Source organism: Vombatus ursinus, unplaced genomic scaffold, assembly GCF_900497805.2.
Source record: "Vombatus ursinus unplaced genomic scaffold, bare-nosed wombat genome assembly UNPS02014830.1, whole genome shotgun sequence".
Taxonomy (NCBI): Eukaryota; Metazoa; Chordata; class Mammalia; order Diprotodontia; family Vombatidae; genus Vombatus; species Vombatus ursinus.
This window is the reverse complement of record NW_020954608.1, coordinates 9,863,723-9,935,811: the sequence shown is the minus strand read 5'-3', so window position 1 is coordinate 9,935,811 and position 72,089 is coordinate 9,863,723. Positions and strand designations below refer to the sequence as shown.

Below are 72,089 nucleotides of genomic sequence, written 5' to 3'. Positions count from 1 at the left end.
TCCACCTTCGCCCAATTCTCACCTGTGGCTCTAAGACGTCATAGGAAGCACAATGGCCTCACCCTGGTAAAAAACCATCTTGGCAGATGGGCTAAACCGGGTTGACGGTAACTGACAAGTCTCAAACCCATCAATGAGTTGGGGGATATCTACCCCAAGCATGTGAATACCCCCACAGTGGAATGAATGGATGAGAACAATTTGTTACAATGGCTATGAAGGTGGCTGACACAGGTTCCGTGGAGCACTTAGAGTCTGGTCAAACATCTAAGACACCAAAACGTTAAGCACAGATTACACTTTGAGTATGAAACACAAACCTTGTAAAAAAAAAGCTATTTAAAAAATCACAGATATGAAGCAATCAAAAGGCTAGTTTCTAATTTAGTGTGGCTTTTTGGGGGGACACTTAGATTTTCAGTTACAGTTTAATGACCTCATGAATCACAATGATCTTACACTGCTCTAGTTATTTCTGGGCACACAGTATGAATAGTTCTTACTATGTTTTGTGGAGGTCATTCTGTTTTTCCAATTACAGGTAAATTAAATCTCTTATGTTTTATACATGCTTATTTATGCACTAGTGTATATTTAGAAACCAAAACCACATTGTTTTTGTTTTTTTTTCTCCCATTTTTGCATTCATCCCAGCAGCTAGTTTTCTTTCATTAGTGAGTGGTAGAGCAAACTTTTTCCTAAGAGACAGGAGTACAAGTGGTAAGTAAAAATCCAGTGATGCATGTGGCACTGTGATGGTATGCTGCATTAACTTTGGCATCCTGGGCCCTGACCAGTCATCCTGACTCTTTTCTTGCCATTACACTTTGATGACTCTGGAAGAAAGAGTGAGGCTGACAACTTTGTACAACTCTGCCTCACTTAAATCCAAGTCACATAAGAGTCAGACATCACCCTATGATGTCATTGGTCGTCTTCAAAATAAAGAACAAACAACTGGTATTAGAGGTATGTGTGACTTTGTAATCAATTGAAATCACAGATATTTTTATATCACTACAGTTGTTGAAGATATTTCAAAATATCATTTATGCTCATTGCTTCTTTGAAAATATTGTGGTTATTAGACACGCTGTTAGGTCACAGTCTTCCTTTTTATAAACTGTACTTCAGTAAAATTGGTTTCCTTTGTAATTCTATGTATTTTATGCTATGCATTTAAAAAACACCATTCTGAGAAGGGATCTAGAGGTTTCATCATTCTGCCAAAAGGACCTCTGTCCTGCTTTAAATCCTATGATTCAAGGAACATAAGACTAGAGAATTCCTGTTATGTTGACATTGACCCACTGTTAACACTTTTGGGGCCTTTGGTCATTCAAACAACTGTAAATCCACCTAACTGTGTTATCATCTAGTCTATATTTCTCCATCTTGTCCACAGGGTGTCATGGTAGACCTTGTCAAATGTCTTCTGAAAACCATCTGCACAATGAGAATTTCCTTGATATATTAGCCTAGCAACTTTGTTTGAAAAGGAAATGAGATTCATTTGTCATGATTAATGTATTTAGTGAACCCATGCTGGCTCCTAATAATGTCTTCCTGACTATTTAATAATACATTTTGCCACATTATCAACAACAAGGTTATTGGCTCATAACTTTTAGAATCTACTTTTTCAGTCTTTTGAGAACTTGGATGACATTTGATCATCTCAATTCTTTCAACACCTCTTCAATTTTCTACATTGCCTCAAAGATGGCTGATTGAAATTCACTGATCACACATGCATCTTTTTTTTTCATTGTCCTGGGATGCAATTCATCTGGGTCTGGAGGCTTAAAGTCATAACAACTATGTGGTTTCTTGCTACCTTATCATATCATATCATGGGAAATCAGTTTGTTTTGTCTTTCTGGCATGAAGATCATTCTGCTTGATAGAGAGAATGTAAACAAACCAAAAAGTGAATACCTCTGTATCTTCTCTGCAAAGCTGTTAGTTAACATGATATCATCATTTCAAATAATAGGTCTATTCCCTCCTTATTTTTTTTTTTGCTATGAACGTATCTTTAAAATCCATCTTTATTGTTCTTATTGCTTTTCTCAATCCACAGTGCAGTCTAGACTTTCAGCCTTATCCCAATATTTTTGTAGATCTGTGTCATACTTTTCTTTTTTTTCTTGACTGCGTGCCCTTCTTTCTACCTTTTGGCTGTGCCTTTTTTACATACATGCTCATTACCTCTTCCTCTTAAGCCATCTTCCTTTTCATAGTCTCTGGACAAGGGATCATGCCTATTACTTCTCCAGACCTTTTGGAAGAGCCTTTTTAAAGTCAGTTGTATATCTGAGTGTGCCTCAACTTCCCTTCCAAAGCTATTACCAACTCAAAGATAACGTGATCACTTTTTCCCGGGTTCCCGTCACTTCTGCTTCACAAACCAGCTCCTCCTTGCTAGTAGGAATTAGGACCAGAATAGCAGTTCCGCTTGTTATTTCCTCTATCCGCCAAGATGAAATTGTCAGCAAGGCAAGACAAAGCAAAGATTTATTGCATGGCCTGCTTTTCATAAAACTCCCAGAATATGTTATGTTGTTGAAATCCCCTATTGTGACATTATTCATGTGGTATTTATTTCACATTGCTGTGTGCTTATAAATAAACAGCTTATCTTTTGTCAATGACTCAACTATCCAGAGTACATGTTTTCTTTCTCTTCCCTTTTAAGTTATTCATTCCTCAAATAACTAAACTAGTAGCCATTACTACTAAATGTCTGACATATCCTATCATCCTGTGGAAGCAAAATCTGAAGGCTAAGGTGACATGTTTAGAAGTGAGCTGCAAAGCTTGTTTAAGAAATATCTCTATCTCTAAAAGCTATTAAGAAATAGTTTTTAAACAACAATAGGGGATGCTAAGTATATCATATCCTCAGATCTTCAAGCAGCATAATTTACAGAGGGATAGACTTGAAGTTAGGAAGAGCTGAGTTCAAATTTTGCTTCAGACATTGGCCATATGAGCCTGGGCCAGTCACTTAACCTCTGTGTATCTCAGTTTCCTCATCTGAAAAATAAGGGGACTGGAGTCAATGACTTAAAAAGTACCTTTCAGCTCTAAATCTATGCTGCTGTGAATTTACTTCCCTTTAACTTCAAGATTTCTGTCAATGGTACCAATATTTTCCCAATCTCCTGAACTAGAAATTTTGGAGTTATCTTTACTGCCTCCTATGCCCTTAAAAAAACCTTTAAAAATTTTGCTGCTCTCTTTTGTACTTACTCTCATATCTTAATATATCCTTCCTTAAAACTGATAACCTGCCAGGTGATGTGCTAAATGCTGGAGATACAAAGGAAGGTAAAAATATTATCTCCACTATCAAGGAGCTCACATTTTAACGGAGGCATAATATGAAAAAAAAATTGTACATGCAAGATATATACAGTATAAATGGAAAGTAACCTTAGAGGGAAGACACTAGCAATGTGGGGGGGGGTAATAGTGGGAAAGGGGAAAACTCCCCTAAAGAGTCAATGATTTTTATCAAAGAATAAACAAGAAAATGGGAGAGGGGCAATTCAGCAAAACTAAAATAATTATGAAGCCTGATAATATATACAATATTACACACCTATTGTCCTTTATTTCTCTGCAAAGTGTGTGGGGGGGGTGAATTTTCTCATTTCTTCTTTAGGGATAAACTTGACCATTTTAATTACACAGCATTCAGGTTTTTGGTTTTTGGTTTGTTTTTATTTTTGTTTTTTCCATTTACATTGTGGTCATTTTGTAATTGATATTGTTTTTCCTGGTTTTGCTTACTTCACTGCATCAGTTAATATAAATCTACTCATGCTTCTTTAAATTCTTCATATTTATAATTTCTTACAGTGAAGTAACATTCCATTATATTCATCTACAAGAATATGTTTTCTTTCTGAGAATCTACTTTTTTCCTGTTCTTTGCTACCACAAAAGTGTTGCTATAATTATTTTGTTGTAAATAGGAACTTTTTTTCCTGACTTTTATCTCTTCAAAGCATATGCCTAGAAATAACATCTCTGAGTCAAAGGGTATGAACATTTGAGTCAAATTCTTAGCATAATTTCAAATATTTTTCCAGAATGGCTGGACCAACTCATATTGTTGTATTGACCAATCTAATCAATTGTCATTTTTGTCCACTCACTGATCTACATTATTCCTCAAAGCTATTTTATTTGCATTTCTCTTATTTTAGTGATTTAAAGAAATCTTTACTAAAATTATAGTTTGCAATCCTTTTTGGAGAACCTTTTGTTCATATCCTTTGACCACTTATACGTTGGAAAATTATTCTTGGTTTATACATTCTGTGCTCTCTATCTTGTATATGATGTCTTTAAAGATATTTGATACACAGATTTCCCTCCAATCGATGATTTCCCTTCCTATCCTAGTTTCATTGATTTTGTTTGTGCAAATGTTTCTCAGATGAAAGCTAATCAAAATTATATGTAGATTTCTTATGATCACCTGCATCTTTTGTTCGGTAAACAAACCTTAATCATAGCTGTAAAAAGTCCTTGATTTAGTTTTCTTCATATTTTTTATGGTGTTACTCTTTGTTCTCATACCAGTTTCAAGGTTGTTGTGTTATATGGTGTAAGATGTTGATCTAAACCTAATTTCAATCAAACTCTTTTTCTTATTTGCCCAGAAAATCTTTCAACTACAGAATTCCTCCTCAAATAAATTTATATTCTCAGCTTCCTATTTTTTCATCATTTCCTTGAGATTCTGGACCATTTGTTCCTCTAGATGAATTTTATTATTTTGTCTAGCTCATAAAATATCCCACCTCCCTCACATTCATTTGCTCATCATATCCAGTCAGTCCTTAAGTCATATTGACTCTTTCTTTTCATTGTCACAGCTATATTTTGGGACCTGAACCCTTAATTCCTCAGTTATTTGTCACCTAACTGGCTTCCCTGCTTCCAGTCTCTTCCAGCTTTGGGCTTCCCTAGCTTCCTTCAAGACTTAGCTCAAATCTCATATTCTGCAAGAGACTTTCCCACTATTACCCCCACCACACACACACACACACACACACACACACACACACACACTGCTAGTGTCTTCCCTCTAAGATTACCTTCCATGTATACTATATATATCTTGCACAATTTTATGTTTCCATTAAAATGTGAGCTCCTTGAGAGTGGAGATAATATTTTTACCTTTCTTTGTATCTCCAGCATTTAGCACATCACCTGGCAGGTTATCAGTCCTTAATAGATTCGTATTGACTAACTGATAGTACACACAGCTATCTTTATTATTGTCATTATCATTGTTGTCATCGTCATCATCATCATCATCATCATCATTATTCACAAATGAGTTGGACTAGATGGTTTAGGAGGTTCCTTCCAACTCTAAGATGTTATAATTCCATGATGTTGTAAAACTGTAATAATAGAACCTGGGAAATCACTTAGATTCACAGAATTTCAGAATTTAAAGGGCCCTCAGTGGCTATCTAGTCCTGAAAAAAAACTCTACCTACAACATATCCATCTTCATACCCTCTGATTGATCATTCACTCCTTATAATCAAACCATACATCCTTTGAGCACCAGTCCATAGTGACCCCCACCCTATGCCACAGACCTCACTTTGTACGCCATTATTCTATGATTTATTTTGAATCCTGACACTTTCATCCAATGTATTACTCAACTCTCCCAACTTTATGCCATCTTCAAATTTGATAAATATACTGTCTTCTATCCTTTTATCCAAGTTGTTGATTAGAAAAAGTTAAATGGCACGGGGGCAAGTACTGGGGCACTTCATTGGAGATAGCCTTCCAAGTTGAAATCAAACTATTTGTGATTATTCTTTGTGACTGGCCATTCAACAAATTCCAAATTTACATAATTGTATTGTCTAGTTCACATCTCTCCATCTTTCACTTAAGAATGGCATGAAAGACCTTATCAAGTGTTTTGCTAAAATATGTAAACTATATCTAAAGCATCCCCTGCATTTACCAACTTAATAACTTTTTTTTAAAGTAAATAATGCTAGTCTGGAATGACCTCTTTTTGATGAAGTCACTCTAGTTCTTTGTGATCACTTCCTCCCTTTCTAAATGTTCATCAACCATCTATTTGATAATACATTCTAGAATTTTGCCACCAGTCTAAGTCAAGCTCACCAACCCATGGCATAAAAACTACATTTTCTTTTCTTTTTTTTTTAATTGAATGCCTTCACTAGTCCTCCAGTCCTACTCTTCACAGTCTTTCAGAAATCACTAATGGAATCTTAGGAATCACATTCACTAGTTTTTTCTAATATCCAAGAATATATTCATCTGATGAATTGAACTCATCAAAGTCTGCTAGGAACTCTTTTACTATTCCCTCATATGTCTTGGCTAATGAACTTTGTATTGGCCATTTTTGTTCTGACCTTCCCAGTCTACTGATCTGTCTTCTTGGCAGAGACAATGGAAGCAAAACAGGAATTAAGTAGCTCTGCTTCCTCTCTGTCTTCTGTCATCATCATCCTATCTTCTCTTGGAGGCAGTCCTCTCTCTTCTTTGATCATCTTCTTTTCCCTAGTACAATTAAAAGGGGGATGGGGGTAACACTTTTTGTTCTTTTTCTTATCCTAAGCTTTGTTCACCAACCTCTGCTCATTCTAAGTATTAGCACTCCTAATATGACAGGACATGGCACACCTTTGTATTCAGTCTCTGTCACTTGCCCTTGCTTTCTGTTTCTGTAAATACCTTTTAAAAATTTTAACTTGGTGGGTTCCTTTTGTCTCTAGATAGGTCTCCTTAGACAACTGCCTTTTTTTTTCTTCTCATGAGAATTTTCTCTTTGCATTATCAGAATGTCATTCTTAAGATCTCGCTGTCTGATGGGCTATAGAATTTTAGTCCATGGGATCCTACTTAGCCTTCCTCTGGACCATTTGAAAGCAGCTCTCCCCAAATCTAAGGTACATGAAAAACTATTCCTATCTGTCTACTTCTCCGTCACATACTCTAAGATAAAGTAAATGCCTTAAATTTTGCAGCCAAATGACCTTTTCCTCTCTGTTGTTTAGAATCAGATCCAACATAGAATTTCTCCTTGATGGTAAATGAAATTATTATTAAGACAAATCAAGAAATTGTTAGCTGCTCTGATTTTGGCAGCAAGAGAGAGCCAAAAGATTCACCAGATAATTGAAAACTTCCATCATGCCTCTGAGCCAGGCTGTAGTCTATTTCCTGAACTCCTTCTCAATTTCCTCTTTCTCTCCAGGTATTCTGTGGTGTACTCTGATAACAATATATTTTTTAACAATATCATTTTTGTTTTTGCTTCCATTGATCTTCATGTTCTTCATATGCTCTCTGCTGCGCTTCTCCCCTATGATTCCTTGATTTTCTCACATAAACACATGCTATTTCACACCAACCCTAACCTTTTACCTATCCTGTCTCTTTTACCTACCCTGCAAGATGCACCCTTCCAGAGCTATACTAAAGTCATGGGACTTATTTCTTCAGGTCTCAATGATACCTATAAGGTCAAATTTTACTCCTTGACTTTGGACCTCTAGTTCATCTTGAGCATCCATATTGGAGTTTTCTTTGGGGAAGACACCTTAGTGATGCAGAATCAAATAGAAGCTAAGGAAGTCAGTTCAGCTGGTAACCTAAGTCAGGAAAACTTTATGATTAATCATTGAAGTTAGTATTCTTAATCATCTGAGCTCTACTAATGAGCTGAAACATGGAGGCATTCTTCAGAAAGAGGAACTTAGTGAAGAGTACAAGAAAGGAGTATGCATTTTGAAACAGGAAGAGAAAGAAATCTGTTCCTAGACCTTGGAGAGAGATGACAAGAGGCAGGCACAGTGGTATCTGGGCCTGAAGCCACATGACTGCTGGAAGTAGTAGATAATAGTGGCCCAAATGCTATCTTAAAATAATAGATGAAGTTAATTTTTACTTAAATGTAGAGCCAGAGTTCAAAAACAAAACCAAAGACTAGAAATAGTTATGGGCACATAAAAATATAAGTAACTCAAGGAAGAGGATGTGAAATACTTCCAGCTGAGCTAAAGAGGAGCAATGTCCTCAAATATCCATCATATAATTACTAGCCTGTGAAGACCTAGATTTAATAACTGGCTATGACTATATTGAAGGCAAATTGGTCTAGACAGAGGAACACTGGTCAGTGATGAGAGTAGGACTTTCAAGGTTCCTGGGCCATAGAGATTTCCAGGAAAGATAAACATGGGTGATGGCAAGATGAAAGCAATATTCTCTGCCACTGAAGAAGACAATTCCTTATCTTTGGATTCAGATGATATTCTTCTCAGTGGGAAAAAAAAAACAAGGAAGGGGTTAAAGGACAGCCTTTGGGGCCCAGGCCACTGATATATAAGACAAGAAATCCGAGGAAGAGAGAGGGGGAGAGAGAGAGAGAGAGAGAGAGAGAGAGAGAGAGAGAGAGGAGAATATGTCAAAGCCAAACTAGTAATCACAAGTAAACAGCAAGGTCTAGCTAGGTCTATGTTTGACAAATGTCCCAACTAATATGGGAACAGAAAAAATTAGAAGAACCAGAGACAAGCCAGGGATCATGAAACCAGGAATCATCAGGAATTCAAAATCTAGGAGATGGATTTTATGTTAGGCCCAGAGGCTTTTATGGGGGCTTCCTTTTAAGGAAGAGTTGAGATGTGCTGTCCACATCATTTCTTAAAGCATGGAAGGATTGGGGGACAAAATGCCATATGGGAAAGTGCCTTCCTCAGTCATAGCTCCTTGGAAAAGAGGAAGTTGGGGAATAGGAGGAATGCAAACTGAGTGGCCTATAGGCTATGCCAGCCAAGTCAACCCATGGCTAGGCTGAAGTTATCATAAGCAAAGATTCTTGTGATTTACAGACTCAAATGAACAGCTTAGACTAGGTGGTTTCAGAGGTTTCTTCCAACTCAAGATCTAAGACCCTATCGGCCCTTACAATGCTTTACATTTCAATTCAGCAGTTGAATTCAATATGCTATGGTTAAACACCAATTGGTAGCATAACCAGGCTTTCACCCAAGCCTGGGATCCCATTTTACCTGCTGTTGAATATGCAGAATGAAATATCAGTGGAGTGGTGGAGTTATGGTGCCCGTAACTATTTCTAGCCTTTGGCTTAGTTTATGAACTCTGGCTTTACTTTTAGGTGGAACTTAACTTCATCTATTATTTTAAGATAGCATTTGGGCCACTATTAGGGGTAGAAATGATGCCAGAGCTACTTTGGGGGGAGGCATACTACAAAGGAAACCAATCTCGTGGGAGGTTCTAGATGTTCTTCAGAAAAGAAAGACTTTGGAAGCTGCAGTCATGTAGTGAAGCCAATTTCTCAACAGGTGTCTGATTTCCAGTTTGTTTCCCTAGAGACTTCAGAGAATTTCCCCTTGTAGGGAAATGAGATGAGTGAGATGGAATCTCCCTTTCTTGGTTCAAACTGAGATTTTTATTTCACTCGCATCAAAAGAGCTCATTCATCTCATATATTCTTTGGTGTACTCTAATCTGTAGAACTTCTCAAATACCTTTGCTGTTTGCTTGTATAAATGGTTTTACTCATTATTTGAGATGGTCTTTTGGTAGGAATTTGGTAGGAAGGAGCCATGCCAGCAAGTGTAATAAGCTGTGGGTTAGGCACCAAGAAAGTAATTTTTGTCCTGAAGCTGACTAGTAATATCCCTATACCAGAGATATTTGAAGGGGGATGGGAGAAGATCAGTCAGTCCGTTCAGTTGTATCCCACTCTTTGCAATCCCATTTGGGGTTTTCTTGGCAAAGATACTGGAATGGTTTGCCATTTCCTTCTCCTACTCATTTTATAGATGAGGGAACTGAGGCAAACAGGGTTAGGTGACTTGCCCAGGGTCATATTGCTAGTAAGTGTCTGAGGCAAGATTTGAACTCATGAAGATGAGTCTTCTTGGTTCCAAGCCCAGTGTTCTATCCACTGCATCACCATCTTAGTCAGATACCCGTCTTGGAGACAGACAATGGCAAAAAGAAAATACCTAGCCAATGAGCTTCTCTAGATTTCCTCAAGATGGAAACTGCAGTCTCCCTTAGAGAGGAGTTGACCAGATTCCAGAGATATTGGTTCACGCCACTGCTGTGCTATCCATCTATACATTTAGACACTTCATACAAACATATCTTACATGGACACACATACAATATCATTTGTACTGCGATTTTATAAATTCTCTTGTTTTATGTTTTTCTTTAGTTGCCTAGTAAGGTAGCCTCCATATGCTACTTTGTATTCTCAAAGTAGAATGCCAGATTGTGATACCAGATTACAAATTTCTTAGAAACAGGAAATATTTCTAATTCATCTTTGCATTGCTCATCTACCCAAACACAGTATCTTACACATAATAGACACTCAATATAAATATGAAAGAATTGAATTCTATAGCATCCCCTGACCTGGGTGCAAGAAGCAGGAAGTAATCACTTCCTAATGAATCTAGGTAGCTACATTTATGGTAGTCTTTGCCTTATGCCATCTTGCTCATGGTGCTATACTAGGTAACACAACAGTGTGTGGTACACACAACACAGTTGCCCACAATGGAAAGAATACTAGGTCTGGACTTACAAAACCTGGACTCAAATCCCATGTTTGATGCTTACTAGCTAACTTTGGGTAAGTCTATCAACTCGAGCCTCAGTTTCCTTATCTTTAAAATGATAGGGTTGGATAAGATGGTCTCTTTGATTCCTTCTATCTCTAATGATAAACTAGATAATAAGCAGCATTTATTGATCCTGCATTCCAACTTGACAACTCCATTTAGAATCAAAACACTGTAAGTAGCAAAGCCCAGAGATTGTGCAAGAGATTAATGTGTTGATAAACCACTCTATCACCAATTTTTACAAAATGAGTAGCAATAAACAAAAGAATAGTAAAGGGGGTAGGGTTATTATAATTTTTTTCAAAAAATTTCATCAACAGGAGTCAATAAATTTAACCAACTAATATAAAGCGCTTACTTTTAATCAAAGGATTCTAAACACAATTCTAAAGGAAAGGTTTTCTTTTTAAAGGCCTCACATAGGAACTATTTGTATTCAAAAGAAAATTCTTGCAATTCTTGTGCAGGCCAGGATGAAAAATACTTGTTTCACTGTGACCACTGCAAAACTAACTCTGAGAAAGTCAGAAGAGACTATTTCCCAATCTGCAGACATGTCTCATGTGGCCAAGTCATGGAATCATAGAATCATAGATTTAGATCAGGAACAGGTCTCAGAAGTTATCTTAGCCACCACCCCCCTTGTTTTACAGATGAAGAAATTGTTCCCCAGAGAGTTTTAGTGACTTGTCCAAGTAGTAATGGTCCAACTCGGACCTCTTATCGGAGACTGAATCTGAGCCCAGGTCCCAAGTACAATGCACCACTGATCAAAGCTATGGATCCCACAAAACACTAGGCTGGGTTTTGTTAGTGAAGGAGATTCCTTTATGGCCTGTAGTATGCTAGCTGTTATTACAGTACTAAGGTGTTGCAGTAATAAGGTTTTTCTGGCCAAAAAGGAAAACTCTATGGTTTTCATCTAGAAATTATTTGCTCCCCAGGGACTCTAGTGGGCTGGTGGCAGAGACTGAAGGAACACCCTGTTGGGAGCCCTGGGGGAGGAATGCCTAGGAAGCATAGGGTGGAGCTAGGGTGGAGCTGGAATAAGGGACTGGGACGCTGCTGCAGATTTCCCCACCTGTTAGAGCTCCAGAGGTGGCACCAATCGAACTGGCATCATTCTCCCCAACTTATAGGGTGACTAAGGACTGGGGCAGAGGTAGCAGCACCTGGCATTACTACCTTGGAGAGGAGAACAGAGGAGAGGTTTTCAATCCTCTGGAAATACAAAGTCCTATGTGGTTAAACGGAACTAGCTGTGTTTGGTTTTCTTTGGGGTTCAGTAGGTAGAATGTAGCTGATTGGGACTCCAAAGCCTCTTAATTAGGAGGACGCCCAGGGAATTTCTTCATTGCCCACCCTGCTGCATTCCTTTGGTCTTCATCATGCTCTCCTGGAACCTCTCCATCCTGCCAGACCATATCATCTCTTCATTACCCCCGACTACCAGGGCCTCTCCCTTCCTCAAATTGGAGAGGGTAGACGGTGAGCAGTAAAGAGCTCCTCCTGGATCCTTCGCTTTCAGTTTATTTTGATGTCTTCCTTCTTTAAATTGTGAACTCTCTGAGGGCAGAGACCATCTTTTGCCTTTCTTTGTGTCCCCAGCATTTAGCACAGGGACTGGCACACAGTAGGCACTTAATAAATGTTTATTGACTTACCAGTCGACTGAATAGCTAACATCTAAATAGCACTTTACAATTTGTAAAGTGTTTTACATGTATGTTATGTTATTTGATTCTCACAACAACCCTAGTGAGATGGGTGCTATTTTTTTATTTTCATTTTACAGATGAGGAAACTGAGGCTGAGAGGTTAAGTGGCTTGCTCAGTTCATGTATGTCAAAGACTGTCTAGGTCAGAATTTGAACGCAGGTTTTCCTGACTTCACAGAGCTCTATCTACTACTTGACAGCGTATAAACTGGCCAAAAACTGGTCCACTTTTTGTTGCAGCACCTAAAAGAAGTAAGGTCTTCAGGCCCCGCCTCTTCCTTTTAACTTCGCTTCAGTTCTGAAGGCTACGGATCCTTTCTTGGTCAGGCTCAAAGGAAACATAGATTCAGAGCCAAAAGGGAACTAAAAGATCATTCAATTCTACCACCTTAAGTATAAGATGAGGAATTGGGTCTTAGGGGTTAAGGGCCCATGGTCTTAAAGTAGCAAACCCGGGATTCGAAATCTTTCCACTGTACTACCAGGGACGTAGAAAATGAGAGGGAATGAGAAGAGGGCGGGGTAGAAAGAAGACAGGTAGAAGCGATCTGATGCATTTTCGAGGTGTCTGCTCCCAGAACAAGTCCCAGCCAACTTCGGGTGTTCAGATATTTGCTCCCCAAAGACTTGAGCTAGCTGGTGACTGGCAGCAGAGGCCGAACGAACGCCCTGAGGGGAATTCTGGAGGAGGAGTGCCCAGGAAGTGTAGGGCGGAGTTGGGGTGGAGCAGGGCAAGGGACTGGGATATTGCCACAGACTTCCCCACCTGGCAGAGCTCCAGAGGTGAGGCGAATTGGCATCCGTGTCCGCTGCCTGCTGGGCAACTCTAAGGACTGGGGCAGAGGTAGCAGCAGCTGGCATTGCTACCCTGGAAAGGGGTGCAGGAGGAGGGCTGTAGTAGCCTGATATCTCTTCGTAAGTAAAATTGAAGAGAAAGGAGGGACGGGGCTAAAAGTTTGGGACAATTGGGGAGCGCCTATTTCTGAACAGAAAGGGACTGTTGCCCCCAGATGAGCAGATGGGAGCTTAAAAAAAAAAAGAAGAGAAAAGAAAAGGAAAAAAAAAAGAATGGTCCAGTTCTCTAGGTTTCCTGACTTTCAGGATGTGGTGTCTTTTGTTCTCTGGGGCGGGAAGTCAGGGGTTTGGAAACAATGTCCCATGGAAAAGATGAGGAAGCAGTTTCTGTTATAATTCCACCTGCCCCTTTCCCCTTCCCCAGTGTTAGCAAAGCTGGCTCTGGATATAATATCGTATTAGGACATCTTTTGTTTCTACCTTGTCTCCGTATCCTTTAGGTAGTTCAGGAGAAAAACTTAATCATTGAATGAAATCGAGCCTCTTCTAGGGGAAAAAGCTTTTTCTCACCCTGTGAAGACAGTTGCTTGTCTCTGAAACACACTGTGTATATATGGATGCCTTCTCATATTCCTGCACACTCCTGTGGAGGATTGGAGGGTGAGAGAATATACATGTAGATATATACATGTGTAGATAGACATTTATAGAATGTATATGCAGATATACATATATTTTATATATATAAATATATATGGATTATATATATAGGTTTTACTTGCAATGTACTTTCCTATCAGTCTTCAACTAGTTCTAATTGTGAAGCTTGCAGAATGTATGGGCCTAGGGATATAGTATAGATCAGGTTCTGTTGTTAGATTGATATTCCAGCCAAACCAGAATCAGGAAATATAAATGTGTGTGTGTGTGTGTGTGTGTGTGTGTGTACTCTTTCAGCTATTTCTACTCCATGAGGCAATTTGCTGTGAATTGAATGGCAAGGGATGTTCCATGGTTTTACAGTTTTGTTTTGAATTTTGACTGGACCTGTGATTTCACCTACATTGGGATCTCTAATTGGGGATTTTTTCCCCCGTGCACAGGAACCTAGTGAGTCTTAGATAATTGCCCCAGCCACTGAAAGTTAAATAACTTGCCCGAGGTTGCATAGTCAGTATATAAAAGAGGCACACTTGAACACAGATCTTCTGATTTCCAGGCCAGCTCTCTCTCCACTGTAACCCAGGCTGGTCTTGAAGTTGTATCTCCTTTTTAGGGTTGAGGAATGGATTTCCCTTCATGACCTAGAGCCCTCCTCATGACTTTCCAGTCTTCTTACACAGTATATGATTTCCTCCCTCCATATACTTTTCAATCCTGAGACACTATCTTTCTTTCTGTTCCATGAACAAGACATCCCATGTCTTGGATCTAAGCATTTTCTCTGGCTGTTCCCCACTCCTGGAATGCTCTCCCTTCTCACCCCTGACTCCTGGCTTCCAGGGCTTCCTTTAAATCCCAGTTAAAATCGCACCTTCTATAGAAAACCTTTCCTAATACCTCTTAATTCTAATCCCTTTCCTCTGTTAATTACGTCCTATTGGTCCTGTAAACAGCTTGTTTGTACATATTTGTTTGCTTGTCTCCCCCATTAGATTGTGAGTTCCTCAAGGGCCGGGACTGTCTTTGCCTTTCTTTGTATACCCAGCACTTAGCACAGTGCTTGGCACACAGTAGGCATTTAATAAATGCTTATTGACCAACTGACTATTGTCTGGTTAAGTTGACATGATAGACTCATGGGGAACACAGAATCATAAGACTGAAATCTGGAAGGGATCTTTAAAGATGATCTGGTAATAGCGTCATGGATTTAACTCTAGAAAGCACTTTAGACATGTTGAAGCTTGAGATATCAGCTGACTTGCCCAAGGTCAGACAAAAAAGTAAGTAGCAATGCTGGGATTGGAACCCAGACCCTCTGATTCCAACTCTGGTGGTCAGAACATGTCTTATAAATCAAGTGCAAGGTCAAACAGTCAGTCAAAAAGCACTTATTAATCATTTACTCTGTGCTAGGCACTTTGTTCTGTAGAAAGAAGGGTACAAACAGTCCTTACCTTCAAAAGGCTCACATTCTAATGTGGGAACCAGCTAGGTACATACAGGTTATATACAGAGTAGAGGAGAGATGATCACAGAGGTGAAGGCATTAGCAGATGAGAAGACCAAGAAAGGCTTCCCACAGATGCTGGGATTTGAGCTGAGACTGGAAGGAAGCCCAGGAAACTGAGAGGTTAGGATGGAAAGCATTTCAGGCATGGGAGACAGCTAGTGTGAAGGCTAGGAGACAAAGGATGGAGAGTCATGTATCCAGAAAAGCAAATAAACCAGTGAATCTGGATTGCAGAGTTTGTGGAGAGGGGAGAAGAGTAAGGTTTAATCAAAATAGAAAGGGACTAAGGGGATACATTATGAAAAAGTATAATCCTAGTGGTAATAGGTAACCATTTAATTGGATAATGGAGCGAAAGGGTCAGACCTACCCTTGAGAAAAAATCACTTTGGCAGCTGAATGGAAGATGGTTTGGAGTGGGGAGAGACTTGAGGCAGGGCAATTAATTAGTAAGCTATTGAAATAGTCTAGGTGCCAGGTAATAAGAGCCTAAACTAGGGTGGTGGCTCTGTGAGTGGAGAAAAGGGGACACACATGAGACAAGACAGGATCCTCCATAAAGACCTGATATTTCCTCTCATAGACCTCAGTGGAAATAGTATAGAGAGCATATAGTAATAATAATCATAGCTAACATTTATAGAATGCCTACTATGTGCCAGGCATTGTGCTAAGTACTTTATGATTATTATCTCACTTGACCATCACAACCCTTAGAGGTAGAGGTTGTTATTACTTCTATTTTACAGATGAGGAAACCATCACTAAAACAACTGTTACAAGAATAGCAATACCCTAGAAACATCCCCTTTCTCTTTCTGTACCCCATTCGTTGCTTTTAAAAGCTAATATTTATATGGTGCTTTAAGGCTTGCAAAAGACTTTACAAGTTCTGTTACTTGCTCTTCCAGATTGCAATTGATTTATAATTTAGTAAATATGTCTAGGCAACACAGTTGCCTAGGACTCAGAGGGGTTAAGTGGCTTTACTGTGGTTACAGAGGGTCAAAGGGAAAGGATTTGAACCCAAATCTTTCTAACTCTAAATCCAACACTACTATATCAGCCTGTGTTTCAACTTTTTCAAGCCACGTTAATTACTTTGACTTTGAGGTGGAAAGGACCTCAGAGGTCATCTAGTACATCCCTAACCAAATCATGTATCCATTTGATAACAAGTAGTCATCAAGTTTCTGCTTGAAGATGAGTAGTGATGAGGAAATCGCCCATCTCTCACTCATCTGCTACCCCAACCCGAAGAAACCCACTCTCCTTTTTACAGGATCTTGGAATCAGAAGGGATTTCAGCATCCCACAACTGAAAGGAACCCTCAGTGTAACACATAGATAAACAATTATCCAGCTTCTGTTCAAAGACCTCCAAGGAAAAGGCCCAAACCCATCACCTCAAGAGGCATTATATTCTAACTGTTAGAAAGTCTCTGTTTTCCTCTTTGAAAAGTCTATCCATTGGAGAATAAGTTTAATGGCTCTTCCTCATGAAATTTCTTCACATACTTGAACATAACCACTATCTTCCTCTCCTCCCCCAAAATCTTCTCTTTTCCCCAGTTCTGATTGTTAGGAAGTTTTTCCTTGAGGTGACCTAAAATTCATTTGCCTGTAACTGTCCATTGACCCTTGTTCGTTACTGAAATGCTTATAAACCAGAAAAACCTTTGATAGCCACTCCCCTAAAGGGCAGTGGGCCATAGTGGAAAGAGTACTTGTTTTGGAACCTGAAGACTTGTATCCAAATACTGCCCCTGTCATTTGCTGTCTCTGTTACCCTCAATCAGTCATTCTCTGGGTCTTGGGTTCCTCATCTATAAAAAAAAAAAGCAGCTTAGATCAGATAGCTTGTAAAACACCTTCTAGTTCTAACATTGGGTGATTTCCAGGTTTATTGGAAGAACTAAGCTGGACTAGGAAATCTGAGAAAGTGCAAAGTAACTGAGACTGAGCTTTAGACTATCCCAATAGCTGAAGGATTGAGAATGAAGTAGGGTGCCCTACTGGCAGTTCACCTTGAACTGGCTTCAGACTCCTAAGGTTCTTCTCACTGAAGTCCCATAATTTTGAAAATATCATGACAATATTTTTGTAAGGTGCATACATCTGCCCTTGTCAAATTTGGCAGATCAGGAAATAGAGGTTAAGGGAGTTACTTAGGTCTGAAGATTGGCAGAGCTAGGACCACTACCCAGGTTTCCTGATTCCCAGTATGCCACCCTGACTATCTCTTTGCAATCCTCCAAAACGCCAGGATCCAAGATTGGACACCAGGCTAAATATCTTTACCACTAATAAGCAATCAATTAGTCAGTCAACAAACAGGTATTAAGAGCTTATTATGTGCCTGGATGATGATAGTAATGCAAAGAAAAGCAAAACACAAGCTCTACCCCCAAGGAGTTCATATTCTAATAAAGCAGAGTGCATGTAATAACTAAGTACATATAAGATACACACCCACACATATGTATACTTGAAGATGATCTGAAATGAGAAGGCAGTAGCAGCGAGCAGGGATGAGAAAAATCAACATCAGCATCAGCATCAGTGTCATAAGATCTGCACAAACATTGCTCATTTTATCTTGACAACAGCCCTGGGAGGTAGGTACTATTATTATCTCCCATTTTGCTGATGAGGAAACTGAGGCAGATGGAAGTTAAGTGACTTGCTGAGGGTCACACAGGTAGTAAGTGCTACTGCAGTGTAAATTATCCTACTGTCCTGGCTGGTCTTCCCTCTTACCTATAACCCTTTATTTCCTTTCCTTTATAACTCAGCTCAGATCCTTCCTTTTGCAGTGCAATATGTAATAATTTATATTTCAGTAGCACTTTTGAAATGATGATCCAACCCCCAAAATAAGGCATTAAGGGAGAAATGAGCCATTGCATCCTATGAAATGAAATACTGCCTTCTTTAGGCTCCCGTTCTAATGGGAGAGACATGTAAATAATCAGGTATATACAGGAAATACACGGCGTAGAGGGAAGATACTTTTAGAGGTGATTGGAGTTGAAGCAATGTGGGAAAGTGGATCCTCCAGTTTTAGAAGGAACAAAGTCTGAACCAGCACACAAAAGCTGGGCCTTTAAGTGAACCCTCTATATCTTCAGAAAAAAACAAAAATGCAAACTCTTCAACCTTGAATTCAAGGCCTCTGACTCCAAATGACCTTTTCAATCTTAACCTCCCACTAAATAGACATTCCGCTCCAGCAAAGCTGGGCTAATCATGGTCCCTCAAACGAGCCTTGGACTTTCTTTCACACATTGTGCCCCTCACTTTCAGCTGCGTGGAATTCCTTCATCCCTTCTCTCTGGCCATCGTAGTTCTACCATCCTTTAAGACCCAGTTAAACTATCACTTGTCTGTGGTCACACAATTTATAATATCAGAGCTCTAAGGCAGATCTTTGGTCTCTAAATCCAGTGCTTGTCTCACTGTACTCTGTTGATTCTAGAGAGAAAAAGTACCTAGCAGGTAGACTCTCTCTGCAATCTGGTTATCTAAGGTAGAAATACACATATTTTATTAATTCACTTAGAGGAACCCTTACTGTATAACAGTCTACTTTCAGGGAGGCAGCTAGGTGGTGCAGTAGATAGAGCACCAGCCCTGAAGTCAGGAGGACCTGAGTTCAAATCCAGCCTCAGATCAAACACTTGACACTTACTAGTTGTGTGACTCTCGGCAAGTCTCTTAACCCCAATTGCATTAAAAAAAAAGAGTCTACTTCCAGGGTTTAGAAAAAAGAACAGTATTTTTAATCCCAAACAATGGATGATGGTTGCAAACTGGGTAACAGAATTACCAGAGATCTATTGATTGTGGTAGGTTTTGTTCGTATCACCCTGTATCATCAGGCATTAAAATGGGCAACTCTTAGAGCTGGAAAGGAACTTGGAGACCATTTAGTCATTCACCTTCATTTTACAGGTGAGGAAACTGAGACACAGGGAGATGAAGTGACTTGCTCAGAAAATGACAGAGGATGAATTTGAGTAGAGGTCTGCTGACGCCAAAGTCAGTCCCCTTTCTTTTTAGCTTGTTTATATTTATTTATTTGCATATTGTTTCTCTCCCCCAATCAGAATGCAAGCTTGTCAAGGACAAGGACTATCTTTTACCTATCCCTAAAAATTAGCACAGTGCCTGGCACATAGTAGGCACTTAATAAATGTTTATTGATTAATTTATTGATTGATGATTTCCTCTGTACTATACTGCCTCTCAGAGGAATGTGTTACCTGCCTCCTTTTTCAGCATACCTAGAATAGCCAGATTTTTAAATGGGCCTCTTGGAAGACATACGAGAGCTTTTCTTCACTATTATCCTTTTAAAATCAGTATGCTAGGGAAAGGAAGGAAGCTTTCAAACAACCTAGCTGATGGCACATAGTAAGCACTTAATAAATGTTTACTGACTGATTGATTCATCTGGGGAAGCAAAGTTTGTTAGGCTCACAGCTCCTTCCTCTTCCTGTGTTCCTCCATACACTCACTCTAGCCCTCCCCAAATAATATTCTTCCTAGCTGGAGTGCTGATTGGTGTGGGCAAACTTTTACGACTCTTTTGTCCTTCTGCCCAAGCTTTGCCAGCAGCAAACATGCACATAAATTCAAACACTAACCTTTGAGTGAGCTGAAGGACCCCACCCTTCAAAAACATGTGATCCTGGACGTTGATAAACTGCCTCTGAATGACTGATGGTCAGGCATAGTGTCAAATAATATCTGTACTGATGGAGACAGATTGTCCCAGTACTTTGCTATGCTTCATACGGGTACCACTGAGGAAATCCATGACCTGAGAGGGAGAAGAGAAATGGAAAGGATGGACCCGGACAATGATTTACACAGAGAGCAGGCATAGGGCCTCCCTGATGCTAAGAGTTGAAGACTGGCCAATGAATGGCAGGTCAAATACTTTATATTCCTCAGGCCCCAGAATTCAGTTTGATTCCTGAATTAGATTTGATTCTTCAAACATCTATCAAGCATCTACTGTATGGAAAATGTTGTCCTAGATGACATACAAAGTTTAATTAATACTCATTCCCTGTCCTTTTCTAGAGTATATGTTACTAGGGCGGGTTTTTGTCAAGAGAAGGCGCTCTGAGAAACGCCACCCAGTTTTGGATATAAAAAGTGCCTTGTGTGGTTGGAAAAGCAATAAATTAATTAGCAATAAATAAATTAGAGTTATAAGACTTAGGTTCATATACAGACTTAGTCATTTACTGGTCATGTGGCTATGAGTAAGTCATTAACTTCACGGAGCTTCAGTTTCCCTACATACAAAATGGGGATAATAATACTTATACTAGCTTTCCCTAGCAGAGTTAATGGGAACACCAAATTAGAGAATGCTTGTAAAAAGTAACAGTAAATGTAAGTCCTTATAAAGAACTGTGGTGTAGTGGAAGGAACACTGTGTTTGAATTCAGAAGACCTGCATTTGAATCACAACCTCAATGCTAGACTGTGAGCAAATGACTCCCCAAATCTCAATTTTCTCATCTGTACAATAGGTATAATAATACTTGAACTATCTCTCTCATGAGATTTTTATGAGGAAAGCACTTTTATACTGAAAAGCCTTCTATAAATATGAGCTACGATGATGTGATGCAGTTAACCTAGAGACCTAGGACTGCTGTAAGATAGTCTTTTCTTTGAGTGTATCTCTTGGGACCCAGAACCCACATTGTTCCAGACCTATGCTCCATGAAGAGTCATTCTGTTTTAGAATTATGAATGACCTGGTTACTGTTTACCAAGTTATTTATTTGTCAGCTGATATTCAACTTCCATGCTGACTTGTCACCCCCTGTTAAAATCACTGTCACACACTGTTTTTTTGTCACAGATTGGGTTGATTTCACTTTGAACTTGTGACATTTCTGGAACTGACCTCTCAGAACAACTAGGGAGATTTTTCGCTATGCTAAATAGCTAAGAACTTGGACTTTGTCTTAGAAAATGTATGCCTTAATTGTCATTGTTTCCTTAGGTTAGCACTCCCAAAGAGTGGGTTTATAAAAGTATTATAAAGAAAGGCAAATCCGTGTTTATGGTAAAGGATGGAATGGAACCAGCGCAGAGCACTCCATATTGTGTTCCAGATGCTGACATCTTGGGGAATAGGGCATAATTCTGCCTTTGTGTTTTTTTGTTTCTTTCTTCCAGCCTACCACCACTGGCCTCCCAGTGTCTCATGGGATCCCACTGCTCCCCAGGAGAGCCTTCTAACCAGAGTAGAGGCAGGCTACTCTGCTCTCCCCAGCCCATACTGCCTCCCTTGTCTGGGAACTCGCCACAAAGGCCCCCAGAATCAGTGTGAGATCATAGCGCAATTCCAGAAATCAGCCAGAAAGACAGTTCACTGCTCCCCACACAGGCTGCTGCTGCCATGCCCTGTCCTGTTCCCCCACACACTAACTCTAGCTCTCCCCAAGTAATTGTCTTCCTTTGCTCTCTCCACTCTATCCTCTAAAAACTTTCTCTGTTTGTTATAACTGAAAGGTCACTGGATTTGGAGTTAGAGGCAAATTCCAACACCGCCACTTACTAAAACACCTCACTGATCCGGGCTGCAATTTCCTCATTTACAGAGCAAGAGTGTTTGCTTAAGTGAACTCCACGATTTTTTTTTCCAATTCTAAATCTACGATCCTATGAACTTTGATGGCTTCTTCTCATATTCCTTTCTTTATCCATTGCTTGCTGAAACCTCGCTTTCTCAGCATGGCATTTTGGGAAAAGTATTGGATTTGTTTCAGAAGACCCAGGTTTTAAAATCAGCTCTGCCACCAAACTCCCTGACTGACCTTGGGCAAGTCATTTAACTTCCCTGGATGTAAGTTTCTTCATCTGTAAAATTGGGGGATTAGGCTACATGTCCCTAGAATCTATGAGCCTATGATCCTTAAAGACTATCTATCTTTTAAGACTTTTCCCAAGGCTAGTACTCCTCTCACATGCCCTGATAAATAGAATCAGGAAGAGGAGTTGTTGGCACATTCCTTGCTCCTCATTGTTATTTTCAGAATCCACCTCTACCACCATCATTCAGTGACCAGCTCTCTCCTTTTAAAGTTCACTTCTTCTCATCCATATCCTCTTTGTCATCTGTGGGTATCTGGGCCATAGATGACAGTAACTTACCCAATAAATTGAAGGCCTGGCCTATGGTCTTCTCTACCCCAACCTGTGTCTCCTTCAAATATCTTGGCATCCTCAACCTAAATTCCCATGACCTCTGTCTCCAGTCCACTTCAACCATGCACATTTGCAAATGTATCTTAGGACCATACCATTCCCAGTGAATGTTTGCCTCAAGGGCTTGAATTTCTACACAGAGTTAGGATTAAGGGTAGGAATAATGAACTCACAGATCTAATAAGGCAGTGCTGAACTTCAGCATTTTAAAAATTTTAATGATGTTAGGCTATCACATTTACAAAGGTGACTATTAGACTTCTCTAATTCAACTAGCTTGGGAAATTTGCATGTATCTGTAGTTCATATATTTGTAGTTCTATTTGGGTATAAATAATTCCAATTCATCAATTCATTTTTCACAGTTAAAAATATATAGGACAAATAATTTCAAACACCTCCTTCTCTCTCTCTCTCTCTCTCTCTCCCCCCTCCTTTTTTCTTCCCTCCCTCCATCTCCTCCCTCTCTCCTTTTTGTTTTCTCTTTCTCCCCTTCCATCTCTCTTTCTCTTTTTTGCTCTTTCTCCATCTTTCCCTCCTTATCTCTCTCTCTGCTCTCCCTCCATCTCTTTTTTTGCTCACTTTCCCTCTTTTCTTCCCTCCCTCTCTCTCTCATTCTCTTTTTCTACCTCTCTGTTGGTTATGACAGGAAATACATTTCTGACACTTTTAAAATGAGCAATCATACGTATAATCAACTTGGTCAAAACTTCCTTCCTGGTAACTGCAGCACTTCCTCTGCATCTGGATTTGAAAAGAGACCTAGAAAAACAGAAGACATTTGTTGAATAAGAAAAAAATGCCCTGGCTTTACAAACCAAACAAGTGACTCTTCAGTATCATAGCTGCAGCGTTTTTTAGACAGGTAACATTTCCTTCAGTTTCTTGTTCTTTGTATGTTTAATTTAATATTTATACTCCTCACCTAGAGTATTTTTAGAAAGAACCATTACTAGTTCTTGAGATAATGTTTCCTTTGAGTTTCATTATATATTTTGTCCTCTTTTTTCAAGCATCTGCAAGGTTCCAACAATAGTTTAGCAAGTGCGTTAGGAAGGTCATGGTCTGGGGGGAGCGGGGGAGGCAAGAGAGATGTTTCAATGGGAGCAGAGGAGCTCCGAGAGAGGTAGTATATCCTTTCATTCACAAAGCATTTATAACTTCATCCCCTCAAAACTGACAGTAACACATCAGATCATTTTGAAGATTGACCAAAGGAAAACTTGTGAGTATTTAGGCCAGCCTGCTTTCTTTGGAAGCCAATTTGTTATTTGATTGTTGCATAGAAATCAGTGAGAATTTGGTGTTCTTTTTTCCTTGTTTAAAGTTAAGAGGATTTTTTAAAATTCTTTATCAGTGTGAGTGTTGATATAACCTACAAGTTTTGTACTGTTTTGCTTGTTCTGTGATATGCCAAAGAACTAAATGGGGAATGATTTAAGATGCATGAATTTCTAGGGGGCTCTTTATTGCAAACACAGTTGTAAAAAAGAACAATCTGGGTTTGTTCCAATGAAGTAACCCTGAAGTATGCTTTATGGGAATATAAACAGAAACTGTAAGTCAACAAAATTATTTACAGTGCAATGAGGTATGGTATCATGATATTCAAAATTCACTTTCCTGTAATGATGAAATACTTTATTATATCTACAAGGAATAATAAGTCATGCTTATTTCTTTTGGTAGAATTGACAATATTAATCATTTAAGGATAATAACAAATTATACTTCAATTTTTATTTCAATAATTAATGTTTGTAATTGCCCACCATTGTGTTGATGTTAAATAGTTAATGGCAGTATTAGTCATGCTACACTGTTAATACAAAGTGGTTTACAATCTCTAATTAAATAATTGAATTCAACAAACATTTATTAAGCACTTTCTATGTTCAAAGCCTGGGCGTGGTTACTAGAGACACAAAGATGAAAATACAATACAGTCTCTGCCTCCAAGTCACTTCCCTGTTGGTGAGGTGGAGGAGGTAAGAAATATACACTCAAATTTTAATACCAACTAGAATGTAAGTACAAAGGATAACTTAGAGGAAAGTTAAAAGAAGTTTATGGAGTTATTTCTTTCAGCTGGCATGAGCAGGAAAGACTTAACAAAGGAGATACTGGAGTACCTGAGTTGGGTCTCTTTATTTTCCTAAAATATCTCTACTGTGGCAGAGATTAATTAGGTGAATTAGCTCACAAATAAAGTTATTTTGCACAGGTTTATCATTGTTTAATTTTTGTGTTGTGCAAAGCAAAATGAAATACCAAATATTGATAGATTTAAAAAAAGAAATATTTCATAAATGATTGTTCATATACTAATGTGACAGATGTTTCAGTTGGATATAATTGGAGTGTTTAGAAATATGAAGACATGGAGTTGGAAGGGTCTCAGAGAATATCTAGTCTAAACTCTTCATTAAAAAAAGAAACTGACACCCTAAGATATTAAATGACTTATCTAAGGTCATACAGGTACTAACTATCAGAGGTGGGATTTGAACCAGGTCTTCCAACTCCAGAGTCAATGCCCTTTCCACTACAACATAAGTATTTAATTTGTTTATTTATCTGCTAGATCCAGCTTTTTTTTTTTTACCAGTTCTTTTGCTACTTGGATTTATAGTGATTTTTTTTTTTCTTTACTGGTTTTGTTCACCAGAAAAGAGTGGCAGAAGGATTATGACCAAAACACACAAAGAATTTCAGCAAAGAGTGAGTTAGGTTGCATAGCTAAGTTGAGGTATAGAAGGTTTGGAAATAGACAACATACTGACAAGATTAGACAGGGTGTCTAAGTCCTAAGGAGAAATGGGAAATGAGTTTATGGGCTGCCTTCAAAGCAGAATATTTTAACTTCTACTCTCATCTTGGAGGATTATAGGACATAGTCCTTGAACTGAATGTTTGGCTGATCTTGAGATGTGTTTGTTGCCCTTTAAGGGGCCTATTTTGCCTTCCACGTACAACATTTCCTAGGATTTGGTTGCTGTATTTCATAGGTATATGGCAAAGGGAAAAAGTGCTATTTTGTGATTAAAATCTCTGCCTTATTCTGCTTACAGCTCACCTAGGGCATGGATTTGGAGGACCAAGAGCCCGTGGTTCTGAGAGAAGATAACAGGGGAAGGAGGAGGAGAATGAAGCCACAAAGTGCTGGCATCAGCTCATCTTCAATGGAACTCATTCCTATAGAATTTGTCCTGCCTACCAGCCACCGGAACACCAGCGTCTCAGAAACAGTGATCCTGGAAGCAGCTGGAAGTTGCAATGTGGAACAGATGAAAGCACAGGTCTGGATGCAGGCCATGGAGACTAGCATGACCATGGAATTCTATCACCAGTCCTCCCCAGAGCAGTTTCTCCTGCTATACCAGAAAAAGGGACAGTGGTATGAGATCTATGACAAGTACCAGTTGATACAGACGTTGGACTGTGTGAAGTACTGGAAAGCCCTCCACAAAAACATGGGCCAGATCCATGTGGTCCAGAGGCAGCTGCCCACAGAGGAAACTCGGGAGTTCCAGCAGCAGCTAAATGATCTGATTGGCTATGATGTTACTAACATGAGCAACGTGCATGATGATGAGTTGGAATTCACCCGGCGCCGGCTTGTCACCCCGCGGATTATGGAGGTAGCCATCCGAGACCCCAAACTCTATGCCATGCATCCTTGGGTGACTTCCAAGCCACTTCCCACATACCTGTCCAAAAAGATTGTCAATAATTGCATTTTGATCGTCATCCACCGAAGCACCACGAGTCAGACAATCAAGGTCTCAGCAGATGACACCCCAGGTACAATCTTGCAGAGTTTCTTCACCAAGATGGCTAAGAAGAAGTCACTGATGGACATCCCTGAAAGCCAAAGTGAGCTAGATTTTGTGCTTCGAGTCTGTGGCCGGGATGAGTACATTGTGGGTGAAACACCTATCAAGAATTTCCAGTGGATCAGGCATTGCCTCAAGAATGGGGAAGAGATTCACCTTGTACTGGATACTCCTCCTGACCCAGGGCAGGATGAGGTGAGGAAGGAAGAGTGGCCACTTGTAGATGACTGCACAGGAGTCACAGGCTACCATGAGCAGCTGACAATAAATGGCAAGAATCATGAGAAAGTGTTTACTGTTTCCCTGTGGGATTGTGACCGAAGGTTCAGGGTCAAGATCAGGGGCATTGACATCCCTGTGCTCCCACGGAACACCGATATCACGGTCTTTGTGGAAGCAAACATCCAACATGGGCAGCAGGTCCTTTGCCAAAGGCGAACCACCTCTAAACCTTTCACAGAGGAGGTGCTCTGGAACGTGTGGCTTGAGTTTGATATCAAAATCAAAGACTTGCCCAAAGGGGCTTTACTGAACCTTCAGATTTACTGTGGGAAAGCCCCAGCCCAGTCTTCCAAGGCTGCTGGATCTTATGAGAGTTCTAGCTTTGAAACCAAAGGCAAAACTCGGTTACTCTATTATGTGAACCTACTGCTTATAGACCACCGATTTCTCCTGAGGCATGGAGAATATGTCCTGCACATGTGGAAGATATCGGGGAAGGGAGAGGACCAAGGGAGCATCAATGCTGATAAGCTTACCTCAGCAACCAACCCTGATAAGGATAATTCTATGTCAATCTCCATCCTTCTGGACAATTATTGCCACCCAATAGCCTTGCCCAAGCACAGGCCTACCCCTGACCCAGAAGGGGACAGGGTAAGGGGAGAAATGCCCAATCAGCTTCGAAAACAGCTGGAAGAGATCATAGCCACTGACCCACTTAACCCACTCACTGCAAAGGACAAAGAATTACTATGGCATTTTAGGTATGAAAGCCTTAAACACCCCAAAGCATATCCTAAGCTGTTTAGCTCAGTGAAGTGGGGACAACAAGAAATCGTGGCCAAAACATATCAGTTGTTAGCCAGAAGAGAAGCTTGGGATCGAAGTGATTTGGATGTTGGGTTAACAATGCAGCTCCTGGACTGCAACTTTTCAGATGAAAATGTAAGAGCCATTGCAGTGCAAAAGCTAGAAAGCTTGGAGGATGATGATGTCTTGCATTACCTGCTGCAACTAGTTCAGGTAAAATATGTTTGGGTTATTAAAGGAAACAAAGTCTCAATAACTTTTATTTGCATGTACACAGGTACCTCATTCTTTGGTTATGAAAATGCCTGTTGTTTAGTGTTTCAGGATTGGGAGGGAAGCAGCCAGGTGTTGTGGAAAAGACAGGTATGAGTTTTGATTCTGCAAAGAACTTATTGTACGACCTAGAACCAGACCCTTCACTTTTCTGTGGCTTAAATTGTTCATGTGCAAAATGAGAAAGTTGGAGTAGATCAGAAATTCTTAATCTTTTTTGATGCCCTAGATCCCTTTGACAATCTGGGGAAGCCTACGGACCCCCTCTCAGAAAAATGTTTTTAAATGTGTGAAATAAATGTCATTAAAAAAGAAAATCAATCAGATTGAACTACAGAATAGTTCAATATCATGAGATCATAGATTTAGAGTTAAAAGGGACTTCAGACACCATTCTGTAGACGAACAACTGAATCCCAGAGAAGTTAAGTGATTTGTCTGAAGTCACACAGGTCACCAGTGGCAGAGTCAGGATTCAAACCCAAGTCCTTGGCTCCAAATCCATTACTCTGTCTGCCATACACACTGTGATCACAGTGAAGCCAACTCACCAAATAAGAAATTATTCTGTTTGTCTCTTGATGCCCAAGACAATATGGGGTGAATTTATGTGAGGATTAAAAAATGATGACTTTATAAACTGTATGTTGCTATAGAAATGTGAGTTGTTGTTATTATTATTATTATTATTATTATTATTATTATAGTCTGTATGGGGCCATCACCTTCTAGGGGAATTAGATTGATAGTAATACTTAGCTCTTATTCTTCCAGAATATCAGTGTGATGTAGAGACAGAGTACAAGAGCTGCTCTTCTTCTGGTTCTTCCACCTAGCTATTTCATTTTAGGTCAGTTTTCTTACCTGTAAAATCCATATTAAATGCTTCTCCATTACGTAACATCAGTAATGTCTTAGACTTTAATGGGGAATAAGTTCTTCAGGAGACATATAAGGGTACTTATTAAGATTTAGGGGAGGGTCAGTTAGAATGTGGAGTAGATAGAGCACCAGTCCTGGAGTCGGGAGGACCCGAGTTCAAATCCCGTTTCAGATGCTAGCTGTGTGATCCTGGGCAAGTCACTTAACCCCAATTGCCTCACAAAAAATATCTAGGGGATTTTGTAGGGTAGTGGAAAAGACCATTAGGTTAAAAACCAGAAGGCTTGCATTCAGATACTAGCTGTAATATTTACCAGCTGTATGACTGTGAGCAAGTCACATGACTTCTTGGTGCCTCAGTTTCCTTATATATAAAATGCAGGATTGATTTCAAAAGTTTCTTTCAATTCTGATATTCTAAGTCTATGATTCTAAATAAATGTTTACTCAGGTCAGTGCTAATAAGTATTCAGGGCTGGAGAAGTAGTGAGGGGGAACCATGTTCCTTGGAAAGTGAGATGAAAAAACAAAAAATACACTTGTCATTTGATGGCATTCATCTCAAACACAAAGTGCCTATGCCAGTTTTTGATGTTTACGATATCATATCGCATAACCAGGAGAGACTCGTAGGCATACAAAATTTTAGACCTGGACAAAGCTTTAGAGATCATCTAGTCCAAATCCCTTATTTTACAGGTGAGAAAAGTAAGACTAAGAGAGGTGGAGTGAATTGCCCAAGGTCAGGCTCCAGGAGTTCATCTGAGCTAGCCCTCTGCTCACAGGCAAGTATGCTGTTCTCATCCCCATTTCAAAGATGTGGCAGCTGAGGCCTAGAGAGCTTAAGTAACCTGCCCTAGTTGATATAACTTGGTCAGTGGCAGAGGCAGAATTTGAACTCAATTCTTCCTCCTTCCTAACGCATTCATCTTTCCACTATGCTGTCCTTCTTGGCAAAGTTCTTATTAGGGAGGAAATGGAAGGACTAACGTAGAAATTATGCTCTTTAATCGATGTGTTAGGCGATGAGTTACCAAATTATCCACTTTTACAGATTGTCCCTAAAGTTTCCAGACAAGCATAATAACAACAGCTTACATGTGAATTTTACTTTAGGATTTCCAAAGTGCTCCTTTGAGGTAGGTGTTATAAGTATTGTTATCCCCATTTAACAGGTAGGAGGTTAAGCAACTTGCCAGGGATCACACACCCGGTAAGTGTCTGAGGAAAGTCTTCCAGCTCCAGGTCTAGCATTTTTTCTATCACATCCCTCTGCCAATAATCAAGGGGTTCTTATCCTTAGCCATTAAATTTCTATCTTTGCATTAACTCTTAAAATCCATTTCTGTAGGACCTCTTTCTGTGTCATCTAAAAGCATCCAATGTTATTTTTTACTTCCCTCAATTCAATATTCAATTAATTTCCAGAGTATTAAAGAAGTTTAGAAAAAAAGAAAACACAACAAAAAATATTTTCTCATTTTGTTGCCCTGTACAGAATTGTCTGAGCTCTGGATTTGTGTCAATTCTGTCCCACATCAAGGGCCCAACTACATTGCTTCTCTTTAGCTCCTTTATGAATAGACTTTGTAGAACTAGGAATTTTACTGTTATTTCAATTTTGCCTGCTTGGAATGAAAGAAATCAAAAAATAATGATGCTAAAATTCAAATTAGCAGGCACAATTTAAAAATGACCTTGACCATTTCCCCCAATTTTTTTTAACATTTTTATTTAAAGTTTTGAGTTATAAATTCTATCCCTCCTTCCTTCTCCTCCCCCTTCCCTGAGACAGTAAACAATCAGATATAGGTTATACATGTGCAATTATGTAAAAAAATTTCAATATTAGTCATTTCGTACAAGAAGACTCAAATATAAGAAAAAAATTAAAGAAAGAAAGTGAAAAGTAGCATACTTCAGTCTATATTCAATCAATATCAGTTCTTTCTCTGGAGGTGGTTAGTATGCTTCATCATTAGTCCTTTGAGATTGTCTTGGATCATTGTATTGCTGAGAATAACCAAGTCATTCACAGTTTTTCATCGAACAATATTGTTGTTACTGTGCACAATGTACTGGTTCTGTTCACTTCACTATGCATCAGTTCATGTAAGTCTTTCCAAGTTTTTTCTGAAATCATCCTGCTTGTCATTTCTTATAGCATAATAATATTTCATTACAATTATATACCACAACTTGTTTAACCATTCCCCAATTGATGGGCATCCCTTTGATTTCCAGTTCTTAGCCACCACAAAAAGAGCTGCTATAAATATTTTGGTACAAATAGGTCCCTTCCACCCCCCTTCTTTTGGATGTCTTTGGGATATAGACCTAGCAGTGATACTGCTGGATCAAAGAGTATGCACAGTTTTATAGTCTTTCGGGCATAGTTCCAAATTGCTCTCCAGAATGGTTGGATCAGTTCATAACTCCATCAACAATGCACTAGCGGATATGACCTTTTTTAAGGTACTGTGCTATGTTTTCAGGGGTGTTTAAATTCCTGCTGCCTGAATAAAACCCTCTCCAAGTTGAGTTTTACATATTGACTTTACAAAAATGAAGTATCAACTCTCACATTCAGCCCAGAACTTTTTTTTAAATACTGGAATGAATATACTCATTTACTATTGGAATGAGTGGCTTAATACATTCTCAGAGCCAGCAACTTCACTGCAGTTAAATTTGCATGTGTTTGACCACACCTATGAAAAGGTTGGGTTTTTGTTGTTTTGTTTTGAAGAAACTTTGGCAAAACAGAAACATGGTTAATAAACCACTTTTAGTCATTTGCAATGTGAAAGGAAAAAAATTGCACCAGAAACCTAGCCATATATTTGGTGCCTTCTTATGGACCTCTGCTGCTCTGCTTGCGAAAAATAGAGGATGGAGAACTGGTGTGAAGTAGGTGCTTTTCTCCCTTTTCTTGAATAGAAAGATTGAATAATCTAAGGATTTCTATAGAGAAACACTTCACGAGATTACAAATTAACAATATGTTGATGCAACAAGGTGGCACTGGACATGGAGCCTCAGACACTTACTAGATGTGTAACATTGAACAAGTCACTTAATCTCCATCAGCTGCCATTTCCTCATCTGCAAAATGAGGATCATAATAACAATTATACAGTTTTTGTGAGGATCAAATAAGTAGCATAAGCTTTCTGCAAACCTTAAAACACTAAAAATTCTATTATTGTTATAGCTTTGTGATTATTATTATTATTATTATTATTAAATTTCTTTGGTTCTCTGACTACATCTGATTGATACATATGCACATATATGTGTGTTTACATCTATACACACATTATAATACTTATCAATGTTGGCTGATTGTCCTATGTCTTCTACTCCCTTCTAACCAAATCCAGATATCTCTCACCCTTTTTCCGGTCTTCTAGCCACATTTATCTTTTCTCTTTCCTGTACCTTCTCTTCTGCCTTTTAAATCAATGATGACTCATGTTTATATAGTGTTTTAAATTTTGTAAAATGCCCTTCTCAAAGGGTCATTGTGAAGAAGTATTATTATACTATAGGATTTGAGGTAGGTAGTACAGGTGTTATGCCCATTTTACAGATGGGGAAACCAAGGTTTTGAGATGTGAAGTGACACCCATGATCACACAGCTGATAAGTGTATGAGAAGGGATTTGTACCCAGGTCTCCTAATTTCATGTCTAATACTTTACTATTTCACACTGCCTCTCAATCATAGGAGACAATAATCCTCTTAGTCAAATCAGCTCTTTACTGTTGGGGGAGAAACTTGTTTGGCATGGTGTAGCACTCACTTGAATATTAGCAGACCCAGGTGCTATTACCAGCTCTTCTGGTAATGTCAGCTGCTTGACCACAGCCCATTTACATCAACTCTCAGGGCCTTATTTCTCTCATTTTTAAAATAAGATGGGACAGATTGGATGATATCAGGTCTCCTTTATCTCTAAAATTCTCTGTTTCTGTTCTCTATAGAGCAAAATATAATTTCTCTACTTTTTTGTCTTCTCCTTCAGAATATGGAATATGTCCATAGTTTATATGTAAGAGTTACAAAATCCCTTTCTCACAACAACCCAGTGAAGTAGTTGTGCTGAGATGCCTGAAACTTTAGAAGAGTCAAGTGACTTGTCCCAGGTCATATAGAATTTATGTTTATGAGCCAAGACTCGAAGTCCTCTCCAGTCTTGTCTTCTCTCTTCCCCTGTTCCTTCTTTCCTTCTTTGTTTCATAATCTTCCACAGAATAACCTTGCTTCTTCCCATAGAAAATGCTACGGACTCAGAGAAGCCCAGAAATAATGAACAAAACACAGAAGACTCACAATAGTCCATAAATAATCAATGTATTTCTCCTCCCTGTCTGGTGAGCTGGAGTCATAACACCAATGTCTGGAAGGTGGACTCACCTTAGAAGGGGAGACATCCTCAGCCCTTTCTCACACACGTGCCCCCCTCTTATCCAATCTATTGCCAAGTCTTGTTGATACTAGTGCCCTTTAAAACTCTATAATGGGGGGCAGCTAGGTGGCGTAGTGGATAGAGCACCAGCCTTGGAGTCAGGGGGACCTGAGTTCAAATCCGGCCTCAGACACTTAACACTTACTAGTTGTGTGACCTTGGGCAAGTCACTTAACCCCATTGCCTAGCCAAAAACAAAAACAAAAACAAAAAAAACTCCATAATGGCAGCTTTCTGAGGCCCCTGTGTCCATGGAGCTTCCAGGTTATTGAGATTATGCAATCTATACAGAAATAACTGTGATACACATCCAGATAGATAGACAGATAATATAGTTGAACAAAGTTGCGTATGAAGTCTAAGGAACAGAAGATCATTACTGACTTTGAGGATCTGAGAAGACTTTGTAGGGGAAGTAGAATTTAACCTGACATTTAAAGGTTGCGTAGGATTCCAGGCATATGCATCAGAATGAGCAAAAACACAGAAAGACAAGACAGCATTGAACTCTGATCTCTTCCCATATCTTTATTAATCTATCAACACACATTTATTGAACACTTTTTTTTGTGCCTGGTAGTTTGCTGGGCACTAAAGATGAAAGTAAAAAAGTGAGGAAGTTCCTTCCCATAGTCTCTGTGAGGGCCTGAGACAGCAGGGAAATAATCAAAATGTTTGAGCTCCTTGCCCATGCTCCCTGGACCCGCCTCTGGCCACACAGTGTTCACATGCATACCCCACATCCCCAAGGAGGAAGTGGATTAAGAGTAGACAGAGAATGTCTTGAAATAAGTTGAAAGCACAGCAGGAGCAGACAGTTGAGCTTTCCTCTTGCCTGAAGGTGAAGTCCACGAGCTTAGCTTTTTGGTGGGCCTTACAGACAACGGGTTGGTAGTACCTACTCCTTTACCTGCCTGGAGTAGAGAACAGGGACAGATAGACTTCAGAGGGAAAAAACCTGAGAGGTACAGCACCCTTTCCCCCAAGTGTGTAATTCTCACACTTGTGGGACAGTCAGGCACTAGACTTGGGGAAGGGGTCACCCTGAGCATCCATAGTAGGCAGTATCTTCCCAGTTCCAACCTCCCACCTCACCTTTCTGTTCCTCTTGCAAAGCAGAGGCCTACATGAAAGGCAGCAGTGAGCCCAGTTCTGCCTTCCTCACTCAGTCACCTGGAATCCTACAGCCCCAATTGGAACAAATTGTAGTGACCCTAGAAGAAAAAGGAAAATGACCACTTTTGGTACTTCTGGGAATATTAGCACTTGCTGGAGATGCATGATGAAGTCTTTGCTGTTTGTCCTGGCTTGTGGAAGCCCAGGCCTCCTTTCGGTTTTCAGTCACCCCTTAACAAGAGGTGAAGGAATCTCTATATTTGAGCACATTGACACATGTCTTTATATATCCTGCATAAATGCACAAATGTGTTTTATCTTTAGGCTGTGAAATTTGAACCGTACCATGACAGTGCTCTTGCCAGATTTCTGCTGAAACGTGGTTTGAGAGTAAGTATTCTTGTTTTGATAACAGCAGGGACTTTTTAAAGAGACTGGCTTTCCTTTAACTAAGGCAGCAGCACGGGGTAGTATGCTATCACTTTAGATTTTAAAACCAGCTTTCTTTTAACCAAGGCAGCATGGTCTAGTATATTACTATTTTAGCAGTATCTACTACAGCCTTCCTTGAAGCTAGAGATACCTGTGTACAGGTCACACAGACTAGTTTGTGGCCATGGGCAAATCATTCCCCCTCAGTGCTGTTAGACTATAAATTGCAGAGAATATGATGACCTACATTGGTAGAGGGAATTTCATCACCAGGGAGTTCCTTATACAGATGACATCCTAATCCTTATCTCTTTCATTTACTGACAGACCCCAAATGTCATTCACATTAACTGTCTTCAACAATTTTTCCCCCACTCTCAGAACAAAAGAATTGGTCACTTCTTGTTTTGGTTTCTAAGAAGTGAAATTGCTCAGTCCAGGCACTACCAGCAACGGTTTGCAGTGATCCTCGAAGCCTATTTGAGGGGCTGCGGCATGGCCATGTTAGAGGATTTCACGAAACAGGTTCAAGTAATCAGGATGCTACAAAAAGTCACTATTGATATTAAGTCACTGTCTGCTGAAAAGTATGATGTCACTTCCCAAGGTACAGTTTCTACACTTTCATGTCTCTTCTTAGGTATCCCAAGATGTCTCCTCTGTCACCTCCCTCATTCTGAAAAGTACAGCTCTTCATCCTAACACAGCTAAGAGAAAAAAAAAGTATTTTCCAAATTCTATCTGCATAGAAGCGGGGAGAGAAAAAGCAAAATTATTTCAAATTTTTGAGTTAAGATAATGTCTATGAAATGGCTTTCAAAAATGTTCTACAAACATAATAATTAAAACATAATCCTTAAAAGAGCAACTGCAGGTAGGCAAAGTGGACTCACATTATTTCTTAATTTTTCACATTTCTCTTCCTATACTGAAACAGGTATTTATTTTACTTTCCCCACACTCCGATTTTCAGTCTTTTTTTTTTAAATAAAAGTTTGAGAATTTTTCTTGGTCTTCAGTTTCATACACTAGTTCTATGTATTCAGAACTTCCAGATTCATTCTTTGATTTTTGCTGAATGTATTTGTAATAGTCTCTCCTCCCCAAAAGAAGAAAAGGTACCCACCCTTACTCTCATTCTTATTTTTGTCAAAAATTGTTTAATGGCTGGGGAGCATCAATCCAATTTACAACGACTTCTCATCTAGCTGATCTTCAGGTATTGACTTTGGATTGATTTATTTAAGTGTTAAAAGCAAACAAAAACAACTCTTCAGCAATTTGAAGTTATTCCATATTCTCTAACCCCAACCCCCACCTACCACAATTTCCTCTTTTTTAAAGTGTTTATAGCACCCGTCCAAGTTTGCATTTGATATAGTCCTATCTGTTTTCCTATCAGTTCTTACTCCCCCCCAATACCTCATCCCCTACTTTCCGCCCACTCCCACCTCTCAACCACAAAGCAGAAAAAAAAAGCTGCAGTAGTTACCTTTAGCCTTCTTCCTTCACTGTGATTTAATCTGTATGTGGACGTTTGTGGCTAGAAGCATGGGGTTTAGTAGAGAGCTGGCTTTGGAGCCATGAAGACCTGGGTTCAAGCTCCATCTCTGGCACATTCTAGCTGTGCAACCCTGGGTGATTCTTAGTGCAGCACCCTACCTCTGAATGCCTTAGAAAATAATTCTTAAAAACTATGTATTTCAGGGGCAGCTAGGTGGCACAGTGGATAGAGCACCTGCCCTGGATTCAGGTGGACCTGAGTTCAAATTCAGCCTCAGACCGTAATACTTACTAGCTGTGTGACCCTAAGCAAGTCACTTAACCCAACTGCCTAACCAAAAAGAAAAAAAGAAATAAAAGAAAAACTATACATTTCAGAGAAGGTGCCAACATAAATGGGTAGAGAGAATTTCCTTTTCATCTGGGAGTTCCCTATACCAATGAAATGTGGTATAGAGCTATTAAAATGTGAGTTCCTTGAGGGTAGAGACCATATTTTTGTCTTTCTTTGCATTCACAGTGTTCAATATGGTGCCTGGCACAGCATAAGACCTTAATAAATACTTGTTGACTTGATTTGTTGAAATTGCAGGTTCAGTCCTTTATCCCTATAGATCTATGCATGTGCTTACCTGGATGTGTACTCTGACTATAAAAATATTTTGTACTTCCCCCTACCCTTACCTAAAGAGCAAATTCCTGCAATCCTTTTACTTTCTCTTCTCCTTTGTGTCCTTCAAGATCAGAAAAGATCTCTTTTTTTTCTATTTTTCAGTCGTGCTCCCACCACCTTGTATTTCTGAAGTTGACTTTTCTGAACCAAAGTATATTACTTTACATTTATCCCTATTGAATTTCGTATTAATAGATTAATCCCAGTGCTCTAGGCAGTCCACATGTTTTTGGATCCCTTTATTTCTGAGTGTATTAGATATCCATCATCCATCCTTCCCAGCTTTGAATCATCTAAAAATTCTGATAATCATGTGTTCTTTGCCTTTACCCAAGTCATTGATAAAAGCATACAAAGTAAGCTTAGTAAATTGTTTTATGATATTGAGCGATGGTGATATTGATGAATTCTTGTTGATTTCTAATATGTCAACTGCAGTTATCTCACAACTTAAGCAAAAGCTTGAAAATCTTCAGAATTCTAATCTTCCAAAAAGCTTTAGAGTTCCCTACGATCCTGGCCTGAGAGCAGGAACACTTGTGGTAAGTATGGAGTCTTTCATTTTGAAGTTGTCTGTGTTATATCCTGTTAAGGTCCATCAGTTGAGGTGACTAATATGCATCTGTGGAAAGGGATAGAAAGTAGTGAGGGTGTTGACTTCCTTTAATCTATATTTTAATCATTGGCCAATAAGAAGCATTGGTCTCCAGGCATACTATGGAGGTAGAATCATGTAACAGTTTTTTACATACATACAATTTAAAAATGTATGCAAGATTACAATCCTCCAGGGAAGGCTTACTCTAGAGTGTAATTCTGACATGTAAGTGACCTTGGGTTCTTAAAGGCCAGGTCAGTAGAATGCAAGGAACTCCAACCAATTTGGGAAGGCTTGGGGAAAAACAGATCTACCTAGACTGTGTCTACCACCTGAGGACCAACCTAGCTAAAGATGCAGAGGCTTATCCCCAGAAAGTTGGCCACTGGCTGATACATTCTTTTAGCCACAGAAACTCATGAAGACCTCCTGAGAGAGCAGAAGCATAGAGATATAATTGGAAGGGGAAGTACCCACACTGATGAAATCACAAATCCTTGAAGGACCATTTATAGTAATAGAGCATAACTGTGGCTATAAAAACTACACTCTCAGTTTTCCATTTTGAGAGAATGATGATGATGTTAAACAGGTCCTGTGCTCTTCAGCAAGCATGAGTAGATGGTGAAGATAACTGGGCTGTCTTTCAGAAGGTCTGGATTTAAATTTCAGCTTCTCTACTTAATAGCTGTGTGATGATAGAAGTTGCTTAATCCCTTTGAGCCCATCTCATCTGTCAAATGGGTATAATAAATCTTGTGTTAACTATCTGGTATGGTTTTCCTGAAGAACATAGGGTTTGAGTACTTCAAGAGACTAAACTAATTATTTAGTCCTACTGCCTCCCTTCATAGATAAGAATACATACCCTACCCTGAGTCTTCTCTTCTCCAGGCTAAGCATCCCCATTCTCCTCTACCAGTCTGAAAACATGCCATATGAACATGACATGGGCTTGAGCTCCTTCCTCATCCTAGTTACTCTTCTCCTGACACTCTTCAATTTATCACAGTTCTTAAGAAACTGGTATGCCCAGAGCTGAGCATAATATTCCAAATATGTTCTCACCATAGCAGACGTTCTCCTTATTCCTAGAAACCATGCCTCTCTCAATGCAGCCCAAGATCATGTTGGCTTTTTTGTATGCTGGAACTCACTGCTGACATAATTGAACTTGTAGTCCACTAAAACCCCCAGGTCATTTCCAGACAAATGACTATCTAAGCCTGTCTCATCTATCTTGGACCTGTGATGCTGATTTTCAAAACTGTGTAAGACTTTACATTTATACCCACTACTGAATTGCATCTTAATAGATTCACCCCAGTGCTCTAGCCTGTCAAGATCTTGGTGGGTCTTGAGTCTATTACCCAGGAATCCCTAGCTTTTAGTCCTCTGCAGATTTGATAATCATTCTATCTATGCCTTTATCCAAGTTGTTGATAGAAATGTTAAATATCATCAAGCCAAACACAAAAATATTTATTTTGTTGTTGTTATGTTTACTAGAAGCAATAATAATTAATAATAATTTAACCCTTATTAAAAATCAGACAACCTCAGTCACAACATTAGGTAGCCATTTGAATGCCAGAAGGAGAATATACGAAGTCATAACTAACTGAGGAATTCTTTGCAGAGGAAGCAGGGATTATGTGGAGGGCATCTAACTGTGACAGATAAGTTATGTGGTCAGGAATATGTCAGGAATAAGGAGCTGCTTTTCCATCGACAAATGTATATTCTAAGGGGCTTGTTTTCATGCTGGAGTAGACTCTCCATGAATATGGCAGTTTTGTGTCTGTGTCCTTTCTGAGCCATAGGCTTGCAAAGTGAAGAACTCCCCTCTTGCACCCATAGAGGTGGGAAGCCAAGAGACTCTTGAAGACCCTCTGTGGAATCTATAAGAATCCCAATCATCTCCTTCAGCCTCTAGCAGAAAGACCTTAGGATCCCTTGGAAACTTACAGCCAGATATTGAGACAAAATATCAGTGGAAAAAAGTGTTGGACGCTAAGTATCATCAGTGTAAAGATGGCAGATAAAGAATGCAGTAGCAGCATGTGAGATCCTTTAGGAAGTGTGAATCAAGAACAAAAGCACCTGGCCTAGTCCAGAGCCCTAAAGAAAGTCCTCAACTTACTGGGGGGAGGAGAAAAAAGACATTTTAAGAAAAGAAAAAAATAGAGTGGAAAAATCATTAGAGAGACTGGAAGTAAACATTTCATTTTTTAATTTCATCATATTATTTCACAAACAGTCATATTTTTTCCACTTTGTGCTAATATACCAAGGTAATTAGGGCACAATAAAAATCATATAGTCAAATTCAGTGTATGATGAGTTATGAGTGTAGATAAATGATTTGAAGAAGATAAGATGAGAGTGGAAATTGGATAAGTGCATACTTTTCCCTTTTATGCAAGAAATATGAAATTAAGGGTCTACCAAAGTGGTTTTGTTTAGTGCTTGAAAACAATTTGATTGTTGAAGGGGACTTCATTATTCGTTTGCAAAATAAGTGCCCCTTCATTTCGATTGCTAATGGAAAAGAAAATCTCAGGCCAGTGTCCCTACTAATTATCACAAATTCTGAATGCTTAGTCCAAATTAATGAGATTTAACTATAAAACTTTAATGTTAAGAAGGTCGAGTTTCTCTTGACTTACCTGTTTGCTGTCCTTGTTAATCTGTTATAAAGGCAGTGTGGTGTAATAGAACGAATCTACTGAAATCTAGAGAGACCTGCATTTGAATCCTATTAGCTGTATGAGCAAGGACAAATACTTAAGCAAGCAAGTAACAAGTGTTTATTAAGTACTCATTATGTGCCAGGGATCGAGCTAAGCAAAAACAGTCCCTGCCCTCAAGGAGCTTACATTCTTTTATGGATGACACCAAGCACATAAATAGCTACTTACAAAACCGATGGAAGAGAAAGATGGAAAGACAGTATTAGCTTAGGACACCAGGAAAGGAAAGTCTGATGTTTGAGCTGAGTCTTAAAGAGAAGTAAGGATATCAAGCTATGAGCCTCAGCTTCTTCATATGTAAAATGAGAAAAATATCTGTAGTATCTAGATTACAGGGTCATTGTGAAGATCTAATGATCAGCTGGGTGGTACAGTGGGTAGAGCACTGAGTCTGGAGTCAGAAACACCTGAGTTCAAATCTGGATTCAGACGTTTATTAGCTATGTGACCTTGAGCAAGTCAAATCCTCTTTTTGTCTCAGTTTCTTCAACTGTAAAATGGGCCCCTACCTCCCAGGGCTGTTGTGAGAATCAAATGAGATAGTGCTTATCATAGTGTCTGACACATAGCAGGTTCTTAATAAATGTTTGTTTCCTTCTTGCTTACCTATGTAAAACTTAAAAGTACTATTTAGATATTAGTTATTTCTATCTCTTCTCAAATGCAGTCTTTTCTTCAAAAGTTCTATTTGAAAGTGACCAAAAACCTACAAATGTAGCATGGATGTTTATAGAGATTGTCTTTAAAAAGAAAAAAAAAAGGTATAGGGAGACCACACATTGTGTCTATATTTCATGTGTCCATTCTGTGTATAGAAAACATATGAACTCTTCCTTACAGATTGAAAAGTGTAAAGTAATGGCATCCAAGAAGAAGCCCTTATGGCTTGAATTTAAATGTGCTGATCCCACAGCCCTGTCCAATGAAACCATAGGAATTATCTTCAAACACGGAGATGATTTGCGTCAAGACATGCTTATTTTACAAGTAAGCTAATATTTAGATTGTTAATCTTTTGTTTTGTTATTTTACATTTATTGTTGGGGGGAAGGCTCTAAGATTAGCAGAGTTAAAGTACAGACCATGACTCAGTAATTGAGTATTGGTGAGTTTTTACATTGGTATTGCCTTGTGAACTATGCCATGAGGACCATAACTTTCTCAGGATGCAGTTCAGTAAGGGACTTATTTTTATTCATACTAGAGGTTCGTTCTCAACTAGGATTCCTGAATAATGAATCATATCAACTTCTCCACACCCCTGTACCAATTCACCTAGTTCTCAAAGCATGGAGATATAGTTTAAACACACATGCATCACTCTTAACGCCCACCCTCAACCATATAGCTACTCCACATTCTTCTGTGTTCATGTACATGTACACCTACAGTTTCTCCCCCACTATTGATATTTCTCTTTTTACACACACACACACACACACACGTAGAGTAGGGGTAGAAATGAGAAGCTTTTAAAAAGTCAGTGGGCTGATAAATGAACGAGAGAAAATGGGCAAGTAGAGACATAGGTTAGAGATGATTAAGGAGGCAGGTGAAAGAGGAAAGGGAAGAATAATAAGGAAGATAATTAGTCAGTGAAGTGGTCACAAGATGTTATTTATTTTTGAAGGATATTGTGAGAATTGTCCTAAATGTTTCTGTTTAAATGAACATTCCCCTCAAACTTTTGAAGATTTATTAAATCTAAAAAAATAGAACCTTTTGAACCCTTTGAAGAGTGATAGAAAACACATAGTTATTATTACTCCAGTTGCTTTTTAAAATTAAGATTAAAAATGAATGAAGTATACATTTATCCAATGTATGCTATTGGTATACAGCTTAGTAAATTGGAGAGGGAGAGAGTCTCAAAGACAAGAAGGCCTGGTTTCAAGTCCTACCTCTGGTTCATAGTACAGCAAATCACCTAACCTCTCAGTGCCTAAACAACCCTCTAAAAGTATAAATTGCCAATCTACATTGGTAGAGAGGGTTTCCTCAGTGAATAGTTCTACAGACCAGAAGTTCTCAAAATGCAGTCCTGGAATTCTAGGGGTTCACAAAATCCTTTCAGGGATCTCAAGTGGTTAAAACTATTTTCATAATAATATTAAAATGTTTTAATTTCTAATACTATAAATATTGATAGATATAACTCACATAAACAAAGCTTCTTCGGGGGAATCCTCAATAATGTTTTAAGAGTGTAAAGGAGTCCTAAGACCAAGAAGTCTAAGAACCACTGCCCTAGACCAAAAAAAGTCATGGGTCCCAATAACAACGAAAGACTGTTGCTGTCTTTGGTTATCCATAGTGCTAGTGTCTTACTCTTTACAATTAAATAGCAATCATTGTTTGTTTGTTTTTAACAGTGTTGTTAACACTTCCTAAGGATTAGACAGAACTAGGAGAGGATATTTTACATGGATAAAAGATGAATAAGTTCCAGGACTTTCAAAAATAATATACAGGACTTCAGCCAGCCTCTTCCCCAAGGCCTATTTCAGGTTATCTACCAAATATATTCTTAGTGGTGAATAATTTAGAAAGATTTGACCATAAATACAATGCAGCAGTTTACCATGTTTTTCCTGTCATACATCAAGTTTAATAATGTGATTTTTTTTAAAAAAAGGGAAAGGCAAACAACACAAATAAGCGTATATTGTATAACACATTGTGTTTTCATGTCTAGATTCTTCGAATTATGGGATCTATTTGGGAAGCAGAGTCTTTGGACTTGTGCCTACAGCCATATGGTTGCATTTCAACTGGAGACAAAATAGGTATGCAGAGCCTTCAGGAGCTAAACCCACCATTCAGCTTGTGGGGAATGTTATGGCATTTTCCAAATTGTGGCAAAGAAATTTAATAATGGGGCTGGGGGAATGGGGTAAGATAATATTTATTCATGAGACCAGGAAGAAAATGTAAGATGGTTAATTGATATAACTTCATTTGATATGGATGTATTGACCATGTTTGAAGAAAAAAATGAAATGTTCCAAAACCTTGTGACCCTACATGGAGGTAATTTAGTAAAATTTTCCTCCTCTTTTTTTAACTGCACCCCACCCAAACTTCTACTCAGCTTCTACGGCAAATTAAAATTTTCTCTCTTTAAAAACACCAGAAAAGATTTGCCACTTATTTCAGTTATCTCAAGTTCAGGTTATCAGAGCTATTACTCACTCTGCTTTTATGTGCTTTTGGAGGCACTTTAAAAAACCTTTTTAGGTTCAATACAATGTATTTTTATTCCAGCTTCATAGTCACCCCATTTAGTCCATGTAGTAATGGCAGTGACCAACTAACCTTTATTATGTACCTGCTGTTGAAAGAGTTTTGAAGAGGAGGCAGCTGCACACAGTGCTCATCACTACTGGGGTAGTAAATAACCCATTGCTTCTAAGGCAGCCAAGAAGCTGGTAATAGGTGGAAAAAGCAATTTTGGAAGCCTGCCTCTTGGGTATTTGCAATACATAGTATAGAGGTTAATGCAAGCCAGGCAGCCAGGATGTTGTCCGTGGGTCATAAGTCAGATCCCGGAGGTAGTAGACTAAGATGCAGATAACTGAGAAGCCAGAGAGTGCATCTGGAGCCTTGGAGTATGGATCCCTGGTGAGTTTGGAAATATGGAGAGAAATTTGGGGCAAAGTCATGGCTAAACTGGTGCTATGAGTCCTGAAATTGAATGTGTGACAAAACCCAGTGCCAGTACCCATGGAGCTCAGGAGGAGGCTGTGATGACAGAACGCTGACAAATCAGGTGAAACCTTATTGATTATAGGGTCATAAATTTAGAGCTAGAAGAGACCTTAGAAGCCAATGAGTCCAATCCACCCCTTTAGGTTTACAAATGAGGAAAGTGAGGCCTAGAGAGTTTAAGTAACTTGCCCAGTGTCACAGAGCTAGTAAATATCTGTTGGAGGGTTTGAACCTACGGCTTCCTGACCCCAAGTCTCGCATGCTATCTACCTATGCCACACTGGCTCCTCATGGCAGGAGAAGATTGCAATGTTTCTGAGAGCTCTGGCGAGGCGTAGGCGTGTTCTAAAATGGAACATGAGAAAGTTTGTGAAGAAAATATCAACTCTTTTTAGAGCACTGTGCTAAGTGAGGGAGCAGAGATGGTACAGGATACTGCAAAGTCCCGATGAGTGGTGGGTCTTGCCCTCGTGGAGCTTACACTCTGCATGAGAATATGACACTCATATGCAATACATAGTAAGTGTATAAGGAAAACAAAAGCAAAGTGTATGTGAAATCTAAGGGCTTGGAGGTGGGGGAAGAAGAATTGTACTACATAGGAGAAAAACAGAGAAGGCTTCCTAGAGGGGGAGATGACATTTAAGTCAAGCTTTAAAGCATAGTTAGGAATTCAGCAGGAGCAGCATGAACAAAGGCAAACAGAAGCCCAGGTCCAGGGAAGCCTGAGGTGGGCACAGAGGATAAGGAGCCACCTTGGTGGAAAAGAGATTATGTGAGAAGGAATAGTATAAAATAAGTTTGGAAAAGTAGAATCATACCAGATTGTGAAGGAGAGGGTGAAATGACCAAATCTACGCATGAAGAGCATAAATCTGTCAGCAGCATGAAGGATGGTTTAGAGAGGAGACAACCTAGGAGCAACAAGCCTTGTTTGGATGCTAGTGCACTAGTCCAAGTAGGTGGCATCAAAACTCTCTACTAGAGCTGCAGCAGTGGGAATACAGAGGAAGGGGTGGACAACAACACCAATAATAAATAATGATAAGAAGAAGAACCAACACTTTCATGGGGCTTTAAGTTTCACTATATTCATAGTTTCATTTGAGCCTCAGAATAACTCTGCAAAGTAGGTATTATTTATATCCATTTTATACATGAGGAAACTGAGACTCAGAGAGATGAAGTGACACTGACAGAGATAGGAAGCATCAGAGGGGGATCTGACGGAAGCACTCGACCCATTTGCCCATTTTACAATGGTGGAATTGACAAAGGTTGAATTAACAAGATTTTCTAAGTGACAGGATATGAGAGATGAGGGAGAGGGAAGAGTCAAAGGCATTACCAAGGTTTTGAACATGGCATATCGGGGAAGTGATGATGTCTCTGACTGAAATAGTGGAATCAGAAAGAAGAACAGTTTTATCAGAAGTGAAGCTGGTTTGGAACCTAAGTATGAATCCTGGTGAACCCTCAAGGTAAAGTCCTATAAGCAGATGGAGGGTTAGGAGCCTGGAAAACCTGGAAAAGTCATTCCACGTTCAAAGAGGTTTAAAAGGTGTCTCAATAGAGATGAGCTAATATTTGAAGCCATGGGAGTGAAGGAGATGGCTGAGAAAAGAGGATGGACTAAGAAGTCTTGGGTTTCTGATTTGAAAATAGTGCAAAGTGATCTTCCCTTTGACTGTGTAATTTTAAATAAAGGAGAAGGAAAATGTCCGTTGGCCTAAAGAGGAAGGATGTTCTCACCATGCCAGGAGAGATGAATTTTACTTCTCTCCATTCACAAATAGAACGTTATACTCAATGTATACTTTTCATTCAGAGATCTTGTAACAAAGTCCTTCACAACTTCCTTCCTATTCTCGTAAAAAAAAAAAAAAAGGAAAGAAAAGAAAACCACAAAACACTGTGAACCTAATGACTTGGCAAATAACCCTGCGGCAAAGTATCATTGATATGGTGCACTGGACTTGACGTTGGACGACTGAGTTTGCATCTTGGTTCTGGCGTTTACCAGTTGTGTGACTCGACAAATCACTTAACCTTTCTGAGTCCCACTTTCCACCTTTATAAAATGAAAACAATATTTGCGCAGCTTACCTCTTCAGGTAGTTGTAAGGATCAAGAGTATGGAAATAAGTATTTATTGAACATCTACTCTATGTGATACTCTGTGTTAAGCCCTTTACAAATATCTCATTTGATCCTCAAAACAACCCTGGCAAGTAGGTACTATTACTATCCTCATTTTGCAGAGGAGAAACTGAGGCAAACAGGTTGATTGACTTACTCAGGGTCATATAGCTATTGTGTCGGAGTTTAAACTCAGATGTTCCTGACTCCAGGTCTGGTCCTCTATCCACTGTATCCCCTAGCTGCCTCTAAAAGAGATAATAGAAATGGAATTAGTGTGTAACCTTAAAAATGACACATAAACCCAAGTCATGATTGTTCTTCTCAAACTGAGTTCCTATCGCATAGGAATGATTGAAATTGTGAAGGATGCTACAACCATTGCCAAAATTCAGCAGAGCACAGTGGGTAACACTGGAGCGTTTAAGGATGAAGTGCTAAATCATTGGCTTAAAGAAAAATGCCCAATTGAAGAAAAGGTGAGCTAATTTCTCTTTCCTCACTCTAAGGATCCCTCAGACAGATGCTGTTTATAGAGCAATGTCACTTTTTCAAAGCGGTCTGTAAGCATCACGTTACCCAGCACCTCTGAGATAAGTTACAGATGTGGTTGATCGTTGCAGATCTATATACATTGTGACCCAGCAGCTCTGAATAAAAGACAGGCAGTGAGCTCAAGACTTCAAGCTTTTTAGCAGTTGCCTCTCCTTTGACTACCAGACCATGCTTTGTATAAAATTAGACCATGCAAAACATTTGGTTAACCATTTTGTGTGTGTGTGTGTGTGTGTGTAACTTTTGCCGTCCACCAGAAATATTCATTGATATATGTAAATTATGTTCTACTTAACAAAGTACCACATATTCTATAAGGTGATTTATAATTTACAATAATTATAATAGGATAATCTAATCTAAACAATAAATTATGGATTCCGAAAATGTCAGTTCCAGCATGCTTTTGAAATGCATATGCTGAGTCCTTTGCAAGCTGTGTAGTAAGGTTGTTTGGCTGTCATTTAAAGTTCTGCTTCTCGGGATTAGTGAGCCTCATTTGCATGGTTACTAGTCCTTTGTTGGGGGGAAGGGAGGGAATGTAATTAGTGACATTTAATAGTCCTATTATACATGATGGCTTTGTGAAGGTTCACATCCCATTAGTGATCAAGAGCAAAGGAAGGGTTATAAACAGCGTAGGAGAAAATTACTTTGGATTCCTCTTGAGGGTTGGGCATTGATGCATGATGAGGTAGTGAACCCTTTTGATTTAATTAATACTGCCTTTGACATTTGTTCCTCAATCAAGTCATAAAGATTCCTTGTACAGTAGTCAAAAACCTACCAACCTCTGACCTACCTTTCTCAACTTATTACACATTTGTTGTTGTTCAGTTGTTTTAGTCATATCCAATTCTTTGTGACCCCATTTGGGTTGTTTTTTTTTTTTTTTTTGGAGAAAGGTACTGGATTGGTTTGCCATTTCCTCCTCCAGCTCATTTTACAGACAAGGAAACTGAGACAAACAGAGTTAAGTGATTTGCCCACGGTTATACAGCTAGTAAGTGTCTAAGCCAGATTTGAACTCACGAAGATGAGTCATCCTGATTTCAGGCCAGCACTTTATCCACTGCACCACCTAGCTATCCCAGAGTGAAAGTCAGTTATAACTAGTATCTATAGTTGAAATGAAAACCTTACAATTTGCTCTTTGAATGCAGTTTCTAGAACAGGACTTTTAGGGCATCAACCTTTATTAGATAGAATCTGCTACTTGGGGTGGGGAGGGATATCAAATAACCTTTGGGTACCTTTGTATTAATAGTTCCAGGCAGCAGTGGAGAAATTTGTGTATTCATGTGCCGGCTACTGTGTGGCAACCTTTGTTCTTGGTATAGGAGACAGACACAATGACAACATTATGATCACGGAGACAGGTGAGTTCATTCCTACTCTGTTAATTTTTAAATGAAGTTAAGATGGATTAGAGTTTATGGGTATGAGCATTCTATCTTTTCCGATCTCCAACCCAAACTTGCATCTTAGTGTACTTGCCAAAATATCATGCTATGTGAAATACAAAAAGTTCTCATACCTCAAAAACTTGCACATATACATGTGTATGTATGTGTGTGCAAGTGTTTATATGTGCATTATAGAGCTTGTATATATAGCAATCTGACCATTCAGAGTTAGGTATGCCATAAGCAAAAGACTAAATGATCAAAACCCAAATTCAGACTTTAAGCCCCCACCAGTTTGCTTTACCTTAAGCTAAGGAGAGTTAACAAAATTACGCAATTCTTTTTCTTCTCTTTGCCTTTTAAAGTCAACAAAGTTTATGTTCTCAAAGCCTAATAGTCTCATAGCTATTTGTGTAAGAACCTTGAAGGCAGGAACTAAATTCATTTTTGTTGTTGTAGTCTCAGCACCCAGGACAGTGCCTGGAACTTAAACGCTTGCTAATTTTTGTGTGTGTGTGCTTTCTACATCCCCTGCTCCATACATTGAGCTCTGCATCACATCTATCTTTGCATGACTAGTGTCTAGAATGGGACCTTACACATAGTGTTTCATGGAATAAAAACCACACTCTTTGTTTAGAAGGCAAGATTGCTCAAAGATTTTATTAAAACAACTTGACTGAATTGGGTGAAAATCACTTCTTTAAGGAGTAGTTCTTTAAGGCCTAAAGTGTCCTACCTATATCAGTGAGCAATGAGAGGAAAGTTACCTACAAAGAGACATAGTATTTGTTCAGTCCAGACTTTACCAGGATGTCTAAATTGAAGCATACTACAAATGAAAAAATGCAAGAAATTACTGAGGCAAAAGTATGAGCTTAAGGGTTATCTGTTAGTCATTTTTATTAGGCAGGCTTCAACAGATGAACATCATCTTCTGGGACATGGGTAGAACTTGAGGTTACAGAAGGGATGGGGTAAGAGGTGATTGGAATATCTGCTTCCTTATTTCAAGCCTCATGAAAATGACCGTTTTCAAAATGAAAGTATTCAAGCTAAGCTGTCTTCTATAATAGGCACTTACTTTTAAGGGATTAAATTAAAGGTACGTTTTTCTGGGTTCATTCTATATGCTCCAAGTAGAAGGTCCAAGACTTTAAATTATCAGCACCTGTGAGGCAACTTGAATGAATTTTTGGACCAGCATTCTATTAGCTTAGTTTAGAACTGACAAATCATAGATCAAACCATAGTTCTTTACAGTCCACATAGCATTCCCATACCATAGAACCATAAGATGAAGAGATCCACCTAAGTCCCCTCCAGAGCCTGAATCTGGGAAAATCAGCCAAAAAACACTCTTTATATTACCCCTTCCAAAATTACCACAAATACAGTTAGCAAAATATGTCAAATGCTATTAAGAATGTTTGTATTCAAATAAAATTCCAACAGAAGGGATAACTGCAGACAAAGCAGTATTTACCGTCTGCCTTGGAACCAGGAACCTGATTTGTACAACGTACCCATTTGTTATTGATTGCAAATGTAGGGTAAGCCAAACATTTGCTTTATGTAAAACAATAAAACCAATCAACAAAACCATGTGGGCTTCTGTATGCTACAGTAATAAACTTCCATTTTAATGAGTTTTAGAGGCAATAGCAATTTTTATGTCCAGTCAAACTGGTGAAAATGATACTACTACAAGAAAACACATCTTTTATTTTCAGAAAACTATTAGTTCCATATTTGTCTTTCCTTTTAACTGTACCCCTGCTTTTTAACATAGAAGAGTATGGCTCATCCTCAGTTACTGATCATCTCTCTTTTCTCCAAAAAGTGGAAAGCCATCTGAAAGCACGACTACAGTACCTTGGCCTTAGGCACTTACATAATTTTCACTAAAATGCCCATTTTTTAAGTGAAGACTTTGTACTGTTGCAGTTACAATGAATATAAAATGTATGTTTTCCTGATGATATTTTGAATGGAAAGTCATTATAGCTCATTCTTGCCTGGGCATTAAAAATATTATTGTAATAAAGTTGTTTTATGACTAATCATCAAAAATCTACCCATAAAAATGGGGAGGAATAGAAAAGGAAGAGGAAAAGATTGAAAAGAATGAGGAGGAAGAGAAAGAGAAGAAGCTATCAAAACTAACCAACATATCGCTGAGTTTGTCAGTATATTTAGTGTTTTGTGCCCATAGTTTCATGGCCTTTCCAAGTTAAAGAAGGGAGGTGAATTTTCTCATCTCTTCTTCATAAAAAGTTTGGTTAGTATAACTGCCCAATGTTTGGTTTCATTTTTTTAATATGTAAATTTTTATTAACCTAGAGCATTGGTTTAAGAGATGAGCACATGGTACCATGATGCTTCCCAAAAGAATTGTCCAATCACACATAGAATGTTGTGTAGAGATTCTTAAACCTTTAGGAAGACTATATTTTTCACCACCACAAATTTTCACAGGCAAAATTGATACTTGTCATATCCTCCTCCAAGCTCCATCCTCCCCACCCCCCTTTGATTAGTATTAACAATGAAACCTTCTTCAGGTTTTTTGTGAAATTTTAAAGTACCTTCCAGAGTTGGGTTTAGAGGCAACACCCCAACTATTAATTGATAAACTCAAAACCATTTCTGCAACATATAGAACTTAAAATAGCCTGTGGCTTTATGTAAATTTGGCTACATTAACCAGAGTTCTGATATAAATTGCTAATGATAATTATATGATAAATTAGAAAGCAATAATAGCATTTAGTGGTGACTTAAAAATATTAGAATAATGTCAAAAATACATTTGATTCGTGTTTTACTGTTTATTTCTTCCACATCTTACAAAAAATCATAGAATCCATAACTTCCTTGAAAATTCTCTTCAAGTACCATCTCTCCTGATCCCCCAGTTGCTAATGACTCTACAAATTACTTTGTATATAGAATGTAAGCTCCTCAAGGGCAGGGACAGTTTTTATTTCCCAGTAATTAGCATAGCACCAGGAACATAGATAAATGGTTAAAACATTTATTAAACTGTAAGCGCTGGGAATATAAATAAGCCCAAGCAAGACAATCCCTGCTCTCAAGGAGCTTACATTCAATCGAAAGAAGACAACACTTAAAGGGGACCAGGCAGATAGAGAGGAAAGGGAAGGAGAGAGTCCAGCATTTCCTGGAGTGGAGTCCAAGGTTTTGGAGGAGGAGAGATAAGGATGATAGTCAAAGTGTAGGTAGCATAGTAAATAAGTAAATATGTAATAAATATTTGTTGATTGATTGATTTTGTATTTATTTAATGCATTCATGTTTCTTTCCCCAATAGAAAGTACAGTAAAGGTGTATGCTATGATTTTTTGTAAAAACCTTTGAGGAAAGGGATTGCTTTGTTTCTGTTTTTGTACCCTTGGTGCCTGGCATGTACCAAGTGCTTAATAAATGCTTGTTGAAGTTAATTGAGTTGAAGATGATGAAAATCATGTAAAAAAAAAAGTTTGTCCCTCCTCAGGTAGTTGGCTTTAAGACAGCTTAAGAAACCTTCCAAGAAGTCAACATTAACTCATCAGGCTCTTGCAAGCTAGTTATTCTCCACAGTGATCTTTGATGTTTCTTTCCATTAAGGAAATCTATTTCATATTGACTTTGGTCACATTCTTGGGAACTACAAAAGTTTCCTGGGTATCAACAAAGAAAGAGTTCCATTTGTGCTAACCCCAGACTTCCTCTTCGTGATGGGAACTTCTGGAAAGAAAACAAGCCTGCACTTCCAGAAATTTCAGGTACATGTGTTACTCCTAAATGATAAGCACCCACAAAATCCCTATTCTGATGCTTGATCACCACATGGAGTTTCTCCAGGCTATGAAAGCAAATTTCGAGTTCTGGCTGGTTGGGCTAAACCAGAAAGGCTTAAAGTGTGAGTCCAATAATGGACCATAATATATCACCTTTGTACCAGTCTAGCTAAATGGGAAGATACTCAAAGAGTTCTGGATCATGAGTCAAAGGACGTGAATTTAATTTGCTTCTACCTGCCCATATGGCCTTAGGCAAGCTAATTAAACAGTCTGGGCATCAGTTTTTCATCTGTAAAATGAAAGGTTTGAAGTTCATAGATTGAAATAAAAATGAGAAGGTTCATAAGTTCCCTTCAGTGGTATGTTGGTAAATGTTTAATAACTATCAACCCCCCAAAAATGTACATATGGAACACTATTAAGTTTAATCTGCATACTTTACATTTTCTATGTACCAGGCTCTGTGTGTGCTAAGTATTTTCACAAATATTATCTCATTTGATCCTCATGGCAACCATGGCAGGTAGGTACTATTATTATCCTCATTTTGTTGTTGTTCATCCTTCGTTTTCCGAGAGAACCAATGATATCAAGATGTCTTGACTTGAAAGTGAATTGGATTAAAGTGAGGCAGGGCTGTGCAAAGTCATCAGCTTCACTCTCTCCTCCAAAGTCATCTGAGTCCAGTGGCAAGACATAGGTCAGGATGACTGGCAATGACTCTGGATGCAGTAGGAGACCCTGGCATTTTTAAGCCAAGGTCTTTGCCAGTCTCAGTTTGTCTGAGGCAACACCCATTCAGTGATTAAAGGCTAGGTAAGAATTGAGGCAAAAGATGGGCTAGTTTGACTTTCCAAAAGAATCAATCTGGGAAGGGAAGACCTTCAGAGTTTCAGGCCAGAGCAGAAACAATTGCTATTTACATTCACTCTGCAGAAACTGAGACAGACAGAGCTAAGTGATTTATTTGGGTCACACAGCTACTACGTGTCTGAGGCTGGATTTGAACTCAGGTGTTCCTGACTCCAGGCCCAGTGCTCTATTCAATGTGCCACCAGTTGCCACTACTTAATCCATCCAGTGTTCTATTTCTGACTCTGGTCCTCAATCCTCACCAACTCTGGTAAAAAACATCAGTAATAATTAGTAACATTTACATAATGCTCCAAGGTTTACTGAGCACCTTCCCCACCACGGCCCTATAAGGAAGATAGAATGAGTCATAATTCCATTTGCAGATGAAGAAACTGAGGCTTAAAGATGCTATGTAACATACTCAAGGCCAGACAGCAATAAGGATCAAAATGGAAGCTCAGACCTAGGTCTAATGACTCCAACATCAATATTTTTTCCACTGTAAGAAACCATAGAGGCTGGACATAGTATCTGCTTTTTAAATCCTTTTCAGTTTTGACTATCAAATATCTCCAACTTGGAAATAGAATTTTCACATTAGAAAATTTTAAAATTGTGAATAAACTCAGCAGCCAAAAAGCTATATTTAGAAGTGTGTGTGTGTGTGTGTGTGTGTGTGAGTGTGTTTAAAGTCAAATCTGTTTTACAAAAATTCCAAACTAATGGAGTGTGTGAATTGGGGACTGGTTGCTTACTTTATATTCATCAAAGGTTTCCTTTAAGGAGCCATCTCCTTTGATGCATCTATGATTTTATTTATTTAAAAAATGATTTATATTATATATAAAGATCATACAGTATATACAATATATCTTATAAAAGAGTTAAATAAGATATAAGATTATATATATGTATATATATACATATATACATATATGTATACATATATATATACACATATATATATATATATATAAGATTTTCAGGACCATACCTCTTGTGTGTCAATCCATTTGTGGTCTAGAATAGCATCTCTCAAAGTATGGTCCAACAATTCTAGAAGTCCCCCAAACTCTTTCAGGGGGTCTGTGTGGTCAAAACTAATTTAACATGAAGACATTTTCACTTCTAATATGACAAATATAGCCATAAGTCACAAAAACAAAAACTCTTTGGGGGATCATCAATTATTTTTAAGAATGTAAAGAGACCCTAGAACCAGAAATTTGAAGAACTTCTAGTCCAGGGGTGGGGAACCTGCATGTGGCCACATGTGGACCTCTAGGTCCTCAGTCCAGCCCTTTAACTGGCTCCAAACCTCACAGAACAGATTGTTTAGATTCAATCAAAAGGCCACACTTGAGGACCTAAAGGGCCGTTTGTGGCCTCGAGGCCGCAAGTTTCCCATCCCTGTTCTAGACTAAGCCTTCAGGGAAGTAATGCAGATCTTGCAGGGCCGTATAAATTATAATCTAAGATCACATATTTAGAGCTAGAATGGACCTTAGAAGCCATGTAGTCCAATCCCCTCATTTTATAGGTGAGGAAATTGAGTCCAAAGAAGTTAAGTGACTTACCCAGTGTCACAAGTCAGTAACGTAGGCAGGTCTTTAGTCATCTAATACTCTTCACTGGCATCTTTCTTAAAAAGGAGCTCAGAGGTCATCCAGTTCAATACCTACCCCAATCATGAATCCCATCCACCTTGTTCTGAAGCTTGTCATTTCTTGTTTATTCCTGCTTGTCTTTGGTGTGCCTGATTTTCACTTCAGTGGTTACAAGCCTTGCTTCTCTCAGACTTTAGGGCTGTGGTCAGTGAGACCAAGACCTCCCTGTGGCCAGATGGTCTCAGGGTTGTTTTTTTTTTCCATTTGTACTTCTCTGCATTGTCTCAGTTGGGATCCAGACCTTTACTTGATGACTTTTTCAAAGGTATGGAATTTTTTTGTTGTTGCTTTTTAAGGGGTTTGACATGTTTAAGCCCTGTTTTTCTTCCAAGTTAAAAATCACACATTTTGACAATTTCCTGGAGGGGGGAAAAAGCGGGAAAAAAAGTTGGCTGAAATTCATCTTTTAAGGAAACAAAAACCACTCCATCAGTTCTTTTCTTTTACATAGATGAGATTTATCTAAATGGATTTGTCCAAACACAGCAAAAACACTGACATTTAAAGGAGATAAAAGCAGGGAATCTGGCTCTGTAGTCAGTTCCCTTCATTAATACTCATAGAGTTGTTGAGAGGAAAGCATTTGACAAAAATTATAGATTTATATATAAATATGCCTTTTTGTTGCTACTGTTATTATTTTTCAATAAGCCTTTTGAAAAAATGAATCATATGTTCATTTTTATCTCCTTTTTCTCCAATTAGTATTATGTACTGCACTTAGAATAATAATCTTCCACCTCTGCATCCATCATAACCAGTAACATCTTTCTCGGTACCCCACCCAAAATCTTGGCACCATCTTGGATTCCTGATCTTTCACGTTCAAATGTAGCCAACTTCCAAACTGCACCATCTCCATAAGTATCCACCCCATCCCCTTAAATACCAGTCATGATTCCCACTCATTTCTCACCATTTGGCCTCCCTCTTACTAGGCCTAGTCTTCTGTTGCTTAGTTAGCAGCACAACTGGCCCTAGAACCCAATTATCATGATATCCAATCCAGTGTGCTACTATCATGTATGTGTCTATATGAATAAATTTTAAGCATTTGGTTTTTTTAAGATTTTTTTTATTTTTAACATGTGTTTTTAAAACTTTGGGTTACAAATTTTCTCCCTTCCTCCCTCCCCACCCACCCTCATTGAAAAGCCAAGCATCTTGGTACAGGTTATAGATGTGTAGTCATGCAAAACCCTTCCATAGTAGTCCTGTTGTGAAAAACTAAGTATATTTCCCTTCATCCTATACTACCCCCCATTTATTCTACTCTCTCTTTTGACCCTGTCCCTCCTCAGAAGTGTTTGCTTTTGATTATCCCCTCCCCCAATCTGCCCTCCCCTCTATCAACTCCCTGCTCCCTCGTCCCCTTTCCCCCCTTATTTTCCTGTAGGGTAAGATAGATTTCCATACCCCATTCTGTATGTTATTCCCTCCTTAAGCCAAATCCTATGAGAATAAGATTCACTCATTCCCTCCCACCTTCCCCCATTTTCCCTCCATTGTAAAAGCCTTTTCTTGTCTGTTTCATGTGAGATATTTGACCCCACTCTACTTCTCCCTTTCTCCTTCTCCCAGTATAATCCTCTCTCATCCCTTAATTTTATTCTCCAGATATCACCCCTTCATCTTCAACTCACCCTGTGCCCTCTGTCTATCTATACATACATATAATTTTTTCCCTCCCACTACCCTAATACTGACAAAGGACTCATGAGTTAGAAATATCATCTTTCCCTGCAAGAAGGTAAACAGTTCAACCTTAATAAGTCTCTTATGATTTCTCTTTCCTGTTTACCTCTTCCATGTTTCACTTGAGTCTTGTATTTGAAAGTCAAATTTTCTATTCAGCTCCAGTCTTTTCCATAGGAATGCTTGAAAGTCCCCTATTTCATTGAATGACCATTTTTTACCCCAAAGGATTTTACTCAGTTTTGCTGAGTAGGTGATTCTTGGTTGTAGTCCTAACTCCTTTGCCCTCCGGAATATCATACTCCATGCCCTCCGGACCCTTAATGTAGAAGCTGCTAAATCTTGTGTTATTCTGATTGTGTTTCCACCATACTTGAATTGTTTCTTTCTGGCTGCTTGCAATATTTTCTCCTTCACCTGGGAATTCTGGAATTTGGCTACAATACTCCTAGGAGTTTTCCTTTGGGGATCTCTTTCAGGAGGTGATCGACGAATTCTTTCAATTTCTATATTGCCAGCATTTGTTGTTGTTCAGTTGTCCAGTCATGTTTAACTCTTCATGACCCCAAGGACCATAGCATGTCAGGCCCTTCTGTCCTCCACTATCTCCTGAAGTCTGTCCAGGCTTACTGTCCATGGCGTTTTCTTGGCAAAGATACTGGAGTGGTTTGCCATTTCTTCTCTAAAATGTAGACACCCATTGTGCATACTTATAGATTATATAGATAGGCCAAAAAATTATAATTAATGGCTAGCTTGCTAATGATGAGTGTACTTTAAGATTTAATAATAATATGGTGAAACAGAACCAAAATGTGACTCTATAGACCAATCACAGGAACAATTATTGTTGTCCTAGAAGTTAGCTAAAAGTTTGCATACAATACTGACTTCTTATTCTTCCATCATCTAATTAGGACTTCTGATCAGGATTCATGGGTTAGAAGGAGACTTACAAAGTAGTGATCTGTAGCTTCATATGAACAGTGCTAACTCTCCCAGGAAAAAATTGAGAATTGTGCTAGTATATACAGTTGTCTCTTTTTTCCCTTTTGTTAGTCAAATTTACATTTATCTATCTTGGCTTTCCTTTAGATGTTAAGTTTCTTGGGGCTAGGGATCACCTTTCAAAACACTGCCAAGACTCCCCAGTACTTAGTAACCAAAGGTTATCAGTTTTTTAGATAATCTGGTAATAATCTGATACTGTATACATTTGTATATTATATTTAAGAGGCTCCAGTTCCATGTAGATCTGGAAAAATAATTCCTCTAATAAACTTGATTAATTAATGCATTGAGTAAACTGAACTTATATTGGAAGAGTGTGAAGGCTGGGCTATTGAATGGTAGCTTTTTTTGAACAAAAGGAAAAGGATATAATAAAAGGTGTATATCTCTACCTACTAACCCATGGTTGCATTTGTTGATGGTTGTTAAGGTCACACAGAAAAAGGGGGAAAAAAGATTAAAATAATAAATGATGAGCCCCTTTACAGAATGAATATACCAACCTAGTGGCACCTAGGTGCCGTAATGGAGAGAGCCCAGGAATTGGAGTCAGGAAAACATGAGCTCATATCCTATCTCAGACACTTTCTAGCTATGTGACCCTGGGCAAATAACTTAACCTCTCTCAGTCTCAGTTTCTTTATCTGTAAAATGGGGATTATAATAACACCTACCATACAAGATTGTTGTGAGAATCAAATGAGATAGTATTTGTAAAGCATTTTGCAAACCTTAAAGAATTTTAGAAATGCTTCTATTACTATTAATATTAGTCCCAGGAAGAAGGTTGACCTAAATAGAGCAAAAGAATGTCTTACTCTACCCTGCCCCTCTCTCTTTCTAGAGGTGACTGGTTCGGCATGGAGCTAGTTTCTTTGGACTATTCCTTAAAAATAGAGATTTAGGAGATAAACTTTAGTTACGGAGGAAGACAAAATCTTCTGAAACCAAGGACATCTGGCCACCTTATGGTACAGGGCCATGCACACAGTGGGCATTCAATAAATATTTTTGATGGTTATGATCATAATGAATTAATTCTCCTTAATGAAATATGTTCCTAAAACATAAAAGGAAGGATTCTTTTGTTTATTGATAGTTAATCTAAAACCACCCTATTTTAAATCTAAAGAGAGTACTCTAAACATTTAACCTTCAATTTTCAAAATTTCAGGAAGATCTTGAGCAGTTGAAATTCTCTTCCTTTAGAAACACTGTATCAGCATCCAAGGAAATCTTCAATCATAGAGGGAGAAACAGCTGAAACATATTATCCCTGGTAGAAGGGTTTGTGTGTGCTTCTGCCTTATGTTTTTATTAATTTGAGCAACCAATTAGGGAGTTAAAAAAAGTAAATGAGTCTGGTTAAAAGGTTAAAGAAATCAGTGCTAGAGAAGAGATTCCTGCTTTGAGTGAGATCCTAGTTGGACTAGATGCCTCCCATGGTCCATTCCAAATCTAAGATTTTATGAGTCTGTAATGAAATAGTAAATACTGCCACCTGATGATAAGATGAAATAAATTTTTAATTATTATTCAGTTTATAGGTGCAATCTTGTTACCTTTGAAGAATAATGAAACTTAGACATTACACAAAAAAATAAAAAATTCTGAGGGTTGGAAGGATCCTTCTAATCTACCACTGCATAAATCCTTTACTAAAATTAACGTATTATTAAATGACACATTCAATAATCGTAATTTGTATATAGTTTTTGTAATTTTTTTTGCTCATGAGCATTAGATATAATTCTTTCAATTAGAAAAAGGATTATTACTAAGAATAATTAGATATTATATACTAATACTAGTATGTTAATTATGTTAATATGGAACAGTTGTCAAGGAAGAAAAATACTAGGTGTCCTGAAGATATTAGCTTAAAACTGCACTAACATTTTTGGAACACCCCGTATTTAGAGCTAACTCTCTTGCCTAATGCAAACAAGCATTGTAAGACCAGCTTTGAACATGGTAGGTGCTTTATAAATGCTTTAATAATGAATGACGTTTAGAAATATGGGTGAATATTTCCAAGCAAACTTAAGCTTTTACAAATATATGAACGTTGCTTTCAGTTAAAGAGTGGCCTTAAAAGGCAGTCACCCCTAGATGTCACTCTTAAGAAGCAGTTTTGCACAAGTTGGATACCTGTTACATGGATTTATAATCAGTGCTTCTAAAGTTTTTTTTTTTCCCCAAGATCTTTGTTGGCTAGGGGAGAAATTCTTCATGTATTAGCTGCTACTTCCACACACCCCCCAAATGGGAGGGCATCCAGTTTCACTTGAATTTAAAGCACAGAGTCTTTTATCCACGTGAAAAGAATGAATTTTCAGCAAATAGGACTAATGAGAGAGTCACCTTTCAGGGGTGGAAATGTATTTATTCTAAACCCAGGCAAAATTGCAGGAGTTGGTTGTTTGCCATCTGACTTCTCCCAACCTTCTTTTTAATTTCCTTAATCCTATCCCCTCCAGCTCTTACCACTCTCGAGATAATAACAGACATCTATTCCATAACTCATTACGTATGAGCAGCTGTGTTCACAATGGATAAAGAACTGTCCTCAAAACCATGTGGATGTGGGTTAAAGTGCCACCTCTGACACAAGGTGTAGCCTTGGGCAAGTCCCTTCACTTCTCAGTCCTCTAAGCCAGAGAAGTCAGAAACAGCCAGACCAGCTTAAAGTATAGTTAGGAAACAGTCAACAAAATAAATAAAAATACAATAGAACATGGATAATGCTAGTGTGTGGTTTTCTAAGTCAGTGTTTGGCCAGAAGGGATCCTTGTGAAAGAGTTAGTAGTGGCCCCAGTTTTCTATCTGAGTTTGTCATTGCTCTAGGCATTTCCCTAAGACTCTATGTTGCAGAGAAAGTGCCAGACTACAATGGTAGAAGTTTCCACATTTGGGGGTTTCCTATACAAATGAAATTATTAAATAGGACCTAAGCCTGTAGTGGAGCCAATGAGACATGGGTTCAAGTCCCTGACTGATAAAAATAGGCTGTGTGTCTCTGGACTGTTAGAAGATTGCCTGGGGCACTGAGAAGCTGACTATAAGCTGCAGAACTAGTACTGATATTCATTTGGTAGAGGGATTTTTCTCAGTAGGAGTTGTCCACAAGAATGAAATCTCTGGTCTGTTCCAAACAAAACAAAACAGCCTTGATATACATTACGTCCTTTGATCCTCACAACTCCCTACCAGTGCAGTTGTTATTACTGTCCCCGTTTTACAGAGGAGGAAATTAACATTAAGAAAGATTGGGGTCAACTGACTAGTAAAGTGTCTGAAGTAGGATCTGAGCCTAAGTCCACGTTGCTTTTCTATTGTTGTTCAGTCATTTCAGTCCTGACTTTTTATGACTCCATTTGGTGTTCTCTTGGCAAAGACACTGAAGTAGTTTGCCACTTTCTTCTCCAGCTCCTTTTACAGTTGAGGAAACTGAGGCAAACAGAGTTAAGTGACTTGCCCAGGGTCACACAGCTAGTAAGTATCAGTGTCCAGGTTTGAACTTGGGTCTTCCTGACTCCAGGCACTGTGCTTCTCTGATCACTCCCTAATTAAAACTGTAACTCAAAAATTTTCTGGCATGCCATTTATACTTAGCATGAATTTGTTAGTATGATACTTTCTCCAGAATCTCCTTTCTAATTTCAGAAGGAAAAGCTAAGGGCCTGTTAAAGGATTTCCAGGCATCTGTAAGGATACAGGCAGCTGTGGGATAGTGAGCGATAAGAGACCCAGAGTTCATCTGATCCTAAATACAAATCCAAATTCTGCCACTTTCTATTTCTGTGGCAAATTATTTAACCTCTCTGGGCCTCAGTGTCCCAATTTTTAAAATGAGAGAGTTAGACTAGATAATTTTTAAATTTTCTTCTCTCTCCAAATTCTATGATGCTGTATAAGTGTGTGTGTATACATACATACATATATATGCAGGGTGGAGGACAGAGTATACTGTGAACAGAGGGCATGTCTATGGTTCCTAAAAGTAGAGCAAATGAGTAGCCTCCTATTTTTCCTCAATGGAAGTCAAGATTTGTCACTAATTTTAAAAATCTTCACTCTTTAATAATTGAATTGATCTTGAATCAGTGTGTTTTAAAGGAACTTTTAAAGAAGGAGTTCTTAGCTTAGGTCCATGACTTAAAAAAAACTTAATAACTGTATTTCAATAGAATTGATTTCCTTTATAATCCTATGTATTTTATTTTATGTGTTTAAAAACATTGTTCTAAGAAAAGGCTTCCCCAGGCTGCCAAAGAGTCCATGGCACATAAAAAAGGTTTAAAACTTCCATTTTAAAAGGACTAGGGAGCAATTACTAAGCTTATTCACTTGCTACTTGGGGGAGATGTGAACCCAGCTCTGCAAAGATGAAATTAGCTTCATTCATTAGCTCATCAGTGGAAGGGAGGAGGTTCCCCAGTGTTTGCTATTGCTCCCATATGCTAAACCAAGATAACTTTTCTACAGGGATTCTCTCACCATTGCTTACTATTAGAAAACCCATACTGAATGTGTACCAGCTTAATTATAGCCTTTCAGCTTTTAATAAGTTCCTAGCTAAATATTTGCAAAGAAAGTGTAGGTTTTCCACTAACAGATGGAACCAGTTGGAGAATCACTTTTTAAAAATCTCTCAAGGTACAAGATGTAATTCAAAGACTGTAAACAAAAGGTTTTAACTTGAGATATTCAATATTCTTTCTGATTAGCCACCCTTTGTCTTCCAACAGAAACATGCTATTTCATCCAAAGACTCCATTGTCTTGTCAGAGCTATATTTAAAAACATTGACAAACAAATTAAACATTACCAATTAACATTACTTCAGACTTCAAGTCCTGATCCCCTTCTGGCTTTTTTCCTTCTGATAGGTACAAGTAAAAGCTAGGAGGTACAATGGATACACCCCTGGACCTAGAATCAAAATAGACCTGAGTTCAGCTCTGGCATCAGACAGTTATTGGCTGTGTGACAGTGCAAGTAATTTAACTTTTGTTGGCCTCGGTTTTCTCATCTGTAAAACAAGGATAATAATAGTACCTACCTCCCAGGACTGTTGTAAGGTTATATTTGTAAAACACTTTGCAAACCCTAAAGTGCTATGTAAATACTTTTACTACTTATCATTATTTATCATTATTACGTTAAATGTATAGAGATGCTTTTTCCCTTCTATAAGCTTTTCATTTATAAATATTTTTTGGATTTTTCTTTTTCTCTCTCCTTCTACCCTTAGCCACACTTTTGTAGTCTTTTATCCTTATCGTTGGTTGTGTGTGTGTGTGTGTGTGTGTGTGTGTGTGTGTGTGTGGTCGTGAGCATGCACACACACTTCTGTCTCTTACTATACTGAGAAGACTGCTTCACTTTTCTGAGGATAGGATCTACAGTATTTCACTTCCTCTTAACTCCTGGGTAAACATGAGCAAAGGAAGTAGAGAGTTCTCTTTTGGAGAAAAAATAGGCCTAGTCATTATGACCCAGGGCAATTTGTTATTTATCAGCTATTAGCAATTTAATACATTGTACCTAAAATCTTTATCATTTTCAATGTAGTGGCCTCTTTATTTTGCTGATAACTACTACTTTAGTTAAGGGTTAGAGAAGTGATGATTTATGCTCATGTTTACTCCTATTCACAAGGTTTATGTTTGATTTTTTTTTAAAATGCCTTTTCAATATGCTACGAAACCCTAATAAAATTAGTTGAATAAAATAGAACATTGAGAAGAGAAATGTCAGTAAAAGAACTATCCATTAATTTGATGATTATTCATGAACATTCATTTCAGATCAATAAGCATTTATTAAAGTTCCTACTCTGTATAAGACACTGGGAATACAATTGTTAAAAATGACATGCTGGGGCAATTAGGTGGCATAGTGGATAGAGCACTGGCCCTGGAGTCAGGAGGACTTGAGTTCAAATCCTGCCTCAGACACATAACACTTACTAGCTGTGTGACTCTGGGCAAGTCACTTAACCCTAATTGCCTAAAAAAAATGACATGTTTCTGTCTTTGGGGGGCTTATAGGGAAGGGGGTATGATATGTAATCAAATAAGTATGACACAAGTTTATAAGGCAAAAAGAAATGTCCAGAAAAGCACTCCAAGAAAAAATTGAGGTAGGACAACTTGCAGCTGGTCAACATCAGACCTCATTATATAATAATTCTGGATACTTTCAGTAGCAAATGGATTTAACCACATTCTAGAAATCAGATTCTGCTCCTGAGGCATGCCTTGTCTTCTCCACTTGAAAATGGAAAAACCTCAAATAGGAACTAAGGAAAGAAAGACTGGTTATGTTTGAGCCTAGCACAGCAATTCCTGGGAGTTGGTAGAAGATGGATGTAAGGTATTTCTTGGTTTCTGTGTTATACCCCTGGAACCACAGACCCACATTTCCTCAAACTACCTGGCCTCTATAGTTTGAGAGAAGGGGAATGGGAGGCAAGAGAGAGAAATGTGAAGATTTCCCCATATAGCCATGATCCACCATGAATCTGAGCACAAAGAATGGAAGTGCAGCTCATTCCTGGCCACATCAGTCTGAGGAAGTGCAGGAAGAAGAGGGCAAAGCAGCTACTGGCCTGTTCTCCCTTGGGAGATACAGGCAGCTTTAGATGCAACCACTGCCATTCTTTTTAAAATCAAAAAAGGTTGGATTTAGAAGGTACCAGAAAGGTCATAGATTCCATCCCATATCTGAGCTAGAATACCCTCCAAAGCATCCCCTAGTGATCATCCAGCCTTGAACTTGGAAACCTTCAGTGATGGAGAGCCTTCTCCTTAGTAGAGGACCTTTAATAGCTAAGAGGCCATTTAGAGAAGGTCGTCAGGATTGGTGGAAATTCCACCACGTTGGTATAATAGATTCTCTTTAATATGTATGAACCAACAGGGACAACCTCCTCTAGTAATCAAAGAATCAGTGCTTGTCAGAATATGAGGACTTTGAGCCCTTGGAATTTCCAGACAAGCATTCCTGTCATTAGATCTGGCTAGCCTTTTATGTCAATCTGATGAGCATATGGCAAATGATAACATTCTCAGAAGAGAGTTTTCTCCCAGAGGAGAAATTTGTCTCTGAATTTTAGGGCCAGCTGGACACTAGAGAATGGCTGCTGGACTCTGTAGTAGGTGATTTCCCCCAAATGACTCTACTTGTTGGAGATGCCAGAGATGAGATTCTTGTTAGGTTATGTGTTGGACTTAGTGGCCTCCAAGATGCCTACTTGTGAGGAGGTTCTGTAACTAATAGGACAGATCCTAAGATTTATAGGAGAAAAGGGTTTTAGAAATAATCCAGTCTAACCCCCTCATTTTGTAGATAAAGAAACTGAAGCCCAGAAAAATTAAATGACTTCCTCAGTACTTGACACAGTACCTAGCATATATATCTATATAAGTTTATATCTACATGTATGTATGTATGTATGTATGTATGTATGTATGTACATGTTTTTTGTTGTTCATTCATTTCAGTCATGTCTGACTCTTCGTAACCCCAATTGAGGTTTTCTTGGCAAAGTGATTTGCCATTTAGCCTCTTCAGCTCATTTTACAGATGAAGAAACTGAGTCAAACAAGGTTAAGTGACTTGCCCAGGGTCACACAGATAGTGTCTGAGGCCAGATTTGAACTCGGGGAGATGAGTCTTCCTAACTCCAGGCCCCATGCGGTATGCACTATCGTGCCACCTAGCTGCCATAATCTTATGGCTAGGGGTAGAGGTAATGGAAGTAAGGGTTGGACTCCAGTCTTTCTGTCTCTGAATCCACCGTGCTTTCTATTACTCTATGCAATCTTTCCCTTCCACTTTCTTGTTCTGTCCCCATTAGGTGATAATGCCATGATCACATCAGATGCCATGGGGAGGGCAGGGTGGCTTAGTGCATACAAGGCTAGACCTGGAGTCAAGAAGATATGGATTCTGGCTAATATGGAAATGTGTTTTACATAACTTCACATATAAAATCAATATCAATTTGCTTGCCTTCTCAAGTAGGGGGCAGGAGCGGGAGGGAGAGAATTTAGAACCCACAATTTTTAAAAATGATTGTTAAATTGTTTTACATGTAATTGGGAAATATTTAATGACATAAATATTTTGTAAAAGAAAGAAGATATAAATTCAGATCCTACACCTCATAATCATGGTCAAAGCTATTTAACCTCCCTGAGCCTCATCTCTAAAACAAGGGTAATAATACTTATACTACTTATGCCAGAAGAGTTTTTTGAGGATCAAATGAAATAATTGCATGTGAGGTGCTTTGCAAACTCTAAGCACTATATAAAATGCCAGTTATCAGTCAGTTCATTAGGGAACATTCACCAATTGGCATCATAATAATACATTGATTTGTAGGTGGAAATTTTCTGCTAACACCAGGAGTTTAAGCTTAATTGTACACCCTCACCTTCAGGATGTTCACTTGGCATATGTCTTTTCTCCAAAATCACAGTGACTTAAAATAATTATTAATCAGAATGTACAATAATTCTGAATCAAGAGAAGGCCACATCTATCATCTTGTGAAAATTATACAAGTTGCTAAATTAATGTGAATATTGCCTTTGGTAAGTCTGCACTTAGCCAACACAATTACTAAGGAAAAATGAAAGGCAGCTCAACAGGGCATATACATGGACAAAAGAAAATGATTTCTTAATATAAATGGACTTATTAAGAATGCAAGAGCCCTAATGCACTAAGCAGACTTCCAGGAGGCTAAGTATTCTGCACGGTCATGAACAGAAAAACTCCAAGGGACTTGGAAAACTTTAGATCCATCTTCAAATGGAAAGTAGAAGAGCTGAAATTAAAAAGTAGAACGAACATTTCTCTTCTTTTGAAAAGATGCAGAGACAAATATGGTGTTAGATTCTAACCCTATCTAACCCATCAATCACTGGTGACTTAACGAGGGAAAGTCTGGAAGAAAAAGGATAAGAACCCTAAATTAAGCTAAGCATTAAAAACCAAAAAAGGGGGGAGGAATGAAAGCTATATTGGGGAGGAAAGAACGATCAAAGAATGAATAGAATTCTGTTCATGGTATATGGAATGATAACTGATGAAAGACAGAAAGCAGAGCTATTCCATTTTTATTTTGTATCTGGTTTTGCTTCTGTCAATAAAAATGATCTTTGGGCCAGAAAGGACTAAACAAAAATGGCTATTAGGGAGTTCATACCCAGGATAAGTAGGAAGATAGTAAAAGAACAACCTAACTCCTTTTCATGAGTTTGAGTCACTTGATCCAGATGCACTACACCCTCAATAACTGAAAGAATTGGTGAATATTATTGCTACACCACCATCAGTAATATTTGCAAGATCATGGAAAACACAAAAGAGGCACCACATGGCTGGAAAGGAACAGATATGAGGTATATATTGTCAGACAAGGCCAAGGTATTGCTTTGGTTTGCCTAATTTTACTTTTGTTACAAAGTAGACTTTCGTTGAAGACTGGGAGAGGGTATTAGGGAAGTACCAGCGATGTTAAAAAAAAATCAATTACACATTTTAACAGCTTTTTTAACAAGCAAATAAGCCATTCTCCAAGAAAAGGAAACTGTAGGCAAATGTGCTCAACTTTGCTTCCCGACAAACGTCTAGAAAATATGATTAAAAAGATGGCTCATGAACACTAAAAAAAGGAAGTCCCCTAACCTTTTTGGCAGGATTTTGGCAGTATTATGCCAAATCTAGGTGAACGTGCAAAAATGTCTCTCATGCTATTCTGTTATGGATGTATGTGTGACAGACAATTGTATAATTAGATGAATTCAGAACTATCATGAATAGTTAAAACTCAACCCTAGTGGGGCACCCCAGGAATCTTCACTTGGTCCAGTGGTGTTTAACATTTGAATAACTTGGATAAAGGCTCGTAGGTGATAAAAGCTAGGAGGGATAGTTAACATGTTGGATGACAAAGTCAGAATCCAAAAAGATCTTGATGAGTTAGGATGTTGGGCCAAATAAAAGAAGAAGGGATTTAATAGGCACATACATTGTCTTTACTTGGGTTTAGAAAATCAGCTTCACAAGAAATTTGGAGTCAGAGATCTGGGTTTGAACCACTTCTGTGATCTTGAATATGTAATTTCCTCTCTTAGTTCTTCATCTGTAAAATTAGAAGATTGGACTAGATGACCTTTAAGGTCCCTTCCATTTTATAGTCCATAATCCCAAGTACACAATGAACATGTGTCCAGACAGCAGTTTGTCTGGAAAAAAGTCTGAAAATGGGGTTTTAGTGGACTGTAATAAGCTCAATATGGGTCAGTAAGTCACAAGGAAGCAAAAAAAAAAAGTAAAAGTGATCTTGGGCTGCATTAAGAGCCCAATACCTACCACCAATAAAGAGGCAATAGTCCCACCTACTCTACCCTGATCAGACCGTTTCTGGATTAGTGTGTTAAGTTTTTACCACAACAGATTGGGAAAGACATTAAGAAACTAGAGAGTGTCCCTGGGAGGGCAGCTAGAATGGCAATGGGCCTTGAGTTTGAGAGGATCCGCTAAAGGAACTGGGCTGGTAACCTTGGAGAATAGCAGTATCAGGGGAGGGATATGATTGGTGACTTCTGGGTTGTCACATAGAAGAGAGATTAGATTTGTCCTCATTGATCCCAGAGGTCAGTACTAGAAACAATGGATAGAAATTTCAAAAAGTCAAATTTAGATTTGATAAGGGAAAAATGTATCTTCCTGGAGATATAGTGGATTTCCCTTGGCAGGAATCTATCACTATTATTTCATGCCTCTCCTTGGGCTATATAAATTTCCATTATCAATATCTATATGGGAGAAACTTAATCTGTAGGGCAAGAATATAAGATAAAAATGGTTAATAAGGAATTAATGTTCAATAAGCATCCCTAGAGTTGATGAAAACTATGTTAGACATTTTACAACTTACAAAGATGGTTTGTCTTTTACATGTTTATAATCTACAAATATGAACCCTGTCCTAGGAGTTATATTTTCTGTTACATATGGTATGCAAGTCAAATTAAGGACTGGAAGCTTGTTCTTTGAGTACTCTAGTCACTTTAACAAGAACAATGATCTTTCCTTTATGCAGGACATTTGTGTCAAGGCTTACCTAGCTCTTCGGCAACACACCAACCTACTGATCATCCTGTTTTCCATGATGCTGATGACTGGTATGCCCCAGTTAACTAGCAAGGAAGATATTGACTATATCCGGGATGCCTTGACAGTGGGGAAGAACGAAGAGGAGGCCAAAAAGTATTTCCTTGATCAGATAGAAGTTTGTAGAGACAAAGGCTGGACTGTACAGTTTAACTGGTTCTTACATCTTGTTCTTGGTATCAAACAAGGAGAAAAACACTCTGCCTAAGGCTTACAGCAGGAGTTGAAGGTGAAAGACCATTAGAAGAGTTTGAAATAAAACTTCAGTTATTGAACTTGAACTAAAAATGGAATCGGACAGTCTGACAGTGGGCACTTCAGAAATACGGCTGTTTCTTGCTGACTTCTTTTGAAATAGAAAAACTGTTGTCACTGCAGATTATTTTACTAGTAATGCTTAATACTGAGCAGATTTCCAGGTTCTCCCAGTAATGCCTAGAGAAGAGAGTTTTAAGTTTAAACAGATTAATATCATCATTGTTACATTAAAAGGTATGATTGAGTTATTAGGTGCTTCTGAAAATACTTCTAGAAAGAAATTATAACATCTGTTTTCATCTGTGTATCAAAGATTGCCCTTGATGGTGCCCCCCTCCCCCTTTTCTTTCTATCCTTTTATCCTTCAAGCTTCTCTACAGGAAAAAAAAAAATGTAGTCACTTTAACTTCATTCCATAAAAGGTGCTTTCAAAACATCCTCTCATATCTTTAGTTACCAGTGATATGCCAAGAGCAAGGAAGGCAGGTTAGTCTTTTCACAATGCTATTTGCAATTATGTACTGTAAAGTGAACAAATGAGCATAAAAAGGCACACGAGAACTTAAAATGGAAAATCCACACCTTTTTGCCCTTATTCTTTTCTGCTGGTCTGGTTCCAGGACTTTGAATGTGCGTAATACAAATGAATGCATCTGTTACTGCTCTCCATGTAAGAAAGAGTAATTCAGTGTAATTAAAGGAGCTTTCTCAAGCATGGAAACAGGAAATCATTGTTACAGGCTCTCATCTCATCTAAAGTTTTTCCTCCCTCCCTGCTTCCTTTCTCACTTTCCATTCTCCCAACTCTTTCCAAACACAAACACATGCCCTCGTGGGATTGTGAAATCTTCAAGGGCACTTTTGTCTCAGAATTGAGAAAAAAAATTATTTGGAAACAAATTCTCCTTTAGAACTACTAACATTTTTAATCTTTATAAGAAACAAATTTCCTGTTTTTGAAATGTATTTTAAAGGGCAATTAAGAAGATACAAATTAGTAAACAAGTGATTTTTGTTAAATTTATCCAACTATTTCAAAGCTTAAGAAACTTCAAAATTGTTGTACATTTTTCAGATTCCCTATATAAATAACAGAACCATATTGGGTTATTTGAAATATTATATAGTTTGCTATTTATGAGGTGAGTATTAAAATTCTCTGAAATGGAATCAGTAAGAAATTATTTATAAACCTTAGAAATGATCTCTAATTAGAACTGTACATAGAAGTAATCTAATTTTAAAGTTATATGAGTAGCGCATGTGGTCAGAGATTAAATATATTTTTGTCAGGGATGATAATTATTCAAGTTAGACCTAATCTTAGACTTTTTTGTGTATAAGACAGCAGTAGCCATCCACTTTCCTGAATTTAAGTTGATAGTAATAACACCACGTCCCCTGCCTAATGATTCTCTCCTTTGACAAGATCTGTGCTTGGTTGGTAGGGAAAATTGCCATCATTAGTATTACCTTTATGACCAAGAAATTTTGGGGAAAAGGATATGTATTATCTCAATCAAGGAATATTTTCCCCTTAAATCAAGGAGGGGGAAAATTGCTATCCTAAGGCAACTTCACAATCCTTTGGGAACTGGAAATATTTCACTCTGCTGAAGGCCTTGCTGGGTTATGTATGAGGGGAAAACAAATTCTCCCTCCCTGAAAGGATAGCATTAGAGGCTATGGGGATTCTCACAATAATTTGTTTGCCACAAGTCCTTTCAGGAGTAAAAGGAAGAATCAGGCTTCAGACAAGCATGTTTTCATTACTCTTCTGAGGAATAATTATTTTCAAGTGAAAGCATAGTCAGGATCCAACAATGCATAAATTTTCTTTCCAATGGAGTTACTGATAGAGTCTCCTCTTCTTGATGATTAAATACAACAAAAGAAAGAAACTGTTCTGTGTCTTGCTTATTTGCACCTAAGCAATTGCTTTCTTTTTCAGAGTTTATACCAGGTAAGATAGCTTAGTTATTTTTTAACCTGTTTCATGATGTGGAATTGATGTTCTAAAAGTTTTATTGTCCCTTATTCTGAAGGCAAGGTAAAATTTCAACTCTGGAGTTGCATGTAAGGACATGTAAATCATCCCCTGGGTTCCAATTTGACCCTTCTGCCCCCATCAAATCCTATGAAATTGAGCATCTATATCCTTGAAATTGTGGGAGAATCAAGTTTACTGAGCTATAAGAGAGGTCTGAAAACTCTAGAGTAGGATGGTGGCATGGAAACAGCCAGAGTCAGAAGTTCTGGTTCTATTCCTGGCTTTTTTGTTACCTATTACCCTTTGTAAGTCACTGAACTCCTCTGGGCATTGATTTCCTTATCTAGAAATTGTGGATTAGATGATCTTCAAGGTGGTTTATGGTTCTGTGATTTAGGTGTAGCCCACTAAGGTCATATTAAAACACAAAAGACATAGCATTCAGAATAAAAGGGTATCTTTCTTAATATTTATCTTAACAATATCTCTATCTCTATGTATTACATGTATATCTTAATAACATATCTAAGATATATCTTAAAAATAATTTTCTTTATTTATATATATGTATACACACACACACACACACACACACACACATATATACATACACCCTCCGCAGTAAAATGTAACTTACCTGACAACAGGGACTGGTCATTTTTGTTTTGGTATCCCCGGTGCCTAACACAGTGCCTGGAATAGTTTAGGCACTTAATAAATGCTTGTTGATTGATTGAAAAAAATACTTCAACAGCTGTTTTATACATGTAGTTTATTTTTACATGAGCATAGCTGAAATAAATAAGAACAAAACATTTTTCTGCTCTATTTGCTATCCTTCATCCATATGGTTGTACAAAAACACCAGAGAATCCTGGTCCCATTGCCTGTGCACTATCAGAATAGCCCCAAGGGTATGAAATGGATCCAATGTTCAAACCAGTGCTATTTAGCTTCATGAGATCTGGTTTTTCTAAGTCATTGGAGGGTTAGCTTTAACTCTGAGACAAAACATGTCATTTTTAGGAATTTTTTTAGAAGTTTCCTTTTTTTAAGATGAAAAAGTTGCTTTCCAAATAGTTAGTTGTGGCATGAAAAAAAATTATCCAGGTTAAGGAAATGGTCCTCCCTGAAAAAGGAATGAAATTCATTTAGAAAGGAAGTTTGTGAAGAATATGCTTCTTCACTTGGTATTCCAGGCTCTACTGTCTGTGTTCATTGGATGAATTGTCTCTCTTACATTGTATGAAGAAAAATACAGAAAAATATTTTCTTGTGTATGCCATTGATTTGGGGGTAGGAGATGGTTTGTTATCTTATTTTCTGTTACAAGAGAAAACAAGCAATTAGTACAATAAACTCAGTGCCAGCCTGAGAACTTGATTGCAAAATCTCATTTTAGAGGCCATTTTAAAAAATACAATTTAAATCTCTCAGTACAGCAGAGTCACATATCCTTCCCTTTGCTTAAACCAGAACCCCTATTAGTGAGCTAGATTATTAATTTCAGACAAAAGCAACATAGGTGGAACTAGACCCAAGTAAACTTCTTTGTCTTTTCTTAGGGATAGGAAGGAAAAAAGGAAACGAGCATTCATAAAG

The 72,089-nt window shown here is 38.4% G+C and overlaps 1 protein-coding gene across 3 annotated transcripts; it reads left to right on the top strand.

Annotated features, from left to right (window-relative positions):
* Nucleotides 1-13,215: 13,215 nt before the first annotated feature.
* On the top strand, nucleotides 13,216-71,302 carry PIK3CG (phosphatidylinositol-4,5-bisphosphate 3-kinase catalytic subunit gamma). Of its 3 annotated transcripts, XM_027838611.1 has the most exons (12): nucleotides 13,217-13,333; nucleotides 23,359-23,493; nucleotides 25,700-27,709; nucleotides 34,564-34,629; nucleotides 35,053-35,278; nucleotides 37,286-37,389; nucleotides 41,039-41,185; nucleotides 42,894-42,984; nucleotides 46,394-46,524; nucleotides 47,868-47,979; nucleotides 51,637-51,794; nucleotides 68,169-71,302. In XM_027838611.1, the coding sequence occupies exons 3-12, from the start codon at nucleotides 25,712-25,714 to the stop codon at nucleotides 68,445-68,447; spliced, it is 3,312 nt and encodes a 1,103-aa protein (XP_027694412.1). In that variant the 5' UTR covers nucleotides 13,217-13,333; nucleotides 23,359-23,493; nucleotides 25,700-25,711; the 3' UTR covers nucleotides 68,448-71,302. The 3 variants fall into 3 exon arrangements, with proteins under 3 accessions (XP_027694413.1, XP_027694412.1, XP_027694414.1); XM_027838612.1 differs by lacking the exon at nucleotides 23,359-23,493 and having other exon boundaries at nucleotides 13,216-13,333; XM_027838613.1 differs by lacking the exons at nucleotides 13,217-13,333; nucleotides 23,359-23,493 and adding an exon at nucleotides 23,771-23,853.
* Nucleotides 71,303-72,089: the final 787 nt, after the last annotated feature.

Excerpts from the sequence above, each read along its gene's own strand:
- PIK3CG (XM_027838612.1), top strand. The coding sequence starts at position 25,712 with ATGGATTTGGAGGACCAAGAGCCCGTGGTTCTGAGAGAAGATAACAGG. Across the intron at positions 42,985-46,393 it reads TTCAACTGGAGACAAAATAG|GAATGATTGAAATTGTGAAG; the intron begins GTATGCAGAGCC and ends CCTATCGCATAG. Across the intron at positions 47,980-51,636 it reads CATTATGATCACGGAGACAG|GAAATCTATTTCATATTGAC; the intron begins GTGAGTTCATTC and ends CTTTCCATTAAG.